The 55,954-nt window shown below is 44.7% G+C and overlaps 7 protein-coding genes and 1 long non-coding RNA gene across 19 annotated transcripts in view; 5 read left to right on the top strand and 3 right to left on the bottom strand.

The window, feature by feature from the left end:
- The window catches only part of nuak1b (NUAK family, SNF1-like kinase, 1b), an 18,969-nt gene extending 13,337 nt beyond the window's left edge, over positions 1-5,632 (bottom strand). The window contains exon 1 of the mRNA XM_084672031.1: positions 4,413-5,632. Within this exon, the coding sequence (XP_084528157.1) occupies positions 4,413-4,700 (288 nt within the window). The 5' untranslated portion in view covers positions 4,701-5,632. The remainder of the gene's footprint in view (positions 1-4,412) is intronic.
- A 2,889-nt stretch (positions 5,633-8,521) lies between these two features.
- On the top strand, positions 8,522-19,104 carry mov10l1 (Mov10 like RNA helicase 1). 3 transcript variants are annotated; one of them, XM_084673013.1, is made up of 27 exons: positions 8,522-8,597; positions 9,076-9,186; positions 9,383-9,570; positions 9,926-10,085; positions 10,246-10,358; positions 10,528-10,715; positions 11,201-11,338; positions 11,479-11,883; positions 12,143-12,355; positions 12,513-12,627; positions 12,976-13,153; positions 13,832-13,902; positions 14,000-14,091; positions 14,191-14,249; positions 14,489-14,589; positions 14,768-14,837; positions 15,144-15,325; positions 15,771-15,917; positions 16,165-16,286; positions 16,496-16,595; positions 16,870-17,016; positions 17,254-17,427; positions 17,646-17,795; positions 17,983-18,090; positions 18,341-18,481; positions 18,611-18,702; positions 18,859-19,104. In XM_084673013.1, exons 2-27 carry the CDS (start codon positions 9,099-9,101, stop codon positions 18,881-18,883), a joined length of 3,567 nt encoding a protein of 1,188 aa, XP_084529139.1. In that variant the 5' UTR covers positions 8,522-8,597; positions 9,076-9,098; the 3' UTR covers positions 18,884-19,104. The 3 variants fall into 3 exon arrangements, with proteins under 3 accessions (XP_084529139.1, XP_084529140.1, XP_084529138.1); XM_084673014.1 differs by having other exon boundaries at positions 8,536-8,607; XM_084673012.1 differs by having other exon boundaries at positions 8,546-8,648.
- Positions 19,105-21,767: 2,663 nt separating this feature from the next.
- LOC146258425 (secreted frizzled-related protein 2-like) lies at positions 21,768-23,596 on the top strand. The gene is made up of 4 exons (XM_084672616.1): positions 21,768-22,048; positions 22,279-22,448; positions 22,643-22,735; positions 22,839-23,596. The coding sequence occupies exons 1-4, from the start codon at positions 21,768-21,770 to the stop codon at positions 23,147-23,149; spliced, it is 855 nt and encodes a 284-aa protein (XP_084528742.1). The 3' UTR covers positions 23,150-23,596.
- Positions 23,597-23,890: 294 nt separating this feature from the next.
- Positions 23,891-31,532, top strand: LOC146258424 (uncharacterized). 3 transcript variants are annotated; one of them, XM_084672846.1, is made up of 7 exons: positions 23,891-24,533; positions 25,451-26,275; positions 26,377-28,319; positions 28,408-28,586; positions 28,854-28,932; positions 30,949-31,284; positions 31,401-31,532. In XM_084672846.1, the coding sequence occupies exons 1-3, from the start codon at positions 24,516-24,518 to the stop codon at positions 26,728-26,730; spliced, it is 1,197 nt and encodes a 398-aa protein (XP_084528972.1). In that variant the 5' UTR covers positions 23,891-24,515; the 3' UTR covers positions 26,731-28,319; positions 28,408-28,586; positions 28,854-28,932; positions 30,949-31,284; positions 31,401-31,532. The 3 variants fall into 3 exon arrangements, with proteins under 3 accessions (XP_084528972.1, XP_084528973.1, XP_084528974.1); XM_084672847.1 differs by having other exon boundaries at positions 28,831-28,932; XM_084672848.1 differs by lacking the exons at positions 23,891-24,533; positions 28,854-28,932; positions 30,949-31,284; positions 31,401-31,532 and having other exon boundaries at positions 25,442-26,275; positions 28,408-28,545.
- Positions 31,429-33,595, top strand: LOC146258423 (secreted frizzled-related protein 5-like). 3 transcript variants are annotated; one of them, XM_084672850.1, is made up of 5 exons: positions 31,429-31,553; positions 31,833-32,057; positions 32,286-32,455; positions 32,650-32,742; positions 32,846-33,595. In XM_084672850.1, exons 1-5 carry the CDS (start codon positions 31,453-31,455, stop codon positions 33,154-33,156), a joined length of 900 nt encoding a protein of 299 aa, XP_084528976.1. In that variant the 5' UTR covers positions 31,429-31,452; the 3' UTR covers positions 33,157-33,595. The 3 variants fall into 3 exon arrangements, with proteins under 3 accessions (XP_084528976.1, XP_084528975.1, XP_084528977.1); XM_084672849.1 differs by having other exon boundaries at positions 31,453-31,643; XM_084672851.1 differs by having other exon boundaries at positions 31,520-31,653.
- Positions 33,596-33,942: 347 nt separating this feature from the next.
- On the top strand, positions 33,943-40,465 carry LOC146258422 (uncharacterized). 6 transcript variants are annotated; one of them, XM_084673224.1, is made up of 7 exons: positions 33,943-34,138; positions 35,059-35,925; positions 36,027-37,970; positions 38,059-38,237; positions 38,504-38,582; positions 39,391-39,577; positions 39,694-40,465. In XM_084673224.1, exons 1-3 carry the CDS (start codon positions 34,121-34,123, stop codon positions 36,378-36,380), a joined length of 1,239 nt encoding a protein of 412 aa, XP_084529350.1. In that variant the 5' UTR covers positions 33,943-34,120; the 3' UTR covers positions 36,381-37,970; positions 38,059-38,237; positions 38,504-38,582; positions 39,391-39,577; positions 39,694-40,465. The 6 variants fall into 6 exon arrangements, with proteins under 6 accessions (XP_084529350.1, XP_084529348.1, XP_084529349.1 ...); XM_084673222.1 differs by having other exon boundaries at positions 39,354-39,577; XM_084673223.1 differs by having other exon boundaries at positions 38,481-38,582.
- Positions 40,466-40,704: 239 nt separating this feature from the next.
- On the bottom strand, positions 40,705-45,857 carry dbx2 (developing brain homeobox 2). The gene is made up of 4 exons (XM_084671738.1): positions 45,587-45,857; positions 44,175-44,270; positions 41,580-41,764; positions 40,705-40,983 (listed from the first exon to the last, which is right to left on the bottom strand). The coding sequence occupies exons 1-4, from the start codon at positions 45,855-45,857 to the stop codon at positions 40,705-40,707; spliced, it is 831 nt and encodes a 276-aa protein (XP_084527864.1).
- Positions 45,858-52,323: 6,466 nt separating this feature from the next.
- Positions 52,324-52,972, bottom strand: LOC146258420 (uncharacterized). The gene is made up of 3 exons (XR_014729698.1): positions 52,901-52,972; positions 52,625-52,759; positions 52,324-52,390 (listed from the first exon to the last, which is right to left on the bottom strand). It is a non-coding gene; the product is annotated as an uncharacterized LOC146258420 (long non-coding RNA).
- Between the last annotated feature and the right edge of the window lie 2,982 nt (positions 52,973-55,954).

Raw genomic sequence — 55,954 nt, 5'->3', positions numbered from 1 at the left:
AATCACCCGGGTGCTACAAGGTGACCTTTGAACTTTGGATGATTCAGTCAACACAGACAGTCACGAGGTAGGCTGACACTCAGGCACACTGAAAGACACTTGTCTCCTGCTCTTTCCTGCTGGATAATTCATGAGTCTACAGCTCTGGAAATAATTGAGAGACCAGTGACCACTGCACCTTTTTCTCAAATTAAAAAAAAGAGTTGAGAAAGACAATTTTGAGGGAGGAACAGAAGGGTCAAATTGAAGAGGCCAGGTCCCACAAAAATCTCAACTTTTTTTTTTTTTTATGAAAGAAAACAGGTACAGTGGTCCCTTAATTTGTATCCATAGCTGTAGGAGGGGGGGGAGGGGGATGCAGGTACTCCACTGGAAAAACACTGTACCACGTGGTGCCGTAATGGAAGCCTCCTTTGTACTTTACGTTCGGTTTGTAAATTACAGTGCTGGGGCTAGGCCTGCCGTCTGGGTGGAGTGACACCCCCCTTGACCCGGGTCTAATGGACAGATCAGGTAGCAGATCTGGATCTCGGGGTTTTGGAGGGGGGATGGGGACGAGAGGGTGGCTGCCATGGCAACTGTGTGTTGCTCGGCGAGCAAGTGAGGGAGAAACAATGGGGGAGGTGAAGATTACATTTTTAATTTGACAGAAACGCAAGGATACTGTGGACAGCCATTGCAAATGCCAGGCTCACGTTGGATAATAATTGCAGGGACTTGTAAAGCTTGTAAACACATTCCCACCCACATCCAGTCAAAATCTCTATTTAGCTAACATGACCAGGGCTACATGAGAAATCTACATTCATCATAAGTAACACGAGGAGTAGCCCAGATGAACCATAACAAGCCGACAATTTAAGAAAGACTCTTGATTACTGCACTCTGGAGCCTCCTGTTACACTCCACACAAATCTGTTTCTGTGAGGAACTTTCAGTCCTCTCGACATTAAAGAACGAGAGGTCCACCTTAGAACAGAGCCCAGTTTTATTCCAGGCAGCAGAAACCACACAAAGTCCCGATGCCAAGCTAATTACCGAGTACATCCATAAAAAGAACCCCAGAACACACTAACCTCCATCCACAAGACTTGATTACATAGAATAAAAAAAGAACACAAATATAAAATGTTAAGGGGGAGTGTTCACTAGCTAAGTAGCAGCCATAGCTACGCTAGCTTGTCCCTGTTCCTCACTGCTAAGTTCTCACCATTTTCCATTACCTCATTAGGTTATCTAATTGCACAGCAGCAGTATGAGTACAGATGGTGAGTTTAAGGTATTTCTGTTGTGGGTCTTTTTGTTTTTTTGAGTTATGTGGCACCAGTTTTCTACAGAATTGTGTTGCCAGTGTTGCCTACCCCCTTGTGTGGGGCAACACACCAGCACACTCCACTCACATCAGCTTGTCTCTGACCCGCTTGACCATGAGCTCATCTCACCCACACACTCGTTGGAGGAAACCATCCCACAATTCACAGCAGCACGAGTCATGGCTCATCTCTGGCCTCCTAACCATGTTGTGGATCATTAAACATGGCTGTGTATCATCCACTGGCCAGCTGGCTTCACTGGGTCAATCTAGCCCTACATAACGGCTGCCCTTAAGTGGAGGCCTATTACTGTCAGTCAAAGCAAGCAGCACAGTCTCCGGCTGGCCGGTCCACTGCCAGGGCCAGGTTAGCTACCACCCCACCCTCCCCTGCCCCCACATGAAGAGTGTTTGAAGTGAAAGTCGAAGGCCTCGCTCCACTGGAGCTCGACAACGGGCAGCGTTTTCTCAGACCATTAAAATAGATGAGGTATCCATCACTGGATGCCCTGTCTCTGTCGAGATCGAGTTCCTGTGTGGGGATGGGAGTGTGTGAGGGGTGGACAGTGTTAGGGAGGACCTAAGAACTACCGCAGAGAGCAGCTTTACACAGCCCTGGAGTGAAGAAATTGTAGCGATGACTCTTCAGTCATAACAGGCCGATTTTTCCTTTCTCTACTCACTCCCCAGTGAATCCATTGCTGTGGTGTGAGGTAATCTAGGGCTTTAAGCTCATATTAATGTGACTTTTTAACCTCTTAACTCAAGCCCACCCGTTATGGCTGTGGGTTTCCTCTCGGCAGCCCCCCCCCCCTCCCCCCACCCCCCCGCACACACCTTCTCTGAGATCCCCACAGGATATTAACTTTCCCCTGCGATCTAATTTCCTGTCAGGGATGGCCTTTTCATGTGTCACTGACCACTCTGGGTTATGCTGTCACCACAACCTTTTCTTGTGGGGTATCTTTACCCGCACACATTCACACAACTTATGTACATGGAAGGACATGCACACACATACACATACACACACACACACACACACATATACACAGTCTATTCTCACCCTTGGCCTTGGTGAGTCCGCCAGGCACGTAAACAGTTCAAACACACAGTGACCGTCAACTGAAGCGACCAATCTGTGGACCCGCTCAAGATTTACACCCCACTCCACTCCAAATGAAGTTGGCAACAAACACAACATGGTTAAGCAGATTAGAAAGGCTCACACATTCATTGACACACTTTTTTTTTTACACACTCTAAATCTTCCTCATCAGTCTCTCCCATCATCTCAAACACACACACACGCACACACACACTCATCCATCTCTTTCTTCAATCCCCTTTCCCTCAGTCTGCTCTGCTCATCTCGGTTGGTAAAGAAACCAGACTGCCTCGGACAGTAACCGGGACAGTGGAGGTTGAATTACCTTCTCACCCTGCTGCTATCGCAGAGATATAAACACCAGGAAGTCTTCAGGGTCAGAGGTCACGTAAACCCCAGCAACACCATTCCAGATGCACGTCAGTCTAACCGTCCCCCCTCTCCCTCCATCCCTCCCTCCCTCCATCCCTCCCTCCCTCCCTCCCTCCCTCCCTCCCTCCCTCCCTCCCTCCCTCCCTCCCTCCCTCCCTCCCTCCCTCCCTCCCTCCCTCCCTCCCTCCCTCCCTCTCTCCCTCCCTCCCTCCCTCCCTCCCTCCCTCCCTCCCTCCCTCCCTCCCTCCCTCCCTCTCTCCCTCCCTCCCTCCCTCCCTCTCTCCCTCCCTCTCTCCCTCCGGTGGCTCCAGGACTGCTGACTGAATGCCTTCTGACTGCCTCTGACTACTAGGGCTACAACTCTAAAACACACTCTGTTCCTAGAACTTGCTTTCCTGGCCTCCCTGCTTCATCTTTAACCATTAGCGGTTTAGGGCTAAGGCCTGCCCCAGTGCCCAAGATAGAGGAGGAATGCAGAGGGATTAGGCCTTCCCAGTGCTACACATTTCACTGTCTAGTGGAAGGTCTCAACCAACAAGGCAGCAGTTTGTGCTTACTGATGTGGGCTCACAGCAGACTGGTATTCACCGTCAGACCCAGCCTTCATCATAACAGCTCTGAGTCACACTTATAGGGATTAGGCGCCATATCTTATGCCATTTGTTTTCTAAAGGGGCCTTTTTTCAGTTTACCTTGGCAGGCTATGTGTTCATTAACGAGCAGGGAAAATGGTAATAGAGCAGTGGAACTGGGTGAGGAGGCCATAGCAGAAATGTTTACAGTGCCCCCGCCAAGCTTGCTCTAGGTAGGAGCCATGGAACCAGGAGGGACATGTTGACCCCTACTAGGTTTCTCCCCACTGGCATTCAGAACACATGGAAAGTTCCTTTCCTTCTGCCAGAAGGGGAGCAGGGGTCAAATTCTGCAGCACGTGGACATATTTGAAGAGGTACGCAGGTCTACAAGGACAACTGCTAGGTGCATTACAGCAGATGGTGGGCATCTAATGACAGTCTCAAGATGGTGCTGATGTGTGTGTTGTGTCACAAAAGTCACACAACAAAAGCATGAAAACTAGACGCAACAGAACTATGCAGAAATATAATTGTATACGTTTCAAAAACACTTACGTGGCCTGCAAATGTCTAGCTTTATGAGTTTACCAAATTCCTTTGGATGGACCTCTTAACCTAACAGCAGTAAACTGCATGTTCTGGCCCCATTCGATCTGAGTAGGCGGAAGTATGTTTGAGAACGGCTGGCCGGCTTCAATGATGCGTATCATTGGGGTCATTTAGGCCGCATCAATCAATCAGTAGCCGGATTTAAACATCTGCACTCGAGCATCCGGTTGCGAAGCACCACTGGGAACAGAGCGCGTGCTGTCGAGGTTCCCATGTCCTCCGGGGCACAGTTGAGCACGGGGGAATTCCCAGAGGGTATGAGAAGCACACGCCTATAGCAACAAACTAGCTATTTGGGCGTCTGTTGCATGTTTTGTTGAGTCAGTAAAGGGCGTTTAAAAACAGACCTAAATTATAGCCGTTTGATAGTCGCAGTGGCAGAGGACACTGACAGATGTTATGAATAGGCTACGTAAGAGTTTGTAAGATGTCTCACCTCTCTCCCAGAATGACGCTCGATTGCCTTCTTGACCTTGCCATAGGTTCCTCTCCCGAGTGTCTCCAGCAATTCGTAGCGGTGTTTCAGGTTATGTTTGTGGTGGTGTTTCTTCACGCCTGAGTTTCGCCTTCCATCAATAACTGCCGGGGTCTCTGCCATTGAATTGCTGGCAGGCAGGGGTGGAGAAGAGGGACCACCGCCTATCGGTGTTCCCGCTGTGGTTTGGGTTTGTTTGGCTTCGGGACGAGATAGACCCCGGTGTGCTGATAGAAAAGCGGTTTCCATCTCTAGGGAAGTATTTTATCTAACTTCCCACAGTTAAATATTTCACACTAACTAACTGTAACAAATATTGAAAATATAATACTTATAGGCCTAATAATAGTCTTCATAAATAAATAAATTACAAGCTATAATGCGTAATTATTATAATATTACATGGAAACTAACATTCCGATTGTCTAATCACTCATATATGTTCATCTTTTTGTGAACAGAGAGAATTCTTCCCTTAACTGGGCTTATTCATCCGTTTATCATAAGAATCATAATTATCCGATTAAATAAAAAAGCGTAAGCCTAGGGGACATAATCTTATCTTAAAAAGCCTGATACATATTGCATTGGATATCATAGTATACATTCTAGGGCTACAGTAGGCTTTATAAATACATCATATTTTGACAGGAGACGGCATGTCGGAAGCGGGATACACTTTCGATATTACATTGTCTCCTTGGTTATGGACAATCGTGAGCAAAATAGATCTGTCACAAAAAACTATCAGCTATCAAAATATCATAGGGATATTCTACTCTCACGTTATTACACTGTCATGATCTCGTCGTCTGTCCTTTATTCTGGGTCGTTCACATTATCTACCGTAAAAATTCTGCCAACATCATTAACTCACAACTAAAAGGCGAAACCTTCAGCGTCATTGCCTCCCGAGAAAGCAGCGACAAAACCGGCGTTCTGGATGAAGATCACCCTCATTTTGTCCTCAACCCAGGTGTAGCGTCATTCAACAGAACTCTGTCTATCGCGGGAGTGCCCCATGCCCAAATCGAAGTTAGAGATGTGCTCTGATCGGATATCTCAAGCTGAGACGATTTGAATATTGCCATGGTCGTTTTGCTCTCCTTGTTCTTGTGCCCTCTTCTCCCTTTCGCTCTATTCTCCAACGTGAGGGGCAGCGAATAAGGAATGTGAGATGATCGAGACTGGAGGCGGAGTTACAGTCCTCCTTCTCTCCTTCTCTTTGTGCTCCCCTTTCCTCCTCTCTCTTTCTGGGATTATGGACTGCTGACTCTCTTCTCTTCATACAGAGTGACCCATCTACAAGCAGACGATCTTGATGGACAATCTTCTTGAATATATATGTGTGTGTATTATTATGAATTGTATTAAATACATGAAGCCAATGTTTTTTTCAAAAGAAGAGATGCCATTATATTTAGATTTTCCACTTAGGTTTTGCCTAGTCATTTGGGACATATCAAGGCCAAGGTTACGCATTCAATAATAATTTGGATGTCATTAATATCTCTGCAAAAATATATTCTTTGCAATGTCCCTGGAGTTCCCTGATCCAATACCTGCATTACATGTTCACATTCAACATGTAACATTGATCCTTTTTTGCATATGGCTCTCATAACAAAGTGGAATGTACAGGAACTGAGTGGTCATCCAATTCATTCCATGTTGCTGTGGGGTACACTGTACATTATGGATCTCCCTTGCATGCAAGAATCTCACGTTATTTACCCTTGCTCATGTCTTTCCCTGAGATTGATGGAACATACTGTATGTTTAAGGGTAAAAACATTACAACTGAATATCTGTTTAAATGTTATTAAGGTTATGCATTCCTGTCGGTGCATCAGTGGGTGCAGAGCTGTCGGGGACGTCTCACCTTTGATCCCAAACTGTTCCCAGACTCTCACAGGAGATGACCTAGAATATGCCGCCCCACAATCAGATGGAGTTAACTGCACTCTAAGGGCTCTAGTTATGCTTGTGTATGCACAATCACAAGCACTTTATCTACTAATTAGAGAGAGGAAGTTTACGTCAAACAGAATCTGAACAGGGGAACCATTTTCTCTATGATCTAGAATCTAGATGATAGCAGCACAAATTTATGGCAGCAACAATCTGTGTTTTTGCTTTCATTAAAACTGAAAACAGGGTCAGTGGATCATCCAGTTTTAGGAACATAAATTCCAAGATGTGTATCTGATCTGATGTTGACTTGCCTTATTTGCACTCCCTGGCAAATGTTTATTTTTGTGGAAAAACAATATTGAAAATGTTGCCACCTAGTGGAGAGAAAGAGGGGTCGGATTTGGACCATGACAAAAGTCCATCAGGATAAAGTATTTTTTGTTACGCAATTAAAGACTCATATCTTTTGCCTGATGCAATATATTTCCAAACATAATCAGTCTTTCCAAATAAAAATATATCTCTCTTAACTAGAAATTTGATTTACAGTGCACATAGTCAAAGGTTCCCAGTCAGAGAGCAATGAGTTAACCAAAGACAGACGACCATGACTGCCAATGGCCATGAAAGTAAAACTTCATTCTGGGCAGCACCTGTGGAAACAAAGTCAATGGCTCAAACATGAAAAACATGGATGTTAATCTCCTTATGTTTGTCACAGTCTCCTCGAGGAATGTATTCTTGGGTAGCAACTGAATGACAAGCGCATTTTAGGAATAAAACTCGAAGAAACTCGGATGAGCATGTGTGTTTAGAGATGCCATGGGTCATTGTCATAGTTTTGGAACCAGATAGAGAAAAATAAGTGTCAAAAAATGCTCTCACAAGTACTCATATAAAAATAAGATGACATGAAACTTAACACAGGGGCACACTGTCAAGTTTCCTGTTTCTACTTGACCAACAAGTTCTAAAATACATAAATTATCAAGTAACTGATACAACCCAATATAGAAAATACCAGAGAAGAATATAAACTCTCCACTATCTGCGATAATATGTTGATTTCTTTTTTGTAAAGCAGTGATCTTTTTTAGGAATGTTTCAGTCAGGTATTCCGAGCCCCCAGGACACTGGCAGAGGTCACTCGCAATAACAACTTCAAGATCAACAACACAGTTTGGGCATGTGTCGAGGGCATATAAATAGAATATTTACTATGTGACATAAGAGACAGATCACAGAGAGGGGAAACAACCTGGGATCACCAGAGCCTGGTTTGAAATGTCCAAAATAAATTCGGACTAAAACAAACTTGAGATTGCATCTGAATGCAGTTGGAACCGTCCAAAAGGATTGCACAGAGTAAAAATAGCCTAATTGATGAATTATGGGTTGTTGACTAAAAAGAGGAGTCTGTGGTGATAACAAAGAGGGAACATTTCATACCTATGTCAACAGGTCACTTCATCAGGACTGCATGATTGATGACACACCACCTCCCCCGCAGAACACGTCATCGTAACCGTCAGATTGTGAGGTTCCCACCTGTCCCTGACATGGAAAGTTGCGTACCATGCCAAAGTGAGGACCAGGAATAGCCTGTAAAAGGAGGAGGGAGGAGCAAATGGGTGAAGCAGATGTTTTTATCCATTTGTTATTCTTCGCCAACAACTTGGGTTTTTTTTACATATAGGTTGTTGTATACAATGCTTATACAATACAGTTTGAAAAATAGTTATCATAGACTTTGTACAGGAGTAGGGTCTGTAAGTCTTTATTTTGTTATAGCCTTAATATTTACACATTTTCATCTTATTTTATTATATAATATTTTAATTTTGTATTTATTCAGTGCACCTGAGGAGGATTGCCTCCAATTTCGTTGTACAGTGTACAATGACCAAAAAGATATTCTATTCTATTCTACGTTTGTTACTTGGGGCCTATGACAGCATCAGAGATGGTCACCTCTACATTTACAAAGACATTTAAATGTATTATCTGATAGTTTTTTTTTAGATCAATGTTAATGTATTAAACAATGTTGTGAATCAGAAATATTTGTTGAAATTTTTTAAAAAAAATATTTGCGTTAAAAAAAAATTACGCAAGAATTGATTGAAAACGGACTGCGCGCGTTCTCGAGCTTGCTTTTTGGTTTGTCTCGTGCATTTCCAATTCAGACGAGCACACGTGAACATACACGTTCAACGGGTTAACAACGTGAAGGTAAAAATCGGTGCGGACACGTTCTACTATAATCTAAAGACTACGATAAAGGTGTCTTTCGTTCAAGTTTTGCTAGAAATTATGTGACATTAAGTGCACACACAGTCACATACTGCTGTGGCGTAAATTCCAAGACCTGTCAAACATAATTTTAACTTCAAACCAATTTTAGTTAGCTAGGTTAAGTTAGTAGGCAAAGTGTCTCGGAAACTGTTAGCTAGGCAGTATATTTCTAACTTACTGGTTTTAGTGTTTCTAATTATATAGCTACATTATAATAATGAATACTATACTTGTCATATTTCTTTAATGTTTGCAAGATATAGAATGTCGACTTTGAGAGTTTCTATGGATAGCTAGCTAGCGAGCTACTGTACAACCAATGGCAGATGAAACTGCACTATCAAACTCAACTAACCTAACGCTAGCTAGGTAGTAAGAATATAACTTTTATTCTCTCTCACCTTTTAATTGCTAGATACCGACTAAGATTTAGCAGAAATGGTAACTGCAGTGCAAAGCTTGATATCCAGGCTGTTTACACCTTTTTGGAGGAGGGTGGAGCAAGATGAAGATGTTTTAGGTGCAGGTATGACACCAGAGGCCTACTTTTGGAATCGTACTCGTGGCAACAACCCACATTGTTCGAGCATTTTCAGGCCTTCTGACAAACCGTAACCAAATACCACTCTGTGTAGCGTTAACCTGTCCACATTGGCCTATGACTGAATACAATCACACACAAAACAACCTGCTCGCTCACTTAATCATTGTGCCTTTGCCAGCTATGGAGGAGATCCGGCACCTGCGAGGCAGTGTGGTGTCCCAGCTGTGCCTCGACTATGGCATGATAGACGACGCTGTCTACTTCACCTCCAAAGAGGTGCTGGGCGGGGCGCCACTGCGGGTTGGGGACAGGGTCAACGGCATAGCGGTACGGGATGGGTCCCACGGAGGATGGCGAGCACTACGGGTGAGAGCTTCTGGAGCACTGCCAGGTGCCTTTGTCCCTACATCCTGTTTCCAGTCTGGAGAGGTTATTAAGAAAGTGGTCCAACTTGTATTCAGAGGTGTGGTTACTTTGCAATGCTGGCTGATTAGACCGTTCCTTGATTGACTGGCGAAATGCAGTTTGAACTTTGCACTTCAGATCCTTGATCTTCTGCAGGATTTTCAATATGCACCATTTGTACGTGGCTTTAGATGGAAGCATTTGCTAAATGAATCAAGAGTTTAAATTGTATGAAACACGGACAGGAAAGGTATGATGAAGTCACACTTGGGAGTGTAGTAGTTGACTGGTGGGCGGCGACCGTCCCATCGTGCAGGTGGAGAAGAGCGCAGACGCCTGGGAGGATGGGGGCGGAGCCTCCCTGGAGAAGGACTGCAGCAAGCTCCACCCCCTGATTGGCACGGTAACGTCATTGGACCGTGACGGAGGCTTCATCAACCAGAACACCTTCTTCCCTCGCCACGCTCTCTGTGAAGGTGACGCCAACCTGTGGTAGAACAGTGTTCATACTTATGGATCCATAAGTATGGGAGTTTTCACATGGGTGCACTTTTAGCTAGAGATGCACGCATTTCCGTAAGTATTTATTTGCTGCCATGTGGGACCTTTACCCCTTGCTCTCTGTGTTGGGGTTAGGTTTTGAGCCAATGAAAGGAGACTGGGTCCAGGCCCAGTACTTCATCAGTCCCACACAGTGGAGCACACAGGCCTCCGTGGTGTCCCCTTTGCGCTACCGTCGCCTCGACCAGGTCAGCCCCTCTTACTGGAGCCTGAAGGAAGGTACCCACGTCTGTGCACAGCTGTCACGAGACGTTCGTGAAACGTGCAGGAGATGCTAGCGAGCCGGGAATCAAGTTGCCACTTGAACATCAAAAGGTCTCGTCTGCAGAGAATCAGCGGTGTCCTTTCCCCTTCCAGGTGCGCGTGTCCAGTGTGTTTGGCCGCAGCGGGGTGGTGGAGGACAGCGTGTTCTTCAGCCTGGACTCGGTCATGCTCCCGGCCAACTACCGTCCCTCGCCTGGGGACCTGGTGAGCCTGGTGGTAGTGGAGAGCAGCCAGTCCTTCTACTGCTGGAGGGCTCTCTGCATGGCTCCCAGCGAGCACAGGTAAGCAGCCTCCTGGAGGGTACGCCCATGCACACACACACACACACACCAGGGCTCCATACAGTACGAACTCTGAACGCACTGAACACCACAGAACATGATCTTGGGTTTGTCCGGATCCCAAAAGACGCACTGAATCTGTCTTGTCCGATGTGGGTGAGATGAGATTGGTGAATTGGAGGCGTTTTGTCAGATCATTTGTGGCTACCAAATACAGACCGTCCATTGACCCTAACTGTGAAATACTGCTGTACTTTCAAAATCAGAATTGAGATTAATCGCCAAGTAAATGGTCACAAACAAGGAATTTACTTTGGTGGGCAGGTGCAAACACTGAACATTTAATCATAATGAACAAACAGAAAATGTACAACAGAATAAAATAAACTACTGGCAATATAATACAAAACAAAATGTATGAACTACTACTAAAACATCTGCTAAATCAATGAAATATAATGATGGGTAATTCTTTTGCCCGATAGTGTCAACGCTTTAAGCTCGGAGCCTGAGGCAGAGATCAAGAACCTGCTGGAAGACAAGGGGGGGCTGGAGGTCACCAACAACACCCACTTTGGGGCTCTGATGCTGGGAGAGACCAGAGAGCTGGTGTTCTGGATACAGTGAGTTAGCCTTGGCTTCTCTGTATTTCATTCTGTATTTTTATATATATGTAAACTTTCGACTGGTACTTTTATATTCAAGAAAGGGGAAGTAAGCATTCTACTTTTACGCTGATTTCTCCCATCATTGTTCTTGGCAGGAACAAAGGGTCAACAGCTCACCTTCTAAAGTGTTGTGAGTTAGGAGGTTGGGACTCTGAGGAACAGTTCACCTTGAGCCCTGTGAAAAAGCCAAACTCTCTGGAGCTGAAGAAATGTGTTCAACCAAAGCCTGGTATCACACCGAGCCTGTATGGGAGCTTCCAGGGCTCTCCACACACTTACCTGCCCAGTATACTCAAGCCCTTGCTGGGGCCTGCCCTCTACCCGTTGGCCAGGCTTCCGGGGCCTACTGAGCTAGCCACTGGGGATGGGAGGCAGGAAGACGAGATTGATGGAGATATCACCAAAGAGAAAGTTCATGAGCCTGCTGTAAGGACCGAGGAGAGAGAGGTGAAGATTGCACCAGGGGAGAGGCAGCCTGTCAAAGTGGGCTGCAGAGCCAAGTAGGTCCCATTCAACGCCTACTATTAATCTCACGTAGATAGTGCCTGTTTAGATCTCTGGCTGATTATAATGACGGCAGAAGTAACCCATAACCTTTCCTGTATCAACTGTTATGATGTTCACTAACAACCATTTGAACGTCAGCGGTCGGGAGCATTTGATTGTAAATCAAGAGTTCCCATTTCCTCCCCCTCTCGTACGTTGCTATGGATGAAAGCGTCTGCTAAATGCATTCACGTCGTCATGACTCCCCTACAGGAACCTGGGCAGCTGCGCCGAGCTGCTGCTGCTGCACTTCTCCTCCTTCACCATCGGGCGGCGCCTGGAGGTCACGGTGGGGAGCGTGGAGGAGAGCCTGATTCAGCCCAGCGCCCCCTACAGCTCTGCCTTCGCCAGCCCTCCGCAGCCCACGCTGCCCGCACAGGCCGCCCATGTGGTCACCGTTACAGCCGGACCTGGTCCCACTCAAAGGTGACCCACAGCAACTTGACTGGGGACACGCAATAGTAGTTTTACTACTTTTTATTAGAAATGATGACACCGTTTCAGTTCATTCTCAGTGATTATTTGATCCTATTTTGTCACTTTTATTGCCCAAGTCCAAATCTGCGATTGTGTGCTTCGACAGGCCTTTGAAGCGCCACCTGCCTAACTTCCTGGGTTCCTACCCTGTGCCCCAGAGTCTGAGAGACTGTGTGGAGGCCCAGCGGGATGTGCTGGTGGCTCAGCCCTGTCTGGGAGAGGTAAGCCACGCGCACTACTCACTCTGCCTTGCGCACTGATTGGATCAAAAGCGTTTGCTAATTGAACAAAGTGTCACGTAACCCAACCACGCAGACCGATCTTCAACATTCAGTGATATGAACGAGCTGTCGGTTGATCCCAACAGTTCCTGTGACATCCCGGCACCCACTTCCACATTCCCCCTCCCAGTCTCTTCCTCGTTTTCCCCCCCCTCCTCCTCCTCTTCTCCAACCCCTCCTGCTGCCATCCTCCTTTCCCTACCCTGCCCTGGCCCTGGCCTGACGTGTTTTCTTCTGCCTCACCACCACCACCACCTCCTCCCATGGTTCTCCCCTTCTCCCTCCCAGACCCTGTCCCAGGCCAACGCGCGCGAGCGCTTCTCCGCCCTGCTGTGGCTGGAGGAGCTGCAGGCCGAGCACGAGCTCCGAGATTTCCACCTCACCGGCGCCCTCCTGAGGAGAGGCGCGGTCTACCTGCACCTGGAGGTGCTGGGGCTGGCGGAGGGCAGGCCCAGTCTCTTCATAGGTCTGTGGCCCGCGCTGCAGTTGACATGTTCACTGTGTTCATAGTCTGTGCTTTTTTGTTGTTGTTTGTATTGAACGTGGGAGCCTACTTCCTGAGCAGATGATACACACACTTTCACATTTCAATTACTTTTCATTTAGCCTCTGCTCATCCAAAGCGACATACAAATAGGGCATTTATAAAGTATTGCGGCAAATTCAATATCTGAAGTGCATAGTTCTAACGGTATTCATGTGGTCAGAGACGATGAACGGTTTGTGTTTCTAGCCACGGTGTATCTTAGTTACCAGGCACGGTGAACAATGCTAATATCTTGTGTACTGTGCACTAATAAGGTCTCATAAGTGCCACATGATCTCATTTCATGGGTGCAGTCTCTTGCCATATCCAGGATCTCCAGCTCACGTTAGCCCCACTGATAAGCGCATGCTAATCGTTTCGCATTTACCTTGAGTGGCTACATTAATGTTAATGGCTGTCTCTTAAAGATAAGCTCATGCTAATAGTTAGCTTTGACTTCAATAGCTAGACTAATGCTAATGGGTGCCTTCAGATGCTAAGCAAGTGGTTACCTTTGAGCTAATGCTAATGGCTACATACTTGTAAGCCTGTTTAGTAATGGAGACTAATTGTTGAATCCATTTTGATGTGGGTGTGGGTGTTGTGTGTCCTCTCCAGGTGACAGAGTGTCATTGAAAAAGTGGCTTCCCGGAGGCGTGGTAATGGATTACATTAGTTATGTTACAGAGGTACTGGAAAATATATGGATCTTTTTTTCCTGGCTTGTCGCTGCTTTGTCCCTATTGTACAACCATTTTTCCCAAACCCATCTGTTGTTGAGTGCAGATCCACGATGAGGACGTGAGCTTGAGAGTGGATAAGGAGTTCCACCGCACTTACCTAGGAGAGCCTTTAGACGTGGAGTTCACCTTTAATAGGTACGCGTGTGTCGGGGAGCGCTTTTCATTGTTGCAGGTTGCATTTTTGTCACGTGGTCTGCATGTGTTGTGGTCCTTGAGCTACTGTTTCCTGTGCAGGTTGACCATGAGGAGATGTCACCTTGCAGTCAACCAGACCAAGAACTTTGGAGAGAACGGTGTGCCAGGGTTACACTGGGTTTAAATAAGATTCTCACTCCCGTTAAAAAAAAAACAAAAAAAAAACAGAATGACATAACAGGGATGATTTGAACCTGCAACCTGTTGATCAGTCGGTCAAGTGCTCTTACCACTGAGCTCTGTCCTCCTTGATCACTTTTAGTTCTTTTTAGCTGCTTAATCTGCCTGGTCTCTCCAGAGCCAGAGTGACGATGCTCTCTCCCCTCCCTGTGTCCAGTGTTCTTCCCCAGGTCAGTCATTGTTCAGGCCCCTCAGTGGAGAGGAGAGTGGGGGCCGGAGGAGACCAACACAGAGGACCAGATTCTCACCAACCCCGAGGTGAGTGAGTACCCGGGCGCATGGAACAGACACACCGACCAACACGCCCAGGGACAGGAGCAGGGAAAGGGCTTGGTGTGGAGGCCTCTGACGGCCGCTCTGGGGAGGAGGGAGCTGGCCGAGACCGCCAACGGCAAAACCTCGCCCGACTGTCCTACGTTCCATCTCTCTCACGCAGGGAACACCCGGCGAAAACGCAAAGGAGACCCCTGTCGACATGACGTCCAAGGCCACTCAGACCAAACCAGGTGACCAGTCTGTCCTCACAACTCCAGCCCCATAGATGTGTACTCCCCAGTGCCAGTCACTGACCCTCCCACAGCGTGCAGTACCCTGACCAGGTACCCTGACCAGGTACCCTGACCAGGTACCCTGACCAGGTACCCTGACCAGGTACCCTGACCAGGTACCCTGACCAGGTACCCTGACCAGGTACCCTGACCAGGTACCCTGACCAGGTACCCTGACCAGGTACCCTGACCAGGTACCCTGACCAGGTACCCTGACCAGGTACCCTGACCAGGTACCCTGACCAGGCCCGTGTGTTCTCCCAGACTCAGGCCAGAAGGCCATAACCATCCCCAAGCCGGGCCAGTTCTTCAACCGCCACCTCAACCCCTCTCAGAAGGAAGCGGTGGAGAGGATCCTGTCTGGGGAATGTCGGCCCACGCCCTACATCCTGTTTGGGCCTCCTGGCACGGGGAAAACGATCACACTCGTAGAGGCTGTACTGCAGGTAGGGACGCGCCCCGTAGTGCGGCCACCATGGGAACTCTGGTCCGAGTTGTAATTCTGCCGTTCGTTATTTATGTATTTGTGAAATCTAATTTGTGGTGTTTAATCTGGAGCTCTTTCAAAGTACAGAAAGCTGCTGCTAGTCTGTCCCCTGCGTACGCACTGTGGTAAAGTGATTGAGATGTTATTGTTGCACTGTTGCATTGCTTTAGTTCACCCTGTCTGGTATCTGACCTGTGGTTACTTTGCCATGTGGCTGGCAAATTACAGACTACCGTGACTGCCGTCAAAGGACTGTCAAACACTCGTAATAGTAAACTATGCACATCTGATCCTTGATCTCCTTCCGTACTTTCTAGACGCAGCCCTTGTTAGTCTCTTTGGATCAAAGTGCTGTGATTAGGGTGTCAGTTGTACGTGATCGTCCTGGGTGTGTCTGGTCCCAGGTGTACCACCGTCTGCCCTCCAGCCGGGTCCTGGTGTGCACGCCCTCCAACAGCGCGGCCGACCTCATCTGCGTCCGTCTCCATGACAGCGGCTTCCTGCACGCCGCCAGCCTGGCTCGCGTCAACGCCTCCTGCCGCCAGGAAGAGGTAGTTGCAAAGCCAGAGTGAAATGCATCGTGGGGTTTGTAGTCTCAGCCCTGGCGTGACTGATGTTGGTATTGTTGCACTGTGCCGGTTATATACAGACCGTTCCTTGACTGACCAGCAAAATACTGTTAGAACTTTGCACTTCTGATCCTTGATCTTCTGCTGTATTTTCTATGTATTATTTGCACGTTGCTTTGGATAAAAGCGCCTGCAAATAAATCAAATGTAAAGCGGATATTTGTCCCAGTCCATGTCAGATGTGCTGAAGCAGTACTCGAGGGCAGGGGAGGACATCCGTCACGCCTCGTTCCACAGGATTGTAGTCAGCACCTGCTCCAGTGCCGGAATGTTCTACCAAATAGGACTCCAGTAAGGACAAACGGCCACTTTGATGGAGAGCTAGCTCAGATTACTACCACTATTATTGTCAATATTCCTCTGTAAAGCATGTTTGGGTAAAAAAAAAAGGAGCGATATAAATGTTGTTGTTTGTTATTATTTTTATTATAGTTAGTAGTATTAGTATTGGGCAGTGAAGCTGCCAGCTGTTGTAAAGCTGTGGTCCTGTGATTCCCCAGGGTGGGTCACTTCACCCACGTGTTTCTGGACGAGTCGGGTCAGGCCACAGAGCCCGAAGCCCTCATCCCCATGGGTCTGGTGTCAGAGAGAGACGGGCAGGTCTGGAACACACACACACACACACCCAGCTTCAGCACCTCTGGACACCGTTGTGTTTGAGGTTGTACTCATCAGGAACACTTCTGGTCCTTGATCTTCTGCTGCACTTTGTCGATGTGCCATTAGTGTGACGCCTTGGATAGAAGCGTCTGTGAAATGAAAGAAAATGTACTTAGAAAACCTCGTGCAACACTACCGTGACTGTAAAGACCAGCCCTAGCCCTGTTCCATGCTCTTCTAGCGATGTGAACTTACCGCTGCCTTCACCTTCTAGATCATTCTGGCTGGGGACCCTTGCCAGCTGGGCCCAGTGGTGAAGTCCAAACTGGCGTCAGCGTTCGGTCTGGGGGTGTCTCTGCTGGAGAGACTGATGGCCAACCCACTGTACTCCCGAAAGGAGTGTGGATACAACCCAATGCTGGTGGAGACACACTGTTACATCCATTTACCATATACCCCGAAATACACATACCAGATATACAGATGTATACCAAATGCCAAATATCCACATAAAAAATTCTTCATGAAATAAACAATTTTATGGATGACGACATTTAAGTGAATTATAGTTCAAATAGCCCTCAAATGAAATTAGGGGATCTGTTATGTTTGAGTCATGCACTACCACCATGATGTTGGTACTGCCTCTATCTCCCAGGTCACCAAGCTGGTGTACAACTACCGTTCCCATGAGGCCTTGCTGGCGTTGCCCTCCAGAATGTTCTACGAAGGCGAGCTGTGTGTGCGGTCTGAGAGGGCTGTGGTGGACTCCCTCTGCCACTGGACTCACCTGCCCACCAAAGGCTTCCCCCTTCTCTTTCACGGGGTCAGGGTAGGTAGCTGGCAGGTGGACTTACCCCCCTTTGTCCTCTCGCTCCGTCTTTGTCTTTGTTTTCAGACTCTCAGGCCTAGCTACAGGCCAGACGTGCAACAGCACATCCTGAATCACATACGCCCTCTTTCTCATCTCGCTTTTCTCCTCGTCCTCTGCTTCTCTCTCCGGCTCTCCTTGTCGGTCTTTCCCTCTCTCTCTCTCTCATGGTGTCTCAGGGCATGGAGATGAGAGAGGGCAGGAACCCGTCGTGGTTCAACCCAGGGGAGGCCGTGCAGGTGATGCTGTACTGCTGCCAGCTGGCCAAGAAGCTCTACAACCCTGTGAACGCCTCGGACATTGGCATCATCGCCCCCTACAAGAAGCAGGCAAGAACACCTCCCCGACTTTCCCGGACCCCGCCAACGTCGCGTTGACACGCGCGCCGCGGGGCGAGTGCATTCCTCCCTCTTCAGCGCTGCCCTGTATACTAGTGTAGTACACGGGTAGCTTGTGTCCTAGCCTAGTGTGTTTTGTGTTTTTGCGCCCCGCCCTGCCCCCCCCCCACATCTCCAGGTGGAGAAGATCCGAGTGTTGCTGCACGGCGTCGGTCTGTCTGACATCAAGGTGGGCTCGGTGGAGGAGTTCCAGGGACAGGAGTTCCTGGTCATCATCCTCTCCACGGTACACACACACACACCCGGCCTCTCACATACACACTCCTCTCCCACACGCACGTGTAAGTGTTGCTCAGGTGTTTCATTATGAGTGTGGCTGTGGCTTAAGTACTGTCTGTGACGGCACGTGACGCGTGCTTAACAGCAGGATATGTCAGTCCCTTCCCAAATGTCCCCCCTCTCCCCCCCCCCCCCCCCCGCTCCTGGGGATGAATAACGTGTCGTCTGACGTGAGCGCGTGACGTCTCCCCGTGCAGGTGAGGTCTAGTGAGGCCGTGAAGGACGACGACATCCAGAGTGTGCTCGGTTTCCTGACCAACCCCAAGCGCTTCAATGTGGCCATCACGCGGCCCAAAGCCCTGCTCATCGTAGTGGGGAACCCACATGTCCTCATCAAGGTGAGACATGTACACGCCGTCTCTCTCACACACGCGCGCACCGCCTGAGACAAGAATCTTTCTCCAGTCTTTGCCTAAACTGAATGTTATAGTGTAGGCTAAATGGCAATTGTGTGTGTGTTTGTGTAGGATGCATGCTTCAGTGCTCTCCTACAGTACTCCTTCGACAATGGGGCTTTAGTGGGCTGCGACCCCCCTCCCTCTCTGAGGACTTCACACAGGTATGGCGGATGGTCTGGGTGCCCCCAGAGCAGCCCAGACAGAAACGCGCACACACCCACACACACACAGCTCCAGTGTACAGCTGTGTCTGTAGCTCTAGACCGAAGCACGGCATCAGGGTTCACGCTGGCTCCTTTCCTTCCTCTCCTGTCCAGAGCTGCAAATGAGAAGAAGTCCTAGGAGAGAGAGAGAGAGAGAGACCCTCACCAAGCCAACCGACATTCCTTATCGTTCTTCCATCTTTACTTTACCGTGACTTGGCTTTTTCCACGTCTTTTTTTGGTCCTGCACAGAAACGACATCACGCGACCACGTTCCTTCAAAGCGTGTGAGAATGCTTCGATTGTAGATATCATGTTGTCCACTGGGTGGCGGAAATAAAGTTGACGAGACGGCCTCTGTGCAAGAGTGTGGTTTCAGTTGCTAATGGGTGCATAATGTGTACAAAGAACCCAGGATTAGTCCAGAATGGATGAATGAATGCGTCTGAACTGCTGAGCTATATTATTAGTATGAGAGTCCTTTAAACAAGTGGTATTCCATATTTGGAAACGGCACAGTCACATCTGTTGTTCATGTCGCGTGTCCCTCTCCAGAGCCTCGTGGACCTCAAGGGCCGGGGAGGGAGGGAGGGAGGGGAGGGATGTCTGAAACACCTTGGTGGGGCACGCTGCGTCTGGGCGCAGGCCCCCAGACTGGATGTGACAACTGAGTGCTAGTGACAGTCTGAGCAGCTGTCAGGACTGCTGGAGCCCAAGAGAGAGGAGGGATAAGGGGGGTGGGGGTATTGTATCATTCAGTCAATAGTGGCTAATGAGAAGGGAGGAGACTGCTTTTATCTGCATGTACCATGCCCCCCCTCACACACACACTCACACACACACACACACACACCTATGTCTTTGATGTAGGCCTCAGGTGACATATGGCTGTGATTCATAGCTGGTTGTTGTGGCTCATATGTTAGCATCCACGTGGCTTCAACGTTCACATCCAGGTTGTCTTCTCAGTACAACTACGTGAATCCAGGACTTCAAAGTTTGATTGACCTAAACACAATGTTGATTGAATACGCAGACACTTTCTACGGGGTGGTACAGACACCAGAGAGCCACAACACTCATTGTAGCTTTCTCCCACAGTTTGTGGTGTTGTGTGAATACATCTGAATCTGAATGTTTGTGGTTCAGTATCTTGGATACTGAATAGATTCCTGGATTTGACTGGGTCTCTGCCTAGAGCAGACAGTCCTGGACACACAGGTGCCTGGCCACAGTAGTCTGTAATGGAGGCTAGGGCAGGCCACACATTACCAACACAAACCCAGCGTCTACAGCAGGGCAGGGGGGCCATTAGGCAGAGAAAACAACTCCCTCTGAGGTGATGGTAGGGGGGAGCTAGTTAAACGTGTGGCTCCATTGTTCTCCCAAATTGGTCTGCGGCTCTAATTGCCCAGTTAGGCCCCTCTCCGTAGCTCTCCCTGTCTCCCCCAGACCCGGGCTGTAAAGGCAGGCCGTGAGGCTGGGGCCGCTGGAGAGCTGGCAGCAGACAGGACTGAAGGAGAAGGGCCAGCCAGACGGGAGGGGGGTTCTCAGGGCTGGCACGGCGCGTCTGCAGCCCCCTCGGCCTTCTGTGGGAGTCCAGGCTCTCACACACTCTCCAGATCCCCCTCAGGCACTTGACAAGATACACATCTAAACATGGAGACAGACGGAATCAGCGGAGCTCCGTCGAGGTACCGTCGTGTCCCGCTGCTGAGTCGCCCTGAGATGATGAGACTTGGAAGGGGGGAAGGGGGGAAGCCAGAGCCAGACATGTCATTGGTAGCTGTGCCTGGATCGAGAGTGTGACAGAGCTCAGATGGTGGGACAATCGGGCTGTTAGTTGAAAACATGCTTGTTAAAAATGGGGGGGGGGGGGGACAGCGTCAAATTACGTTTGCTGTGTTTTATGTTGTCGTTTCCTATGTGTGTTTTCTTACATTATATGAATTAAAAGGCCTCAATTGTCTTTTCCTTTACATTAGCGATGTGGTGTTGAAAGACTGTGAAGCAGACACAAACACATTTATCGTGAATTACTTTTTGATTGCTGTAAATCAAGTGAACATGATCCTCAGACTGGCAAAGCGTCCCCTTATGAGCAGGCTCGTTGAAATTAAAATATCTTAAAAGCTTATCTAACAAATGAAGTCAAGCACAAGTCACTCCCAGACACAAGACCCTCAACATCATACTTTATAGCCAATTGTGTCTGTCTGTAGGCTGTTAAGACTGCCAGATAGTCTTGTATACAGGTCAATAGCATTTAGCATTTGAATATGGCAGAGCTTGTGTCACATCAAAGCCAGGTGAGGTTGAGACACTGCTCTGCTAATGAGAGCTAGACTCTGATTTCTTCTGAGGAAACCTGCAAATGAGCAGCCAGTGGGACATGAAAGAGACTAAAGTTGGAGCAGACTGCTTGTCTGTCTGCACACAACCCCTAAAAGTGCACCTTCCCACAAAGCACATCTTTATCACAGTCACAAAGATCGTTACTGTTGGGAGACAACCTACCGAGAATCCTCAATCAGTTCAATCACGGTTTTTCCTTTTGAGGAATTGTTTAGTAGCGTATATACTCATGGTACATACATGGTTAAATCACCAAGAAAACATGCAATGCTGTAGTAGTACTGTGTAGATTTCTGTGAAAACTACTGTTGGAAAACAAACATTTACTTAGTTCAACATGTTCTACAGATGGGTGTCTATTAATGAAGCCAGCTTGTGATTCCCTGTGGAGCACCCCCCCACCCCCCATCTCAACATCCCTCTTTCAACCCCCCCACCCCCCACATCTACCTATAACGCCCCTGTCTGTCTGCAGTCATCACAAAACAAGCCGTTGTCTCCTCACACATCGTCTCGGCCTCTTTGATAGGTAGTTGATAACAGACTAATGGGGCTGGGCTCCATCTATATAAAGGAGAGACCAGCCACCAGAGAGGCACTGACAGCAGCAAGCCTCCACGACAGAACCCATCTATCCCTGGATTTCGTCTTATCCGTTTCCTTCCAGAATGGATCTCTCCATCACCCTGACTCTCCTGGTGCTCCTATCCTCAGCTGGAGCCTTTGACCTGGGCCAGTCGACCCGCTGCGTGCCCATTCCCAAGCAGATGAGTGTGTGCCAGGATGTGGGTTACTCTGAGATGCGTCTGCCCAACTTCCTGGGCCACAGCAGCCTGGAGGCTGAGGTGGTGCCGCGGTCGGAGGACTGGAAGCCCCTGCTCCAGACGGGGTGCCACCCCCAGGCCCAGGCCTTCCTCTGCTCCCTCATTGCCCCCGTCTGCCTTGACACGTAAGGAGCTTCAACAATATTTCAATAATATGCCTCTGCTTATGTCTTATTTTACCCTCTCCTCTCTCTCTCTGTTTACAGTATCTTTTTTATTTAAATGTTCTCAATTTTCGAGTCGTTTATTTTTGCCCGAAATCCTTCATCAATGTGATTGCGTAGGTTTCCTTATGTCCAGAGTGGTGTAACTGGTGTGTACCTGGCAATAATAAGTCTTGTCTCCTCATCCTTAGGTTCATCCAGCCCTGTAGGAGTCTGTGTGTGTCTGTGAGGGACAGCTGTGCTCCGGTGTTGGCCTGTCAGGGTCAGACCTGGCCAGAGGCCCTGGACTGTGACCGCTTCCCCACACAGGAGGACATGTGTCTGTCACCGCACCCCAAACAGCACAGCCACCTGGCTAAAGGTCAGTTACCCACAACTCTCTTCTGGGATGTGAACGAAGTGTCTCGAGTTGAATTAACTAAAGTTGAATTTAAATAACTGTGCACCCTGTTCCCATTTGAATCAATAGATACGTGGCTATTAGCTCCCAGGTCTTCTGATGGTGCTGTTGTTGCTCAGCATAGTGATGTTTACCCTTTGTCTCCTCTCTTGTAGTACTTCCCAAGCCTGCATGCCAGTCCTGCCCTTCTGTAGAGGAGAGCCCCTTGCTGAGAACTGTGCTGGATGCACTGTGCCGGGATGAATTTGGTAAGAATCACGGTTAAATAATAATTCTGTGTGTCTGTGCATAATTAGAGACAGTGTAATGTATTTTTTCCCCAAACGTATACTTACTCTCTCTCCTCCACAGCTGTAACAGCAAAACTGTCCCGCCGACGCCATCACACGGGGAAGCCTGAGTTTGAGGTGGAGGGCAGGGTGGAGTTCATTCGCCAGGGCCCTCTCCTCCCTTATGACACCCAGCACCTCCTTCAGCAGTGGCTCCTCATCAACCTGCGCTGCTCCCACACTCTGGTGCGGCCCGGGCGCTCCCAGCTCTACCTGTTGACTGGCAGCGTGCTGCTCGACCGCACCCTGGCCCTCAACCACCTGTTCCCCTGGCACAAAAAGGACGCTAACCTGGCTGTAGGAACACGCAAGTGGAAGCACCATAGGTGCTGAGTGAATGGAAGGACCAGGCCTGGAAGCAGCATCAAAGGATAAACCCTGAGTCTGTGCGACTTTGGCGGTCTCATTTGCCTGGGGCATGACCTTAGTTCTGAAAGTGCTACTGAGGGCAACATGCATATCACCTGGCTTGTGCATCGAGCACGTCTAATTTTATGTGTTTCTAACCTGCTCAAAACAGAGCTACTGAAGACAAATGTTGGAGCTGGACTCTAAACTACCCTTTGCTGTCATCTGCTGTTCACTGGCAGTATAGCAGTCCCTCAGCTGTCACTAATAGCACACAGTAATGGAATGCACTGAAATTTGTAAATAGAAATGATAAATGTTAATGATTTCTAAAGATATTTTATGAAGAGATTGCTGTATTTATGTTTTGGTTGTTTTGGATATATGTCGAGTAGAAAACCATGCCCATGTTCATGACAATAAATGTCAGTATACCCGAAGTTGCTTCATCAAATTATTGAAAAACTGCTGACAGATTAGTACTCTTTTTACGGCATCAAGTCTTTGTTATTGTGAGGAGGAAACCCTAAGTAGGAACAATTGGTTTTGAAATGGTGATGTTGAAAAACGAGTTTGATGTTAACTTGCAGTAGTAGTGTCAGAAATATTAATCTATCAAGCATTGCACAGTCAGTCGGTGAACAAGTTTAAGAAAGCTTTATTGCTTGCGGCCGGCCCACAAGGAGACAAAAGCATGCAAATGTTTCATGGCTCTTCTTCATTGGTTCCTTGCGTAGACCTGGTGCGCGTGTGTGCGTGCGTATTTGAGTGTGTGCGTGTGCCTTTTGACCCCTGTAAGCTTGACCACATGATTCACCCAACACAGATAAGGCCAGACATATTTTATGGCCTCTCCAGTAAGAGAGTGGTCAGCCCAGGTCACCTTGTTTACGTATGCCTCATGTTACCCAAAGTTCAGATTTGGGGGTAGGCCTCTCTCTACACACAAAGAATGCTGAACACAGAATCATTCTTATATAGGATAAATGTGTTACATCTTCAATTTTCCCAAGTAGGATACAAGGAAACCCATAGTCATTTGGATTCCAAAATCTAAAATGTGTTTAAATGTATAGTGGACGACAACGACACCGCACGATACATCATCCATCTTTAGGATGAAGTGATGTCCGCTCATTCGAATTCAGATAGGCCTATTATGACGTTAGAATGGGAAGAAACTATAGAAATAGAATCAAACATTCGAATTAGCTTAAATAAGACTTTTCAGACTGAAAATGATCATTCGTGACATTGACTGCAAAGAAATCTCCTAGTAGTACTACAAGCGTTACTTCTATTGACCACTTACCAACCTACATTAGCGGACACTTAAAACCCGTGTTTCTTCATGGGTCTATTTCTACAGGTAAGCTTTTTACCTTTACATAGGCCTAATATGATTTGAGCACATTTCAGTCTGTTGTAAATATAAAATCGAAGTTTATTTTCACTGTAGTCTTCCAATATCTTATGAATGAATTGCTTGGATTCTAGGCGTTCTTTGTTAAATGATTCACGTCATGTTATATATAGGCTAGTTATTTCATGCGAATAAATAAAAATTTCATGTCATATTTGCTTAATGGGGCGACCACCAGGGCTTGACATTAGCACTCTTACTTGCCACGTTGGCGGGTGGAATTCTATAAAGCCTATCACTCTCTCTATATATTTTTTTTCTAGTCTTTTCAAAACACATCTAAAACAGGGTTCTCAAGCCTTGCCCGTGAGACACACGCATTTCAACCCGTTCACACACTCACAAGCCACACCTTGTATTTCTCACGCTGTGAAGGCAACGACAACCAAGTTGTCCTGCTAACGTTGTATAGCTTATCATACATTAAGGCGCAGGCACAGGTAGTGAAGTTTCCTGCCGCCAGCACGTATCTTTTTCCCCGGTGTTAAACTGTCTCGGCCACAGTGCGTTCGTTCCTAGGCAACATAGATGCGCAAACACACGGAACAGTCTCGGCCACCGTACGTTCGTTACTAGGCAACATAGACGCGCGAACACACATGACGCATGTGATCTCACTCCAAGCTTTTGATCAAACTTGAGGGCCCTGTCTAAAATAATAAACTCATTGCAAGGCAAAGATATGGCGGCACATAACAGGTGTAGGAAAACCCGGAGGGCAGACACCAACACAAAAGAGAAAAACTGGTCATGAATGGCTAGTAACTTTGGAAAACCACGAGCCACAGTGGCTGGTGAGCAAAAATGTTAATGTCATGCGCTGACAACCTAATGTTTTGGTTTTTGTGTTCCCTATGGTGAAGATGGATCCTGAACAACTCTCAGTGCTCTCGAGGGAGCTCAGGCGACAGGAGAAGATCCTGGCTCGCCAAGCAGTACACCTTGCACTGAAGGCTGAATTGTTGATGGAGCAGCAGGAGGAGCTGGGGAGCAAGATGGAGGAGGTGGACAGGTGGGAGGAAGTGGTTACTAAGAGGGAGGAGGAAGTGACCAGGTGGGAGGAGGTGGTCACTAAGAAGGAGGAAGAAGTGACGAAGAAGGAGAAAGTGGTCACTAACAGAGAGGAGGCTGTTGCCCGGAAGGAGGAAGTGGTCACTAAGAGGGAGGTGGAAGTGACCAAGGAGGAGAAAGTGGTCACTAAGAGGGAGGAGAAAGTGACCAGGAAGGAGGAAGTGGTCACTAACGGAGAGGAGGCTGTTGCCCGGAAGGAGGACGTGGTCTCTAAGAGGGAGGAGGAAGTGACCAGGAAGGAGGACATGGTCACTAAGAAGGAGGAAGAAGTGACAAAGAAGGAGAAAGTGGTCACTAACAGAGAGGAGGCTGTTGCCCGGAAGGAGGAAGTGGTCACTAAGAGGGAGGTGGAAGTGACCAAGAAGGAGAAAGTGGCCACTAAGAGGGAGGAGAAAGTGACCAGGAAGGAGGAAGTGGTCACTAAAAGGGAGGAGGAAGTGACCAGGAAGCAGGAAGTGGTCACGAAGAGGGACGAGGAAGTGACCAGGAAGGAGGAAGTGGGTACTAACAGAGAGGAGGCTGTTGCCCTGAAGGAGGAAGTGGGCACTAAGAGGGAGGTGGCTGTTGCCATTCCGGAGTCGGTAGCCAAGGTGAAAGAGGAAGTAATGTTGATCAAGGTGAGACAAACTTGATTATAACAGTGATTGAAGTCACAGTAGGGTTTTTATAATCCTTCTAATTAAAATATATGCTATGCTTGTTGGGTATCTGATTCCAGGCCACAACCCTTGGTGCTGTCCAGACCCTGCCTCCCACCACAAACATGCCAGTGACCCCGCCCCTGAAGGCAACCACCGTGTCCCTCACCCCAGCCGAAACCTTGATGGGGACCCTGAGCCTGAAGGAGACCTCAAACCTGCCTCTGACCCCGAACCACACAACCACCTCCATCATCAAGTCAACCAACAGAGTGGCCTTTAGAGTAATCCCCCTGAAGTCTTCAACCTTTGACCTCCAGAACTCACCCAGCGTCTGGATCTGCAAGGATGGTCGTGGAGACTGTGGCTGTGGCCCCATTAGCCCAATCCCCCGTCCTCATCACCACCATTGCCACGCCCAGAGACGCCGCTAAACTGTGAACGGTGAATAAAAATCAGGAATTTGATCAGTCAATTCAGTCAAGGCTTCACATGGGTTTCCTTTACAATGTTAAGGCATTTAAAAATGACATACAGATAACAGATTTAATCAACTTCATTTCTAATTTGTTTTTTCTACCTGGTGAATTCTGCCTTCTCATGTGGTCTTTATTGACCTGTACCACACACAGTAACTCTGTCTCCCAGCACACACATGACAAATAGAAGGGACCTGGAAAATATGCTCATTTACATTACAACAGGAAATGATGTCAACTCAGTTAGAATTTGTTCTACATAACGCTGGATCTGTTGGATCTGGTATTGGTTTGTTGTGTGAAAAAAGACTGAAAGTTGCCTTATCAAATATATATAAATGAATGTTGAGAAAACTGTTCACAGACGGCACATTAAGAACGGTCTTCGTTGAATGTCCTTTAATGTCCTTGAGACTTACCACAAGATAGTGTTAGGGACAGGTCAGCAACTTAGCAACCCCTCAGGGTTTGTAATTCTCTCCATCATTTGAATAACGACGTCAGTATTATGTAACACTCATTCACAGACCTCCAATACAAGCATAGTTGGCACAATTTCACTCGCTGACTTCTCACAATGGTATACGCTTGCAGGACACACAAAACACTTGATCCAATGGCATGCCAATACATGAATCTTGACCTTAAACGCCTTCGAACGCTCTGTATTTTTCCTTTTCTGACTCTTTCATCATGATTGTGATTGATTCTCTCATTGGTTACCCACTGAAATTAGCAGGTTGCTAATACTGATTTAGAACTGCCAACTTCATAACTCTAACTTGAAAAGCCAGCCAAACTCCTTCCATTCACTGAGGATCCCAGATACCATGGCTGCCCGGCCCATCTTTATCCCAATAATTTCTCTCTCCTTCACTCTCTCTTCCGCCTGGCTTGCTTCTGAATGCTCCCAGGTGATAGGAGACTCACGTCGGCAGGGCAATGACGATCACAGACACCATTATTTCCACTTCTTATGTTGTTTAATGAGCTCTATTGCAATAGACAAGAGGAGTCCAGTTTCTTATGCAAAGCACTGGACAAGAGAGAGACAAACACAGAGAACTATGATCACTAATACAACGGTACTTAGGAATGGTTTGCTGGACCCAATGTTAGTTTCCTCAAGGATCACAATGACTCTTGCTTAAAGACTTGTTGCTCTTGTTGGTTAGTGGTAACTGTATTAAATTGTTGTACTCGCTGTGAATTTTGTTATGATTCTTTTTTTTAAACTGTTGCTTGCTTTTCTACAGGTACACTTGCATTTATAGCGATTTATGTTGTTTAATTGTAACTTGCTTAACTACATGCTCTTATGGTTCTTCCCTTTGGCACTTATTTTTGGTTGTTCACAATATGTGCTCCATGTTCAGGCCACCCGCAATGTTTTTGGGGCTATCTTGTTGTTATTATCAGTGATCTATGCACTTTGTAAAGCTCTCTCTTGGAAGTCGCTTTGGATAAAAGTGTCTGCTAAATGAATAAATGTCATGTAAATGTAAATCACTAGCATCCCACTGCATCAGGAAACATAAGACCAGGTGAGACTGAAATAAGAAAAAGTAGGATTTGCAGTTTATAACGTGTTTTGATTAGGATGTTGAATAGCTGTGCTCTTTTAATCGGCAGTGTGGTTCGCAATCCTTGCAAGTGTGTGTTCGAAGGTGACACTTAGGGCTGGCAGTGCCCCCATCTGTGCCCAAAATGGAGCAGCATGCCATTCCCTGCCACTGGCAGACCTCCTTGACAAGGTCATCCATCAGTCAGCCAGGGCTCAGGGGATTTCCAACAATCTGCACTCTGAGTTTGTGAGTCATTTTACTTTTCTACATGCTTTAGTCGTAGCCTTTTTCCCCTCTATCGCTGTCTCTCTAGTTCCCTCTCTTTCGCTGTGTCTGTCTTTCTCGCTTTCTCTATTGCTGTCTCTCTCACTCTATTTTCTCTCTTTCATCACGTTTTTCCCTACAGTATGTCTCAAGTTTTCTACTATACTTGCTTTGGATTGATGTGGTTTGAATTGTTATCTCCCCTGTATTCTGTGCCTCCCTAAAGGAACATCATTTCCCTCCCTCCAGGAATCAGATAAGGAGACAAAAGTGTCAGACTTACAACATACTAACCCCAGACGGCAAAGAGAATGCACAGCGACTAGCAGTAAGTAAATGCACTTGTATTTTTCAAATGTGCATCAATTTGATTTACAATTTGTGGTTTTGTATTAGAATTTGAGTTAGTTTAGTTTATTTGAACATGTAGAAAAAATATAAGATAAAATATAATAAAAAAAAAAAATATATATATGCACAGACATGCATACATATATAAAAATAAAATGACAGCTTAATAAGGTCATGAATAATTGTAAGTAATTCAAATTAGAAATTCCCATGTTCAAAAAGGAGTAGGAAGAAGTTCATAACAAAATTTTTGAATCCTACCCCCTTTTTCTATTTTTATCCTTTAGTTCAATACGAAACAATTTGATGCTTCTCTTATACATACATCTTTACATACACCGTAAATCTACCTACCTACTGTTCACATAAACCCATGCATTCACATAGATACAGATGCATACACACATGCATACAAATTCACATTATTTTCTTCTTTCTTTTCAATCTATCTTCATTTCCATCTATCTACAGCAAATCTAATAATAACACCTCCATACTAGACTTAATATGAACACCAAGGAACCTGTATACAATACTATCACCTTGAGTCCTTTTCGTATCCATTTAATATAATCAGTTTAAATAGTCTTTTAAAAATACTAATTGTTGTACACGATTTCATCTCTTCACTGCAGCTGTTCCATACATTAACTCCTTTGGTTGTGATGCAGTGATATTTAGAATTTGTTCTCATACGTTTCTTTTCAAATACAAAAGTTCCTCTTAAGTGATATTTGCTCTCTCTCATTTGAAACAACTCTTAAATACTGTTCGATAGCTGTTGATTAGTTATTTTGTACATCATTTGTGCAGTTTTGAAGTCAGTTTTTCAGTTTTGAAGGCAGTTTTTCAATTGAAATATCTCTGAATTTTAGTGCTTTTAATTTAATTAACAGTGGAGTAGTTGGTGCTCTATAAGTGGTTTTATTTACAATTCTTAGAGCTCTCTTTTGAAGGATGAATACAGGTTCAGTGTTGGTTTTGTACGTGTTTCCCCATACTTCCAAACAGTAAGTAATGTATGGCAGTATGAAGGAACAATACAACATGTACAATGATTGTTAATTTAATAGGTCATTGGTTTTATACAATATAGCAATAGATTTTGATATTTTGGCCTTGATATAGTGTATATGTGGCTTCCAACATAATTTTTCATCGATTATCACTCCCAGGAATTTAAGTTATTTTACTCTTTCTATTTTTATATCATTTATCATAAGTTTGTTATTTAAATTTGTGGCACGATTACCAAAAATTATAAATGTAGTTTTACTTAAGTTCAATGTTAGTTTATTTGCATCAAACCAGCTCTTCATCTTTTTTAATTCATTTTCCACTGTATCCAAGAGATGTTCCAGATTTTCCCCAGAGCAGATTAAATTAGTATCATCAGCAATTAAAATGTTATCAGTGTTTTTGACACCTCCGATACATTATTTATATACAAGTTAAACAACAATGGTCCCAACACTGACCCCTGGGGGACCCCACAGGTAATTTTCTTTAACTTTGAATTATGGTTTTGCATTTCAACATATTGTTGTCGATTATGCAAGTAGCTTTTTAACCAAGAAAGTGCAGTCCCCCTAATTCCATATTTATGTAATTTCATAGTCAAGAAATTGTGGTCTACTGTATCAAATGCCTTATTAAGATCCAAGAATATCCCCACTGCATATTTTTTTTGTTAAATTGCTGTTGTTATTTCTTCCACAAATTGAATAAGTGCATGTGAAGTTGTCCTATTAGCCCTAAAACCATATTGCTAATCACACAATATATTGTGGTTTAACAATGAAGTTTTCGAGCCTTGTAGAGAACATTTTTTCTAGTATTTTTGAGAATTGAGAGAGCAGTGCAGTTTCTATCTGCATGCTCAAATTCATATCTATAAAGTGGTTTGGTACTGTATGTTTGGTTGTGTTGTGTCAAAAAAATAACTTAATTGCTGATCAAGACCCTGCAGCAATGATGTAGTGATGTTTTGCAGTCGTGGTCGCCGGGAACAGTGTCTCTTGTTCCTGTCTCCTGCACCTTGTCCGCCCAGAGAGAGGAACTGACAGAGGTGATTCTGAGGCTGCTAGGAGCCTGGGGAGACCCCCTGTCCCAGCTTCACCATAGGATGGCACAGCAGGAGCAGAAGGTGGAGGAGAGGCAGGACAAAGAGGAGCAGGAGGAAGAGGAGAAAGACGAGAAAGACGAGCAGGACCAAGAATGGGAACAGGAGGAAGAGAAGGACTTCAACCCCCTCAGCAGCAACAGGGCTCTGGAAATGAGCCACGTGGTGGAGGAGCTGGGAAATGGAGTGTAGAGGGTGGCAGAGAAGGTAATGTGTAGCTAATGCATTTCCAAACTGCTTTGTATGTTTGTCTGTGTGCGCTAGTCTGATTAACACCTGTTAGTGTGTGTGTTTGTGTGCGTCTGTGCATCTGTCCCTCTTAGATGCAGTTGTTGGGGGTTATCAGCAACACTCTGCGTGACCTTTCTTCCCCTGATGCCCTGGTCTCATCCTCTTCCTCCTTCTCTAAGAGGAGTGAGTTCAACGTCATGGACCATCAAGACTTGCTCTACTGCTTCTGTAGAGACTCTAACAAGGTCCAGAGCTACCTTCACATCCTCAAGTGTACCATCCTCACGGAACAAAACTGCTGAAGGCACTTTCCCAGCGACTTTCAGCATTACAGCGTAACAAAGTGTACTGTAGCATCTCTGTGTCATTTTAATCAAACGGAAAGCACATTTCTATTTGATGGTGCTGTTGTCATGTTTTTGTCAATTATTTGCTATGCTGTGATTTTATTTCTCTTTATATTATATTATGGTGCAATTTTTACCGTAGCCTTACGCACACAAATAACTTATTGTGGTTTCTAGGTATTTTGGCCAGTCGACCCGCTGCGTGCCCATTCCCAAGCAGATGAGCGTGTGCCAGGATGTGGGTTACTCTGAGATGCGTCTGCCCAACTTCCTGGGCCACAGCAGCCTGGAGGCTGAGGTGGTGCCGCGGTCGGAGGACTGGAAGCCCCTGCTCCAGACGGGGTGCCACCCCCAGGCCCAGGCCTTCCTCTGCTCCCTCATTGCCCCCGTCTGCCTTGACACGTAAGGAGCTTCAACAATATTTCAATAATATGCGTCCGCTTATGTCTTATTTTATCCTCTCCTCTCTCTCTGTTTACAGTATCTTTTTTATCTAAATGTTCTCAATTTTCGAGTCGTTTATTTTTGCCTGAAATCCTTCATCAATGTGATTGCGTAGGTTTCCTTATGTCCAGAGTGGTGTAACTGGTGTGTACCTGGCAATAATAAGTCTTGTCTCCTCATCCTTAGGTTCATCAAGCCCTGTAGGAGTCTGTGTGTGTCTGTGAGGGACAGCTGTGCTCCGGTGTTGGCCTGTCAGGGTCAGACCTGGCCAGAGGCCCTGGACTGTGACCGCTTCCCCACACAGGAGGACATGTGTCTGTCACCGCACCCCAAACAGAACAGCCACCTGGCTAAAGGTCAGTTACCCACAACTCTCTTCTGGGATGTGAACGAAGTGTCTCGAGTTGAATTAACTAAAGTTGAATTTAAATAACTGTGCACCCTGTTCCCATTTGAATCAATAGATACGTGGCTATTAGCTCCCAGGTCTTCTGATGGTGCTGTTGTTGCTCAGCATAGTGATGTTTACCCTTTGTCTCCTCTCTTGTAGTACTTCCCAAGCCTGCATGCCAGTCCTGCCCTTCTGTAGAGGAGAGCCCCTTGCTGAGAACTGTGCTGGATGCACTGTGCCGGGATGAATTTGGTAAGAATCACAATTAAATAATAATTATGTGTGTGTGTGCATCATTAGAGACAGTGTAATGTATTTTTTCCCCAAACGTATACTCACTCTCTCTCCTCCACAGCTGTAACAGCAAAACTGTCCCGCCGACGCCATCACACGGGGAAGCCTGAGTTTGAGGTGGAGGGCAGGGTGGAGTTCATTCGCCAGGGCCCTCTCCTCCCTTATGACACCCAGCACCTCCTTCAGCAGTGGCTCCTCATCAACCTGCGCTGCTCCCACACTCTGGTGCGGCCCGGGCGCTCCCAGCTCTACCTGTTGACTGGCAGCGTGCTGCTCGACCGCACCCTGGCCCTCAACCACCTGTTCCCCTGGCACAAAAAGGACGCTAACCTGGCTGTAGGAACACGCAAGTGGAAGCACCATAGGTGCTGAGTGAATGGAAGGACCAGGCCTGGAAGCAGCATCAAAGGATAAACCCTGAGTCTGTGCGACTTTGGCGGTCTCATTTGCCTGGGGCATGACCTTAGTTCTGAAAGTGCTACTGAGGGCAACATGCATATCACCTGGCTTGTGCATCGAGCATGTCTAATTTTATGTGTTTCTAACCTGCTCAAAACAGAGCTACTGAAGACAAATGTTGGAGCTGGACTCTAAACTACCCTTTGCTGTCATCTGCTGTTCACTGGCAGTATAGCAGTCCCTCAGCTGTCACTAATAGCACACAGTAATGGAATGCACTGAAATTTGTAAATAGAAATGATAAATGTTAATGATTTCTAAAGATATTTTATGAAGAGATTGCTGTATTTATGTTTTGGTTGTTTTGGATATATGTCGAGTAGAAAACCACACCCATGTTCATGACAATAAATGTCAGTATACCCGAAGTTGCTTCATCAAATTATTGAAAAACTGCTGACAGAGCAGTAGGCCTACCCTTTTTACGACATCAAGTCTTTGTTATCGTGAGGATGAGGAAACTTTAAGTAGGGACAATTGGTTTTGAAATGGTAATGTTGAAAAAGAGTTTGATGTTAACTCGCAGTAGTAGGATACAAGGAAACCCATAGTCATTTGGATTCCAAAATCTAAAATGTGTTTAAATGTATAGTGGACGACAACGACACCGCACGATTACATCATCCACATCATCCATCTTTAGGATGAAGTGATGTCCGCTCATTCGAATTCAGATAGGCCTATTATGACGTTAGAATGGGAAGAAACTATAGAAATAGAATCAAACATTCGAATTAGCTTAAATAAGACTTTTCAGACTGAAAATGATCATTCGTGACATTGACTGCAAAGAAATCTCCTAGTAGTACTACAAGCGTTACTTCTATTGACCACTTACCAACCTACATTAGCGGACACTTAAAACCCGTGTTTCTTCATGGGTCTATTTCTACAGGTAAGCTTTTTACCTTTACATAGGCCTAATATGATTTGAGCACATTTCAGTCTGTTGTAAATATAAAATCGAAGTTTATTTTCACTGTAGTCTTCCAATATCTTATGAATGTATTGCTTGGATTCTAGGCGTTCTTTGTTAAATGATTCACGTCATGTTATATATAGGCTACTTAGTTATTTCATGCGAATAAATAAAGATTTCATGTCATATTTGCTTAATGGGGCAACCACCAGGGCTTGACATTAGCACTCTTACTTGCCACTTTGACGGGTGGAATTCTATAAAGCCTATCTCTCTCTACATATATTGTTTTCTAGTCTTCTCAAAACACATCTAAAACAGGGTTCTCAAGCCTTGCCCGTGAGACACACGCATTTCAACCCGTTCACACACTCACAAGCCACACCTTGTATTTCTCACGCTGTGAAGGCAACGACAACCAAGTTGTCCTGCTAACGTTGTATAGCTTATCATACATTAAGGCGCAGGCACAGGTAGTGAAGTTTCCTGCCGCCAGCACGTATCTTTTTCCCCGGTGTTAAACTGTCTCGGCCACAGTGCGTTCGTTCCTAGGCAACATAGATGCGCAAACACACGGAACAGTCTCGGCCACCGTACGTTCGTTACTAGGCAACATAGACGCGCGAACACACATGACGCATGTGATCTCACTCCAAGCTTTTGATCAAACTTGAGGGCCCTGTCTAAAATAATAAACTCATTGCAAGGCAAAGATATGGCGGCACATAACAGGTGTTGGAAAACCCGGAGGGCAGACACCAACACAAAAGAGAACAACTGGTCATGAATGGCTAGTAACTTTGGAAAACCACTAGCCACAGTGGCTGGTGAGCAAAAATGTTAATGTCATGCGCTGACAACCTAATGTTTTGGTTTTTGTGTTCCCTATGGTGAAGATGGATCCTGAACAACTCTCAGTGCTCTCGAGGGAGCTCAGGCGACAGGAGAAGATCCTGGCTCGCCAAGCTGTACACCTTGCACTGAAGGCTGAATTGTTGATGGAGCAGCAGGAGGAGCTGGGGAGCAAGATGGAGGAGGTGGACAGGTGGGAGGAAGTGGTTACTAAGAGGGAGGAGGAAGTGACCAGGTGGGAGGAGGTGGTCACTAAGAAGGAGGAAGAAGTGACGAAGAAGGAGAAAGTGGTCACTAACAGAGAGGAGGCTGTTGCCCGGAAGGAGGAAGTGGTCACTAAGAGGGAGGTGGAAGTGACCAAGGAGGAGAAAGTGGTCACTAAGAGGGAGGAGAAAGTGACCAGGAAGGAGGAAGTGGTCACTAACGGAGAGGAGGCTGTTGCCCGGAAGGAGGACGTGGTCTCTAAGAGGGACGAGGAAGTGACCAGGAAGGAGGATGTGGTCTCTAAGAAGGAGGAGGAAGTGACCAGGAAGGAGGAAGTGGTCACTAAAAGGGAGGAGGAAGTGACCAGGAAGCAAGAAGTGGTCACGAAGAAGGACGAGGAAGTGACCAGGAAGGAGAAAGTGGTTACTATGAGGGAGGAGAAAGTGACCAGGAAGGAGAAAGTGGTCACTAAGAGGGAGAAGGAAGTGACCAGGAAGGAGAAAGTGGTTACTATGAGGGAGGAGAAAGTGACCAGGAAGGAGGAAGTGGTCACTAAGAGGGAGGAGGAAGTGACCAAGAAAGAGGAAGTGGGTACTAACAGAGAGGAGGCTGTTGCCCTGAAGGAGGAAGTGGGCACTAAGAGGGAGGTGGCTGTTGCCATTCCGGAGTCGGTAGCCAAGGTGAAAGAGGAAGTAATGTTGATCAAGGTGAGACAAACTTGATTATAACAGTGATTGAAGTCACAGTAGGGGTTTTATAATCCTTCTAATTAAAATATATGCTATGCTTGTTGGGTATCTGATTCCAGGCCACAACCCTTGGTGCTGTCCAGACCCTGCCTCCCACCACAAACATGCCAGTGACCCCGCCCCTGAAGGCAACCACCGTGTCCCTCACCCCAGCCGAAACCTTGATGGGGACCCTGAGCCTGAAGGAGACCTCAAACCTGCCTCTGACCCCGAACCACACAACCACCTCCATCATCAAGTCAACCAACAGAGTGGCCTTTAGAGTAATCCCCCTGAAGTCTTCAACCTTTGACCTCCAGAACTCACCCAGCGTCTGGATCTGCAAGGATGGTCGTGGAGACTGTGGCTGTGGCCCCATTAGCCCAATCCCCCGTCCTCATCACCACCATTGCCACGCCCAGAGACGCCGCTAAACTGTAAACGGTGAATAAAAATCATGAATTTGATCAGTCAATTCAGTCAAGGCTTCACATGGGTTTCCTTTACAATGTTAAGGCATTTAAAAATGACATACAGATAACAGATTTAATCAACTTCATTTCTAATTTGTTTTTTCTACCTGGTGAATTCTGCATTCTCATGGGGTCTTTATTGACCTGTACCACACACAGTAACTCTGTCTCCCAGCACACACATGACAAATAGAAGGGACCTGGAAAATATGCTCATTTACATTACAACAGGAAATGATGTCAACTCAGTTAGAATTTGTTCTACATAACGCTGGATCTGTTGGATCTGGTATTGGTTTGTTTTGTGAAAAAAGACTGAAAGTTGCCTTATCAAATATATATAAATGAATGTTGAGAAAACTGTTCACAGACGGCACATTAAGAACGGTCTTTGTTGAATGTCCTTTAATGTCCTTGAGACTTACCACAAGATAGTGTTAGGGACAGGTCAGCAACTTACCAACCCCTCAGGGTTTTTAATTCTCTCCATCATTTGAATAACAACGTCAGTATTATGTAACACTCATTCACAGACCTCCAATACAAGCATAGTTGGCACAATTTCACTCGCTGACTTCTCACAATGGTATACGCTTGCAGGACACACAAAACACTTGATCCAATGGCATGACAATACATGAATCTTGACCTTAAACGCCTTCGAACGCTCTGTATTTTTCCTTTTCTGACTCTTTCATCATGATTGTGATTGATTCTCTCATTGGTTACCCACTGAAATTAGCAGGTTGCTAATACTGATTTAGAACTGCCAACTTCATAACTCTAACTTGAAAAGCCAGCCAAACTCCTTCCATTCACTGAGGATCCCAGATACCATGGCTGCCCGGCCCATCTTTATCCCAATCATTTCTCTCTCTTTCACTCTCTCTTCCGCCTGGCTTGCTTCTGAATGCTCCCAGGTGATAGGAGACTCACGTCGGCAGGGCAATGACGATCACAGACACCATTATTTCCACTTCTTATGTTGTTTAATGAGCTCTATCGCAATAGACAAGAGGAGTCCAGTTTCTTATGCAAAGCACTGGACAAGAGAGAGACAAACACAGAGAACTATGATCACTAATACAACGGTACTTAGGAATGGTTTGCTGGACCCAATGTTAGTTTCCTCAAGGATCACAATGACTCTTGCTTAAAGACTTGTTGCTCTTGTTGGTTAGTGGTAACTGTATTAAATTGTTGTACTCGCTGTGAATTTTGTTATGATTCTTTTTTTTTTTACTGTTGCTTGCTTTTCTACAGGTACACTTGCATTTATAGCGATTTATGTTGTTTAATTGTAACTTGCTTAACTACATGCTCTTATGGTTCTTGCCTTTGGCACTTATTTTTGGTTGTTCACAATATGTGCTCCATGTTCAGGCCACCCGCAATGTTTTTGGGGCTATCTTGTTGTTATTATCAGTGAACTATGCACTTTGTAAAGCTCTCTCTTGGAAGTCGCTTTGGATAAAAGTGTCTGCTAAATAAATAAATGTCATGTAAATGTAAATCACTAGCATCCCACTGCATCAGGAAACATAAGACCAGGTGAGACTGAAATAAGAAAAAGTAGGATTTGCAGTTTATAACGTGTTTTGATTAGGATGTTGAATAGCTGTGCTCTTTTAATCGGCAGTGTGGTTCGCAATCCTTGCAAGTGTGTGTTCGAAGGTGACACTTAGGGCTGGCAGTGCCCCCATCTGTGCCCAAAATGGAGCAGTGTGCCATTCCCTGCCACTGGCAGACCTCCTTGACAAGGTCATCCATCAGTCAGCCAGGGCTCAGGGGATTTCCAACAATCTGCACTCTGAGTTTGTGAGTCATTTTACTTTTCTACATGCTTTAGTCGTAGCCTTTTTCCCCTCTATCGCTGTCTCTCTTGTTCCCTCTCTTTCGCTGTGTCTGTCTTTCTCGCTTTCTCTATTGCTGTCTTTCTATTTTCTCTTTTTCATCACGTTTTTCCCTACAGTATGTCTCAAGTTTTCTTCTACGGTATGCTTGCTTTGGATTGATGTCGTTTGAACTTGTATCTCCCCTCTATTCTGTGTCTCCCTGAAGGAACAACATTTCCCTCCCTCCAGGAATCAGATAAGGAGACAAAAATGTCACACACACAACATACTAACCCCAGACGGCAAAGAGAATGCACAGCGATTAGCAGTAAGTAAATGCCTTTGTATTTTTCAAATGTGCATGCAGTATGCATCATTTGTATTTACAATTTGTGGTTTTGTATTAGAATTTGAGTTTCTATCTGCATGCTCAAATTCATATCTATAGAACGGTTTCGTACTGTATGTGTAGGGTGTTAAATATTGTCCAAACAACCAAAACGAATTCCCCTATGGTTTAAAGGAAGATGGGAAACTGAACAGTGTATTAGCATGAACCAAATAATGCCAATACCAATAGAATTCCAGGTATTTGACTCTATGGGTTAAATCAGAGCAAGAAAGGTCAAAGTACGGTTAAATGAAATGTGCATTTAATAACATTGCACATGAATGAAATCAATTACAAGGCAAACATGTTGCAAAATGAAGGCTTTAAATCTTACCTACTCTACTGTGATCATTGTGAATCGGAGAGAAAGCAAGAGTAGGACAGTAGGACAAGGGAGGACAGTAGGACAAAGGAATCCACATAACAACGCATTACAATTTTTTATTGTACACAAGACCAACCAATCAGACCAAATCTTGAATGGGGTGTGAGAGCCATCAAGTTGAGACCGTCCAGGAACTCCCTACTTTAGCATATGAGAGATGGGGGCAGGTTGACACCCAGCCTTACATATGTTTGGTTGTGTCGTGTCAGAAAACAACTTTGTTGTTAATCAAGATCCTACAGCAATGACGTAGTGACGTTTTGCTGTCGTGGTCGCCGGGAACAGTGTCTTTTTTTCCTGTCTCCTGCACCTTGTCCGCCCAGAGAGAAGAGCTGACAGAGGTGATTCTGATGCTGCTAGGAGCCTGGGGAGACCCCCTGACCCAGCTTCACCGGAGGAGGAGGAGCAGGAGGAGCAGGACCAAGAAAGGGAACAAGAGGAGGAGGAGAAGGAGAAGGACTTCAACCCCCTCAGCAGCAACAGGGCTCTGGAAATGAGCCACATGGTGGAGGAGCTGAGAAATGGAGTGGAGAGGGTGGCAGAGAAGGTAATGTGTAGCTACTGCATTTCCAAACTGCTTTGTATGTTTGTCTGTGTGCGCTAGTCTGATTAACACCTGTTGGTGTGTGTGTTTGTGTGCGTCTGTGCATCTGTCCCTCTTAGATGCAGTTGTTGGGGGTTATCAGCAACACTCTGCGTGACCTATCCTCCCCTGATGCCCTGGTCTCATCCTCTTCCTCCTTCTCCAAGAGGAGTGAGTTCAACGTCATGGACCATCAAGACTTGCTCTACTGCTTCTGTAGAGACTCTAACAAGGTCCAGAGCTACCTTCACATCCTCAAGTGTACCATCCTCACGGAACAAAACTGCTGAAGGCACTTTCCCAGCGACTTTCAGCATTACAGCGTAACAAAGTGTACTGTAGCATCTCTGTGTCATTTTAATCAAACGGAAGGCACATTTCTATTTGATGGTGCTGTTGTCGTGTTTTTGTCAATTACTTGCTATGCTGTGATTTTATTTATCTCTATATTATATTATGGTGCAATCTTTATCGTAGCCTTACATTTGACATAAATAATTTATTGTGGTTTCTAGGGATCTTGCTTTACTAGAGGTTTAACGTTTTCAGATCAGATTGTTTTGACTATATTTGTGCTCTGACTGTCTTTGTGGTTTAGGATTAGGGGGGATTACAAAGAGTGGCAAACTGACCATTTGAGTCTATTTTAAGTAATATTCTGCTAAATGCAAACGTATGACTCAGACATCAGCAGTGGGGTTCACAATTTGATTTTGTAATGGAACATTGGAATGTTTCTGCCAGTGGAGTGGTGTGTCCTATGATGAAATCCTTATTTGAATAATTATTTGTTGAAAAACTTTATTTACAGTAGATGTACTTCAGTGATAAACTATTTACAAAAAAAAGATCCTGAATAAAATTTGACAATCAAAGGTGTTGTACATCAGTTTTGGGTTTGGTAGTCTCACTCAATTGTATACGTTTAGGAAAGAGCATGCTACAATAAAACTAACATCTGAAGATTATTGATACTGAGTCCACTTACATGTTTTCAGTAAAGAATGATTGCATCATGTGTTAGGATTACTATAAATCTAGTGGGCGGAGGAAAGACCAGTCCTTCCTCTATCTTTTATTTTATTGTCCTCTCACTGGTCGGGAAGTGAGTGTCTGCAGGGAGTCAGTGGCTCTTTGAGAGTCACAGCTTCCTTGCAAGGCTCTATCACGCTAGTTCCGAGGTCCTTGTCTCTCTGTGGTAGCAATGTGTCTGACGTTGTCCCTGAGGTCTCTGGTCGTTGCTGTTGCACTTCCTCTTCCTGTGAGAAGCTCCTGGACATGAGCTCCTCCATGGGGGAGCGTCCGCTATGGATCTCCTTCTCCTTACAGTTCCTCCACTTCATCCTGCGATTCTGAAACCAGATCTTCACCTAGAGCGGGACCCACCATACAGGGGTCAGGTGATAGTAGAGGACCAGACAAAGCATTGCTGCTAGCTAAGAGTTGTCATACAAAAATGTAACATTGAATATTTTGTTTTGTGAACACAAATTTTGCAATTACAATATCATTTATTTGCAATGCCAGTTATGATGTGTGTAGTAGGGAGATAGTGTACTTCAACACATATTCACTTTACCAAGCCTGTAGATTTCGTTCATTATATAATACTGTACATACATTTTAGACATGCTGTAATGACATGGTTAATGTCAAATTAATTATTGTAGAATTTGCTTAATCCACTGGACTGTGATTTATTGGAACAATAACCACGCGCACCATCATCCCTATTATTATGCATGGTGCATTGGATTGACGCAGATTGAAATCTGTGATATCATCGTGGATGATGTTCATCGACACAAAGCTTTCTCTATCCGTATTTATTTTTACAAATCACATTAACTTGGATGATTTTATTTTTTATCATGAATCATTATGTACAATCGTTCGTTATAAGGGGCTAAATGGCCTGTGTATAATATATGTAGATCAATATAATTTCACAGGCCCTGTGTAATACCTGTGTCTCCTTCAGGCTGAGGTCAGCTGCCAGTTTGTTCCTGTCTGTTTTGCTGATGTATTTCTGCCTCCGGAACGTTCTTTCCAGCTCCTTCCGCTGATCCTCTGAAAACACAGCTCTTCTCAGGATTCCTCTTCTGGATTTGGGACTCATGTCCGGGGACCATATGGAGATGTTGGGTGCCTCTGGAGGAACAAAAAATTTAATATTCATGATTATGCTTTGATGAGTTTGTTTTCTGATGCAGAGAGGAATATACTTTTGTTTCAGACTCAAACTAATGTGTCAGATCACTGAATATATTTAGGGTAATTTTCATCCCTGCTGCATGAGCAACAAGGAACATTGCTATAATCCAAAAAGAAAAATGCAAGAGAGGATTCAACACAGCAGAACACATCAGGCATATCAACATCCTAAACTTCTAGATGAGTGAGTTGGAAAAGGCATCACAAGAAATCACAAGTTCAAATCAACCCCTCTTCCCCCTGCAGGTCACCTTGGATTAAAGATGGTGTAGGCAATGTTGTTAAGAAGCACCTTTTGTCATATTTGCCTAAATATGCATCACATCTTGATAGCAACCAATACATCTAAAGGTTTGACGGTAATATGAAATCTGTGGGCTTCGCAGGACTGTAATAAACACGACAAATCATTAAGACCGGCAATAGGTTCAAACTCTATTATAAAATTTCCCACACTAACATGCATGCTTGATAGTAGTGACTAACGTGGTTTATGTTCATTATGATAGTGTTGTGTGTGTTCTTACATGTGAATGCGACATGAAAACTAAAATGCTCTCTCAAAAGCTCTCTCTCTCGTGGACTAACTACACTAGTTTCACGGCAGTTCAGTGTTCAGGCAGGGCGTACCTGTGTATTGTGGGAGTGGCTTTGAAAGGAGGGGGTGGGATATGGTTTGAATCGTTAATAGAAGCTAAAATAGCTAGCTTTGCAAAACTTGCCTACACCAGCTTTAAAGTGTTCGCTGAATGAATAGATTCATAATACATCATCTGCTCGATTTATAATGAAGAGACATTATGAAGTCCCAAAACCAGGTCTCTCTTTCATTCACATGCTCACTATTAACGTTTACAGGGTCCTACCACGGGCCATTTGCACACTGGCAATTTCCCTCAGTCTTCAGCCTTCGCCATTGCAACGGTGCCAATCTGTCAACTTAACCAACTGGGGGTGACTAAACATAGAATAGAATCTCGTTTCTACGGAGGAGAAAAGGATTAGGTGAACTCTGAGGGCCAATCCCACGCTGCCTCACTCACAGGTGCACGCACAACAAAAGTCAAGTGAAACTATTCAGTCGGGCCATTCAAATGTGCCTTTTTAATCTGTACGACAAATCTGCACACAGACCACCTCGGGAGAGTGCGTAACAGGTTTGGACACGCTCCTCTGTCCTCCATTGGACCTCAATGGCTTCCACTTAAACGGACGATTAACAGGTCACTCCAGTGCTACGTGTGTGTGCCCCCGCGGTCCAGTCACACAACCACGTCTCGACCACTACAATGAAGCCTGTTTCTTGAAAGACCATTACTCGCTGGCTCAGCGCTTCGAAGCTCAATCTTTTCACTTGCAGGTATGGGCCTGGCTGTATGGGAAGATGAGCTCCAATAAGTCTATAAAAGTCACTTTCATTGAGTGCTTTATGTTTCAGTCAAGAGGCACCCAATAGGCAGGAATGAGAGTGAAAGACCGGAGAAAGGAGGGACTTGGAGAGATGGGCTCTTTAGCCACACAAAGGCCCAGGGGGCTGTACCCAGCCCTGCCCCTTCTGCAGAGGAATGGCAGGGTTTTGTGCTCGGCTGAGTTCATTGCTGGGGTGAAAAATTGCAGAGGGGTCGCGTGTGGATGGTAGAGTGAAAGTGGCGATTGGTCACGGCCAGGCCTGACATTGTTGTGTTGCTGGGCACTGTGGGAAAGTGTCAGCCCACTCGGAGGGCTCAGGGCCTAAGGGTGTCGGGGGGAATCTGGCGGTGTGGTGGATCAGGAGTCAATAACTACTAGACCAAACAAAGCTGAAGTAACACTGCTTAAGCTTGAAATCATAGAAAAGTAAAATTACACGCATTGGTGAACAGGCTGTGAATTACAATTTTGATAGGCAATGTCTTGTTTGGACAGTAATTGACAGAGATTAGTTGATCCTAGTTATCACATAAAGGGCTATAAAATTGACTTTGATTAAGTCAAACAAAACATAATAAATGTATGTTTAAAGACCCTTCTGTAGATTATGTCATTACCACAAGACTGTAATTTGAATCATAATCTGACAGAAGACGAGATGTTTACTAGCCCTGCATATTTTCCTGAGCGTTGATTTGAATCTGCGAGCAGAAAAGGGGGCCCCCAGTGGCAATAAAGCCCCCCCCCCCCCCCCCCCCCACCGCACCTCCCAGGCTCTAAACAGCCGTGAATGGTCATGAATAGCACTGCAGAGAGTTGAGTGGAGAATTAGCTATTTGGTGTAGCATCAGTAATTAGCCGTAGAGACCATGGGAGACCCTGCTGCTTGTGCATAGAGAGGAGCTGAAGCATCGCTGATGAAGCATTAAACACTCACTGGAGAAGATGGGTGGGGGGCTGGACCCACCACAGCACGCCAGCACATAGGGAGGAGGAGGAGGAGGGCCGGGCAGGAACACACCACCCAGCAGACCTGGGAGTACAAATGAAGGAAGAGAAGGATTGAGAGAGAGAGACAGGGAGAGACAGGGATAGATAGAAACAGTGAAAGAAGTAGAAATAGAGGGAGATTAGCAAACATTGACACGCAGCAGGAATATGCAGCAAGGATGTGGAAACATGTCAGCACAAAATTATTATTTTGTGTTTTGCTGCTCCTACCGATTAAGTAATAACTGTTTATCTAAGAATGTGTATACTTGACCGGCAACCACTGCAAAATAAGATTTACTATGGCAACGACACAATGATCCTACAGTGCTTGAGACTAATTTAACAAAGTAATTTACCTGTAAATCGGTAGGCGAAACAAACAAATTAGACACATTTCAACATACAGCTATATTGCTGTCAAGGAGCATATTTGATTTGCCTTAAATTATAGTTTAAAGTGTGTTTGGTATTGCCTCATAAAAATCATGTTTAAGATGATTGTGGTGTTCTTGTATCAACTGTCATAAGTCAGGGCAGAAACTAGTAGTAGTGTGATACTTGCTATCATCCAAGGACATATCACGCACTGTGAAACAATAGAAAGTTGGCTAAACAGTTCTTTTGAGCAGGTCTGTTCTGTATATACTTTATTATTTTTTAACGACTCAGTTTTGGATGCAGCTAATTCTGTCCATACATTTGACTGGATTAGTACAAGGCCCTATAAAACAAGCTACAACTGGTAATCATTTATAATAAAATTCCATAATGTGCTAATCTATGGCATGTTAAGATACCAATTGCCAATGGTAATAACCATGTTGTATAACTGATATATTACAAGACTGCGATTTTACTATCACATTTTCTCAACTAAACTTGATGTATTTGATTAAATTGTAACCAAAGTAACCTGTAACCTGCCCTCACATGAAAAGTTCTTTATACAAACAGGAAAATAATGTTTTTGTCTAAACTAAACTTGTATTTGTGGTCTGTCACTGGTTTTAAAGTTTGTGCATGAGTGGTATTAGTACCCTTCATGTTTTCAAAACTTACTCTACTATGCTACATGATGTAATATGATTTCAGTTTTAGTTACTTCTTAGAATCTACATTAAATAACATATACAAAAACATACACAACAACAGATGATAATGTAATGTCATCTTTTTAGTTTCATATGTTTCACCAGTTATTCAGAACAACTGATCTAAAGCATCCGATTGACATTCATAACAATTGATAAAACTGAAAATACCATTTAAAATCACTTACACATTATACGTACTCAAACACAAAAATTCCTAAGAAACTAACAGCTATGGTGATGGCATCTATTGCAATCCAGTTACCTAAATGTGGTAGACGCACTCCTGTGTCTTTGACTCGTGAAGGGTTTTGACTCTGGTCTTGGTAGACAAAGTGCTGAGGGCCCCATGTTCTCCTCTGGGGTCCAAGCGGGGCGCGTGTTTGATGTCCACCTGCTATTCCCACAGAGGCCAAGACAGGATCTGTTCTCAACAGGTTTTCGATGAGAAAGCTTTTCCCTGAGTTCCCAAAGCCTGGGTGCACAGGGGGAGATCCAGCCATGTTGTTTGTCTTTCCGCTTTGCAATGGGATCATAACGATCACAGACACAAACGCATGCACATGCACTGACCTAAACTCTCCAACTCCCTTCTTCCCTCACTGGCTAACAGTCACCGTGGTGATGATGTGATACAATTTGGAGCTAATCCCTCCAAGACTGACCAGGCAAACTTCATTAAAGTCTCAGGAAAACAAAAGCTCGCCCCTCTTCTCCTCCAGGGTCTGCACTTTTCTCTGGGGCTGCGGTGTGATTGGCTAAGGGGCTCTAATGTGATTCTGAATTCAGATAAGACTGGGCCCTTTTCTGGAGTGGCAGAAGGTGGGCCCGACTCATTCATTGTGTCAACTTGCCTATTAAATGATAGACACCAGAGACAATAGACTGCTGGCCAAAGTTTAACGTGAACCAAACAGACTTCTCCTGTAGTAAATAGTTTCTCTTCTTCGTTGCCTCCCCCAGAACACCCCATTGTGTCCCATTGAAAAGTGCACAATCAAATACTTAGCAAATCGTTCACACAGTGCATATTATGTGGTTTGATTTAAGAATCAGTTGACTGTATTTAATATGCTGTGAAGTGTGAACCACATGCTCATGTCAGTGCCTCATTTATGAGATAAGATAATAAAGAAGAATTATTGGACCACAACATACATGTATGGTTGGTTGGTATTTTGATTGACGGAGTTGATTCATTTGCAACCTCACTTCATCTTTCAGGTGATGTTTCAGATAAAGTGTGACCGATTGAAGAGCTAATTCACCTTTCCTTTTGAGCCTTCCCTCCTCAAATTAATCATTCAGTATCTTGAGAGATTTAGTCCACAGCTCGAGTAAGGATACAAAACAATGTCCTCTGTTCTCTACACTGTGTCAACTGAAATGGTTATTATATTACAAGACAGGAGCATGTCAACAATGTGCACCTGTAACACTTTTGGAGAAATTATAAAAACACATTTTGGAGAATTTATCAGGTTAAGATTTCAGCGACTTGACGACTAACCTTAAACTACTTCATAATGTGTAAATGTTAAAAGTTGTCACTTCTGGACAGGAAACCCATATCAACTTGAGAGGAGTTCCCATATACAATTAGATCAAATGAGTTGTTTTTAATGGCACAGCAATACTGGTTCCACCCTGAAAGAGACACACAGAGCAGGGTTGTGGCATAAATTAGCCAGTTTGAGGCTTGCGTGTGTAGCCCTGCACAACGATGACTGTTCCAGCTAATGATCCTCTACATCATAATAGAGCAAAAGAAAAGAGAGTGAATGAAAATCAACCAAAACTGGGGCACAGAAAAAAGCCATGTCCGGGCGAGGGGGTGCGGGGTGCTGGGGCGGGGGGGCACCTCATGCTGGGCATGGAAATTGCCCCGGACAGCTAGCTCCATTGTCTGTCCGTTAGGGAGCCAAAGGTGGCTTGTAATCAAATTTGAGGTTTTATTCTCCAGGATGATTGAGGAAGCATATCAGTGCTGGCTGGATGGCGAGTTAGCCAGGCTGGGTGCTATCTAGTGTCTACCTCCGGGGACCTTCTGAGTGTTTACATGCTCCTTGCAGGCCTTCTGTTTGTAATAGTGCCCTGAGGCTTTTGTTTGGTGTTGGGGGAATCATTTGTTAATGCCAGAGGGAGCCGTGGACTGCATGATGGGGCTATTCATCTCCACATAAGTAGACAGTGTGGTGGTAATATTCATTTAGAGAAAATGCTTCCAGCAGTAACATGCTCGTGAAGGCGACGTTTGATGCATTGACAATAGTCCACATTCTGTTTGTTGTTGTGGCACATTTGATTAATTAGAAGTATTGAGGCTTATGATGCCCCACTAAACTGAAAAAGTCTTGCAGGGATATTGTATTTATCTATTTCAAGTTGTGTTCAGATGTCTTGTGAAAAAATAATACAGCGTATCATCGTGAAGAAACAAAATGTCTTCAGTAGTCCGATTCCAAGAATAGGCAACTCTCCCAGGGAGGGAGGTATAATTGAGCTATTCTGATAGTAGCTCTTGGAAATGTACTGAAAGCAAGATCATGTGAATTTATTTGATGTCTTTTCTCCTTTGCACTATTGGAGGGAAAAAAACAGGGGTCCTCCATTCACAGACACAACAATGGTCCTGTTGAGATCCAGCACTCTGCAAACCGGCTAAACTCCTTTTCTCTACCCCCCTTGAGCTCTTAAAAAGATACCAGGCCACTGCACCCTCAATTGATATTCCACCACTCGAACTTAATATCATGAATGGAGGGCCAGACTCTATGAATCAGAAGACAATGCGCTTAGCTTAGCAGCAAACTGGCACTTTGTGCGGTGTCTGTGCCACTGTGAGGAAGTGTCTAATGTGGGTCTCGCATTGTGCTTCTATAGAGTTCTAATGAGGTTCTGTGTGCACGATGAATGGCTGAGGCCCATTCACTCTTAGGGCCAAGGAGCCAGCTCTGTGCACACCCACACAATGGAGAGACTAGGGAAATGGGAGTCACTGAGGAACACAGCAATATCACAACAGTCTATATATTTACCAATTCCACGGGCGAGAGTGAGTGTTTGTGTATGTGTTTGTGAGTATGAGTAAGAGAGTGAGTTAGAAAAGAGAAATAGAGACAACCGTACACAACTTCCAACTGCTTATAGTAAAGGCCATTCAAGGCTTTCTTCAATGTGATCAAAACAATGTGATTATGTTATTGAAAGCAGATCTCTAAAATTGTGACATGTTCAGGCTACACTCATTTATTTTTTACTTTTTACAAGCATCTTAAGTTTTCAACTACCCTTCTTCACTGTGTTTCTGAGAAATTACATTAATGTCCTATAATGTGGATGAGTCACTGTATACATTTTCAGTGAACTAGCACTACATTCACATTTAGTCATTTAGCAGACGCTCTTATCCACCAGAGCGACTTACAGTCGGTAGAGGGATATTCTAACCGAGGCAAGTAGGGTGAAGTGCCTTGCCCAAGGACACAACGTCATTTGAACTGGCAACCTTCTGATCAAGAGCCCAGCTCCCTAACCGCTCAGCCATCTGACCCTGAAAGCACTACATAGCTAATGCAGTCTACTTCAACAAGGACCATTAATTGAGACAGCACTATTTCCAGACACTGCGTTTGACGTCACTCTGACTAGTCTCAAATCTTCTGCCGCAAAAATCCGTGCATAGAAAACATGGCCTATATGACCACACTGGCCTCATCACGCTGTTCGCGTGTGTTCCGTTTTTGTGCCTACAAGCTAGGGTTGCCAACCTTCCCGAGTTGTCCGGGAAATCCCAGCTCAGCTTCCCCTGCAATTAAAACAAATTAATGGTCAAATATTGACTATTGTGTTAAGATTTTATGGGCCCTATCTTGCACCCAGCGCAATTGACTTAGTCAACGACGCAAGTGTCATTCCTAGTTTGCACTCGACGCAAAGCCGACTTTTCCCTCCACAGACGCACGTCGAAATGACTTTGCGCTCCCGTGGGCGGTTCAGCGAAAAAGGAGGCGTGTTCCGGCGCAAACGTTCCCTGGTGCTATTTTGCAGTTTCCGAAAAACAATTCCGCCACTGACCAGGAAAAACGTGGTTTAAAGTCAATGGCGTAATATTCAGATGCTATTTTAAGGGCGCAAGCTTGGTCCGTGCACACTGCTGGCGGGGCCAGGGTCTTCTTTCTGCGAAGCTAAGTTACTTTGTTTTGATTTATGGCCTGTTACATTTCTTCAATGATTATAAAAAGATTTTCATAAGAAATTTCTATGTATGTGAACTTCATTTGTAACAACGGTGGCAATTTCCTCCCATGACTGTTTAACCGAAGCTAATTTGGTTAGGTTTCTTCTCCCATGCCCATCAGAATCAGAATTCGGTTTATTCGCCATGAAGCTTATGTTACACAAATACGCGATTTGCTGTGGTAGGAAGGTGCAAACAATAAACATATGCTGGTATAAATTAAGTACATTACTTAAACTAATTCTAAGAACTAAACAATTTTAAAATATAACAATTAAAACAAAAATATATACATGTAAAAATAATAATAATAATTTGAATGAGTAGCATGAGTGGGCAATTCAGTGCAATGAGAAAACTGCTCTGCCTTTCTCATACAATGTCACTTCTCTATATTTTACGGCCCTGACGACAACGTCGATCTCCTAGGCTGTGAACCGCTGGCGTGCGCCTGGCAAATCCGCCGTTATAATAGCAATTCGCTATGGAACAAGCGCTGCTCTTAAAGGGAATGTGAGATGATGCTCTGATTGGTTTATTGCACGTTACGCCCAAACCACACCCATTAGTAATGTAGCTACTTCAGACCAACCCTTTTTAGATTTGCGCCAGGCGCAAAGTCATTTATCCCGCCGGCAAAATAACAACCAAGCTGAAGTCACGCCCACAAAGTTACTTGCGCTTTGCGTTTTGATACTTGCGTTTCAGATCGTCAAAATAGGGGGGTAAATGCGCTAGAACACGTTCATATTGAAGACGAGTTCTTTCAGAATCAGCTACATAGCCTATATTAGCAGCTCGACTGACTGATTTCCTTCTCATAAATTCCCGTAGCATCACAGTGCATTTCCCTGTTGAAGCTCAGCTTCCATGGACTTCAATGGGGCTGCTCTGAACTTTTTTTTTCAGTGTTTCGAAACTATACGGTCATTGGATGAATGCTGAGATTATTTCCCGCCTCGGACGCTCAGCGTCTCTGGGGGTGAATGGAGGAGTGGGCTGGCCTGGACGCTGGGCTTCCGCGTGATGATTGAAGGGTCTGTCGAAGGACTACATCTCCTTTGGATTGACAGTAATTTTGTACTACAAAAAGTCACCGAAGGTATTCAAGCCCAGTCCCATTGCGGATTTTGCAACTGTAGTTGAAGGACAAACTGCAGCAACCTATTTCTTGGTATTTGCTTAGCGAAATTGCTAACCCATATTCATCATACATTTCATACAATTATACACCACGTTCCTTGTTTCAGTTTAACCTAATTTCCACATTTCCTCCTTGATTACTAGGCTATTGTTTTGTTAGATCGTTCTTTCATTCATTAATTCATTCAGTAGGCTAGGCTTGTTGTAGGGGTGAACTAGCCAGTGAACTAGCCAAATAAATAAAACATTTTGAGGATGTAGGCCCAAAATGAGCTTCCCCTCTTTGAAAGACCAGCAGCCCACTGAAATTACAATGTATCACATACTGATATTTTTGTCTGTCATAATTTAATTACCAATCTCTCTCTCTCTCTCTCTCTCTCTCTCTAATATATATTGATACAAATCATAGTAATATATATATATACTTGGTGAATCTCCTGGTCTCAGGACAGTAGTTGTATTTTTCTGTTCTCAGGGCAGGGAGTCAACTGTCTCCTCTGGTCTCAGGGCAGGTTGTCTGAGGGCAGGTGAATCTCCTTGCGCCATGCATCATTTTTTTGTTATTAACATCTCTGTACAAATACAGCTATGTATTGTACAAGACTGGGTAAGCAGCCACACAAACGATTAATTTCTCCACCTTGAAAACTAGAAAGCTAGAAATGTTTACCATGGTTGATATGTTACAAGAAACAAGAAAACACTTCGATTGGCCATTGCTAGCGAAAATCGCTACTCATTTGCATAAAGTTGAGAAAATCTAAACTCCAATTTCCATGATATTCAGAGGGTCTGGGATCTCTCCTTTGACAAGCGTTAACTTCCTTGAAGGCGGGTCCTCTGTTGAAGTTTAAAACTATTGGATCTGCCCAGCGCCACTCTGATCTGCCATTACCAATCGCAAGCGTTCGCCTGAGTCAACTCCTTCACCACTACTGTAACGAAGCTAACTACCGTATCTGTAAAATCAAACTTTTCCCGAACCCCGTGGGGAGGAGGGACACAACATCATGGCCACCCAGGTAGCCAAAATGGTTTGGCCCGATAATGGCCCAGATCCGGCAGGCCAGAAGAAATTACTCGGCCCGAGTGCGGTTGCCGGACTCGGGCCAAATCTGGTTTGAATGATGCCCCAGAATCGGCCCAAGTACACCGGCAGCCCGAAACTGAACCAGTATTTCCAACATTGGGCCGGAATCACCCCAACTAAACTGCCAGAACTAGCCCATATGTTAGCCAGTTGACAGCCTGTAAAAAGTCATGACGGATCCACTATAATGCCAGAAGATTTCAAAACCACATATTTAGTTGCCAACTTGCTTGAAGCAGGTCCTGGAGAGTGTGCATGAATAAAAACGGGCTCTGCCTTTTACCAATGCAATATTAGCTTTAAAAAAATAAGCTAATTTTTCAGAAGCTAAGCTTTTTTTCATTGTAACACCAAAACTCTTGTTGTAATGGTTATCTTTTGATATTTAGAGTTAACACAAATTATGATGATATTGTGGCAATCCCTCCTACATTACCCCATACCTAACCCCATAATGTGCTATTTTTCAGTAGCAAAAATTAAACCATGCATATCAATTTTTTTTTAATGTATTTGAATAAATACAGTTTGTGTATGTGTGTGTAATGACCGCAGCCTCCTCAAGCATGCCCCTTTGAAGCTTGAGATGTACCCTATAAGATGAATATAGAGAGAGAAAAGGAGAGGAGGGAAGGGGCAGATAAACATGGTTGCTTACACAGTCAGATATATATATATATATATATATATATATATATATATATATATATATATATATATATATATATATATATATATATACAGATGCTAGAAGGATATATACAAATAATATACACACACATACACGGTATATATAGACAGATTTGAACATTTGGAACACATCTTACTAAGAATTAGCTTGTCTCATTGCCCGCTCTCGTCTTTCTCCATCTCGGTCCGATGCAAGCTGCAGCCACCTTTTAATAAACTTTTATCATCTCCATCGGATGCAGATGCAGTACTTGCATTGCATCGCACAGATTCTTAAGAAATAAACAAAAAAACTTAATGGAACAGGCAGGTTAAGGCCGTTCACAAGACAGGAAAGTGAATAAGCATACTAGGCATACTACAACTTTATACAGTTTCTTATTTCTACCTTATAATACTAAAATAAAACTTACTGAGGACAACATCTTTACTGGCAAGTGGCTCAAAGCCATACTTGCCATTTACCCCTCGCCAGTTAATTTGCTTAGCCAGTTGATTTTTTATTAGTTTGGCCATTATTCTCCAAACTGTCTCCTTTATTGTCAACCCCCCCGCCAGCCCAAAATAGGTGACCTGAAAGATGAAAAGAATTGCCCCTTTTAGCTTATGATCATTTTTATAGGCACTGAATCAATAATATCACATTTCTTACTTTTTTTTAATTAAAAAGCACCATAGGTCAAAAGTCTCAGCAAATATCAATTCAACAAATACATGAACGTTCACCTACCAATTTTCGTTTGCATTCCACCTGAGAAGCAATGCTCTCCTCGAGCTTGATTAGTTCATCCAGTGATGTTAATGGAAAGCCAGAAACATCTGGCACCTCCATTGGTTGACGAGTTGTTTGCAACTGTAGCAAAATCATTTGCTGTTGATGCTTGATCGTCTCCATAGTCGCTAAAATGTAACGGAGAATTGCTGAAAAATAAAACAAAAACACCTACCAAGTTAATACCTGGGCATATACTAAGACACACAAGCAGCCAGACATGTTTTAAATAGTATATTCAAATACAAATTAAGCCCATTACAAATTAAGCCCCATGCAACCTTTTTGAGAAATTAATACGTTTTGTTTGTTATTGCTGTTTAACACTTACAATCACACATGGGCTGGTTGTTCACCCTGGGCCGGTCAGGGGTTGCCATGCTCAAGTTTGGTCTGGGGGAGTTGGAGGAGCAATAACTAGTGCTGGGGTTAAACTTAAAGGTGCCCTGGTGTTTACCCCTCTGGGTTGCTCATCTTCGCTCTCTGACTCCCAAATTCTGTTTGTGCCAAAATAAGTTGTGTTTTAGGGATGATCTGCATTGTTTTCAACCTCATTTATAATTATGAAGAGAGCAAACTCTGTCTTACCTTCTCTTCCTTCTCCTATAAGCTGGACGTTGGTCCTCCTCATCTTCGGTTTGAAGATCGGATGTCAGCAGTGCCCTCGGTAGCAGCAGCCGTGCCTCACTAAATGTATCTGCATTAAAATGGAAACAATTAATTAAATTAAATTAATGCAATTCTTAAATAAATCTAATGCCAATTGTGGTTGCTAACACTTTAATCATAATGAATTAAATTATACTTTTAGTTGCCCGGATCCTGATGTTATGGTTTGCCCACGATTCTTCAGGCGGGTCAGCTCCCATTAAAGCCCTGTTGCATCGCTCCCTGGCTTTGTAGGGAGGCCAGTAGCTTCTTCCATTTGCCACCCAAGAGGCTGGAACAACTTCTGTGTCTCCCATGTCCAGAAAGTCCACAATATGGTACACTGTCTATGAACAGAAAAGGAATTTCTACAGGTCCTACCACAGCTAAACTTATTTGAGGATCAAGTAAATGATAATTACTTCTAAGTATCTGTTTACTGAAGTCAAAAGCAAAGCTGTAGTCTTAGTTTGTGGAGAACAGGTCGCTGTGTTGAAGGATTACAATTTGAACTTGACTGATTCAGTGTGCGCGGGTCGCTGATGGTTTGCTAGTTAAGCTGCAGACCCTGATGATCACCTGTCAGCTGTCCCTCGCATATCCACCTCAGACATTCAGCCAGATTTTGATGCACTCGTTCAAGGCCACTGAATTTCTTTCACTGAACAAAATGTGTATTACTTCTATAGTCTTTTCCTATTTGACCTACACCACAATTTCATATATTTATATAAATATTTTCTAAATATCCTCATTTTTCTGATAACCAGTAGCAGCTAATCAAAATATAAACTTTTCTGCTTTTTACAATGGGAGAAAATTTACAGCAGAATTAAGTTCAAGTTATCGTCGATGCAGCCCTCCAACACATTTCAAGTTTCTCATGTTGCCCCTTGTAAATAATAATTGCCCACCCCCGACCTAGTCCATGATATAACAATTTATTTTCATTGGTAAAATGCAGGTGCAAAGAACATTCAACAGTTAACACAAATGTGTTTTTTACATGCCGAATGATAAAAAAAAAACTTACATATATGAGTGTAGAAAAGATTCAGAAAAGGTATAAACTTTTACCTATGCTAACTTTATGTACAACATCTTTGGATACTCTATGCTAGACATTTTGTTCAGCACAAAAATAATTCAGGTTTTATACTCAGCCCCAATACAACACAACACTCAGCTCCCATTTATGACAAATGGAGCAATGGCATGCCTACAAATGTGTTCCTGATTGGAGGTAGTACATACTTGGTCACAGTCTCATCCATCCTAATGCATTTTAGTCCCTGAGACAAGTCTTTGAGACGGAACACTCCCAACTGGCATGAATTTATCGGGTAGTCAAAGAAACTTGAACAATTATTAAACTCATTATACACCAAATATGGATCCCCATTTTGTTGGTGCACCAACAAAACTCAGCAAGGAATGTTCTTGCTCCGGCTTTAACTTATGGATATTCGGCAGCGTTGCCACAACCGCAGAATAGCTTAGCTCGCATCTTTCTCCGCCGCCATGACTGAAACTACTCAAACTAGTCGACGACATTAACGTCACCGTTCTCAGCCACTCCCTCTGTTCGCTGATTGGACCTACAAAAAATGTGTTTCTGAAAACCGACTTCAAAGTCAAACTCTCAGACCTACAGAAGCAAAATCCAAATTGAGCGGAAGTACGTAGGAGGGCAGAGCCAGGCTAGCACGACGGTGGATAGGGTAGTATTTTCTATCAATGGTAGTGGTAGTAGTCATTTAGGTTCTGTGCACAGATTTATAAATGATAAAACATTGATATCAATGAAACAACCAACCATGCATATTTAAATTGGTTACTTTATAGCCTGGGGAGTAAGTCCAGAGTCATAATGACAGTGAAACCCCTCATGTTAGGTTTTTTAAATCCATAGGCTACATTAATGAATTGACCAAAGTGAGTCGAGTTCAGAGTAGCTCTATGAACTCCGGTGGCGCTATAATAGCGACACTGTCTGCTACAATTCAGTACTGCATGTGTCTGTAACATTTCTGTAATTGCCTTAACC

The sequence above is a fragment of the Hypomesus nipponensis genome, chromosome 14, assembly GCF_054491055.1.
Source record: "Hypomesus nipponensis isolate SF chromosome 14, ASM5449105v1, whole genome shotgun sequence".
In the NCBI taxonomy this organism is placed as follows: domain Eukaryota; kingdom Metazoa; phylum Chordata; class Actinopteri; order Osmeriformes; family Osmeridae; genus Hypomesus; species Hypomesus nipponensis.
This window is presented reverse-complemented; position numbering and strand designations above follow the sequence as displayed.

Bases quoted from the DNA above. Each gene is read 5' to 3' on its own strand.
- mov10l1 (XM_084673013.1), top strand. From the start codon at position 9,099: ATGGTAACTGCAGTGCAAAGCTTGATATCCAGGCTGTTTACACCTTTT. The intron at 11,339-11,478 runs GTGAGTTAGCCT...TGTTCTTGGCAG, and splicing joins GAGCTGGTGTTCTGGATACA to GAACAAAGGGTCAACAGCTC. The intron at 13,903-13,999 runs GTACTGGAAAAT...TGTTGAGTGCAG, and splicing joins ACATTAGTTATGTTACAGAG to ATCCACGATGAGGACGTGAG.
- LOC146258425 (XM_084672616.1), top strand. From the start codon at position 21,768: ATGGATCTCTCCATCACCCTGACTCTCCTGGTGCTCCTATCCTCAGCT. The intron at 22,049-22,278 runs GTAAGGAGCTTC...CCTCATCCTTAG, and splicing joins GCCCCCGTCTGCCTTGACAC to GTTCATCCAGCCCTGTAGGA. The intron at 22,736-22,838 runs GTAAGAATCACG...TCTCCTCCACAG, and splicing joins ACTGTGCCGGGATGAATTTG to CTGTAACAGCAAAACTGTCC.
- LOC146258424 (XM_084672846.1), top strand. The intron at 26,276-26,376 runs GTGAGACAAACT...ATCTGATTCCAG, and splicing joins AGGAAGTAATGTTGATCAAG to GCCACAACCCTTGGTGCTGT.
- LOC146258423 (XM_084672849.1), top strand. From the start codon at position 31,453: ATGCCCTGGTCTCATCCTCTTCCTCCTTCTCTAAGAGGAGTGAGTTCA. The intron at 31,644-31,832 runs GTAACAAAGTGT...TGTGGTTTCTAG, and splicing joins GCGACTTTCAGCATTACAGC to GTATTTTGGCCAGTCGACCC. The intron at 32,743-32,845 runs GTAAGAATCACA...TCTCCTCCACAG, and splicing joins ACTGTGCCGGGATGAATTTG to CTGTAACAGCAAAACTGTCC.
- LOC146258422 (XM_084673224.1), top strand. The intron at 35,926-36,026 runs GTGAGACAAACT...ATCTGATTCCAG, and splicing joins AGGAAGTAATGTTGATCAAG to GCCACAACCCTTGGTGCTGT.
- dbx2 (XM_084671738.1), bottom strand. From the start codon at position 45,857: ATGATCCCATTGCAAAGCGGAAAGACAAACAACATGGCTGGATCTCCC. The intron at 41,765-44,174 runs GTGAGTGTTTAA...TTGTTCCTCCAG, and splicing joins CCCCCCACCCATCTTCTCCA to AGGCACCCAACATCTCCATA. The intron at 40,984-41,579 runs GTATTACACAGG...GTCCCGCTCTAG, and splicing joins TCAGCCTGAAGGAGACACAG to GTGAAGATCTGGTTTCAGAA.